Below are 72089 nucleotides of genomic sequence, written 5' to 3'. Positions count from 1 at the left end.
ATTCAACAAATATTTACTTGCAGGCAAAAGTCTATGCTTTTATGGAACTTATATTCTGGTGAAGGGAGGTAGGCAATAAACAGGTAAATATTTAAAATATGTGCTACATTACATGAGTTCTGTGAAGAAAACTAAAGCGAGGAAGAATACCGGAAGTATAGGACTGGGATAGGAATAGCATATAAACACACACGTAGAGAGAGCTATTTGGAAATATATATATGATATATATTTATAATACATGTATATTATATGTGTATATGATATACATATATATGTTACATGTGCATATTATATATTATATAGACATATATGCACATATGTATACACATATATTTTTTCTAAATATTTATCTTAAAGTTGGAAAATGGAAATTTTAATAGGTTCCACTTGACTAAATGTGGATTTATTCAAATCCATTTAAATGTATTTTCTTGGGAATTATTTAAATCTTTCTTCACATAATAAAGTTCAATTCTGAAGAGGCGTTTATCAGGCAATATAGATTATTCTTTCCAAAGTGCCTGGCATTTTCAGAAGTTATATTTTTAACATTAGGCTTAGCAAACACTTATTGAGTGGGCAACTCCTCAGCCAGGTTATAGGAAAGTTTTAGAAAATAGCTACATTGCCCTTTCCCATTTTTTCCTACCTTGCACACTCCCAATTGATAGAACCAAAGAACCAAGTTCCTGGGAAAGTGAGTAGATTAAAACATTTAAATTAGCAGCATTACTCACATCCTCCAAAAGGAAATCTCAAGAGTCTACCTGGCATACGGCCTTGAAGCGTTCCAAACACTTAAGGTATTCAGAACAGTGAAACTAACATGGTAAACTTTTCTCAATCCTGCAAAGAACATTTAGACAATTTGTAGTTTTTACGTGCTCTTTTATTGAACAAATCGCTGCTTTTTTTAAAAAAAAGTACTTCCCACTTCATTGAAAATTTTAAGGAGTGTGTGTTAAAATAGCTGAAGTATGATTGAATTATATACAGCTTTGTTTAACCACACAGAGCAAGGCTTAACCATCTAATTCTAATCAACTTAACTATACGGAATGTGATTATAAGAAAAATGGTAAGTCAAAATGGAAGATATTTAAGAATTAATTGCTTTCTTATTTCTGAGCATTGGCAAATTCAATTTTAATCTTACATAATAAATTGTTAGTTATCTCCTCTATATATTTGATCTTTTTTTTTACTTTTTTGAATATCATACAGAAAATTGGAAAATATCGTTTATTTGTTATAGCAGATCATACTCCAAATGCATAGTTTTTTATTTGTACATATAATAATACAGTCTGGATGCACTGCCAGTTACCATCACAGTATCCCCTAAGGGATGTTAGTTTATTTTGCAGTATTTTTTTAATAATAAAAAAATGCTTCAAGTAGGATTCTCATATATATGTCATTGCAGACTTGTGAAAATAAACTCTTAGAAGTAGATGTGCAGGTATGTGAATAAAAACATACGTGCAAATCTAAATCTTGTACATGCCACCACATCATCCTCCAAAAGGGCCATAAAATTTTGTATTCTGAGCAGCTATGCAATAAGTAACCATTTCTCTTTCATCACTTATCAATATAGGTGATGACTAATCTTTCATATGTCAATAACTAGAAACCAGTTATTTGGAATTTTATTTGATTCACATGAGGTTAAGAAGCTTTCTATTTACTAAAAATTCATAAAAGCTTAAAAATGTTTATGCAATCAAATGAGTCACTTTTTTACTTAGAGTTTTCTAAGTTTTGTAGTTGAACACTCTAAGAGCTTCATTTTTTTCTTGGCTATTTTGTAGTATCTATTATTTCAATCATAAAAATCCATCAAATTGATAATATGTATACACAAATTCCTATAAACATGTTTTCAGTAATGAGTCTTACAATTTGTAAATTATATTTGTATTAATTTGAGCCTTCTTTTATTCCCTTCATAAAGCTTTAATACTTATTTACAAGAGATTTGCCCTTACATCTACATATTATTTTTGCTTTTAACAATAAAAATTTTAAAATATGAACTGTATTTGTTCTTCACAGCACATGTTCATATCATACCCACATATATATCTATTTTTAGAGGTTGAAAGAAATTATTTTAAGACAAATATATGGCATAAGTGTTCTAAAATATCTGTTAAACCAAAAATTAATTTGTGAAAATATATTTTGTGGCAGAAAATGTGAGAGCCAATGAAGACACAGTTGGTGAATCAACTAGGTACAGTCGTGTCCTCAAGAGTTTAAACACTAATGAATGACACAGATAATGAAAATCTTAACAAAAAAGATCAAAAGACCTCAGAAACAGATCTAGATCTTCTGTTGCCAACTTCTGGACATTTACTGCTGTACCACATTTCATCCTATTTTATAGCAAAGCAGATGGGTCTTTTCAGTGTTCACATTTGTCAATTAAAGTGATCAGAATAACTGGATTGGCTATGTTGCACACTACTTAATTTGAAATGAGAACATGACTCAAGCGGAAATGTACAATGTAGAGTGTAGAAATGACACAATTTCTCAGACAGACATCAGCAATAATGGACTTGTTGAAGCAAAGTGTCCTCAATTTGAAGAGCCCAGGTAACTGTTCAAATTTTTCAATAACATGGGGTTACTGTGTGTAGCTACACGAAATGATTGCCATGTTGATATCATCAACAGGAGCCTGGAAATAGCAGTGGAAAATGTCCAGCCCTCTTTTACAGTGGGCAAGCTGCTGATATAATGTGATTTGAAGGAATAATTCATGGTTAATTTCAAGCAGGGTAAAGTGACAAGCAATGCTGTGACTAACACTTTGTTACATTTTCAGAGTCTTGAAGCCTATAGTTAGTTATTAAGAACTTTCCCACAAAACGTTTTAACCAGCCCTCAGAACAAATTGGTATGACCAGACGGCCAGGTTTTATTTATATAAATTTGTGATTAAGGAACTGCGGCTTTAAAACACGAAGTTTTTATTTAATACAATTCCATTGATAGAAAGCAACTTGAGAGTAGGGTTTTTAATATAACAGAAGCAGTAATATATAATTACAGTGTGAGTAGCAAAACCTATTCCATTTTAGGGGTTAAGGGTCTTTCCAACAAACTGCGCAAATAGATCTTAATGTGTTCTTCCACCACTGTTCTATTTATTCAATTGATTTTGGTGCTGAATATTACTTGTCACATTTCTGATCAATAAAAATTAAATTTATGGGCGGGCCGCGGTGGCTCAGCGGGCAAAGTGCTTGCCTGCCATGCCGGAGGACCTCGGTTCGATTCCCGGCCCCAGCCCATGTAAAAAACAAACAAACAAACAAAATACAATAAAACAAGAAAATGTTTAAAGATGTTTCCTTTCCTTCCTTCTATCCTTCCTTCCTTCTCTCTGTCTTTCCTTCCCTTCCTCCCTCTCTCTAAAAAAAAAAAATTAAATTTATAAGACTTTTATGTGTGTTCATGTGTAATCTTTCTGATGCATAAAATCATTCATTTGAAAGGAGGTGTTAGTCGCATTTGAGGATCAACTAAAGAAAATCCATACTCGCATATAAAATATTATATGCAATAAATCACACACTTCTATCTAAAAAAATCTATGAGATTAAGAAGACAATTTTCTGATGTAGCAAACATAAGAATAATAAATAGTTTAATATGCTTAATAGTTTGTTCTTATTGACTCCTTTCCATAGACTCCATAGTGTGCATTGAACACAATCCGTTATGTAAAGTAATAGAAGTGTCTAATAGCACTTCTAATACAATAGAAATTATAAATATATTGTGTTCCAAAGGAAAATCCAATATTCTCTTAGTTGTAGTGAACAAAACTGAGTAACAAATTACAAGAATCTAAAACAATGTAGTCACATTACATCTATTTTCTATAATTTGAACATCTGTAGTGTTGCCTCATTTAGAGCAGCAAGTAAAATTTCCAATTTTTCCAAGGTCCTTCATGTTCAGATATGTTATTCCCTTTGAACCAATGTACAGATCACAGCATAAGACCCAACGAAGTTTCTAATTTGCAGTGGCAAAACATCTTGATTTTTTAACCTAGACGAAAGTTATATCTGACTGAAACCATTATGAGTGGAAGTGTGACATGGAAAATGAAACCACATGTGCTCTTCCTGTCAGAAACACCTTCAGCATTTGCTAAAAATAATAGCTTCAATCTATAGTTTGAAGCAGGTATTATCTTTTTCAATATTTGAGGCACATATTTTGAACTATATTTCCTTCTGAATTTCATTAAGTGGAACACTAAGTCAATTATTAATATATTTTAAAATATTATGTCATACCAGCTGTGCCATTATTTGTACCTGAATGTGCACTCAAAAGTTGCCCTCTACATTTTTGTAGTAAAATATTAATAAACATTGATATACATATGGCAATGTAAAATTATTGTCACCTACTTTGACTTGAATCACTAATTAATAGTAGTTCTTGTACTAAAAAATGTGTTTCTTTGCTTATAAAATGATATGCTTGCATAAAGGGCATTTACTAGCTACAATTATTTGCATTACATTTTGTATCTCACATTGTTCTAATTGTCTGTTGTTTTCTTTAACCCTCCCTTCTACACTAAGAAATAAACAATGTTATCTATCCCATTTTTGAACAGGAAAAATGAAACTTAGCTCCAATTAAAAGAACTTGATCAAATTCATGGAATTACTTGGAGATGGAGCAATGATTGCAAACCAGGTCTGCCTAACTCCTGGGCTATCATAGACTCCACCATCTGAATTGTCAACATATAGGTGAGTAAAAATATCATTGACAGAGGTCAATGTCTCTCTCTTAGATATTGTATTAACCTGTTAGAATAAACTGTGCAATAGCATAAGGCATGGACTAAATAGTAAAATGAGTAAATGATTTAAAATTAGTTGTACTGGGGAAAGAACAAAATTCCAAAGTTGAATCAGAAGAGATTAGAAGGGATGATTCTCCCATCTTACCCTCTTTATATCCAGATGTGTACTGTGAGCTAAACTTCCATTGGAGCAACTACACCACTCTACTTTCTCACTTGGTGTAGGACAAAACTGAGAAAGCTGTCTTGAAGCCGGGAGGATTAATGGATTGCTTATTGCTAATTTATATGGATTTGTGGCTCTATCTGCACAAAGGGTTTATCAGGATTCATTAACCGCATGGCACCTATAGACCTGGGAGAGCTTGTGATATGACTGCACCCCTGTTGAGAGAAGGAAAGCACAAAACTGCTGAGGGCTTCTCTAGATCAAGTGTCTCCAAGGCAATCCAAGGTGAGCACCCTGAGCCACTTTCATTCTGCTTATTGCATCATAGTGCCTCATTGTCTTCATCTGTAAAATGGTTCCAGTAATATTAATTACATTATAGGATCATTGAGAGGATTAAATGAGTTTCAAAACAGAAAAGTTTTGCATATTGCATTTACTTTATATATAAACATTTATTTATAAATAACTATTTTTACTATTACTATTTATTCTATAAAACACATTGATCATCTTGGAACAATGGCCCAGGCAGGAGCATATAAAACATATAGCAAATGCATGTAATAGAATAGCTTTTCAATTCTTTTTAACTGTTAACATTTTACCATACAGTGGGATATTTGTCATAAACAATGATGGAGAATGGATTTAGGAAAACTAATGATGACTTTGTAGTTTAACAGACCAGCTTTGCATCCAGTTGGTGCCACTCGTTTTTGAGCGGCTTTGAGCAAGTTATTTAATCACTGTGAGCCTCAGTTTCTTCATCTGTAAATTAGAAAAACAAGCCTATACCCTGAAGTTATTAAGATAATAAAATTAGATAACGTTTAAACACTGCCTTACAAATTTCAGATGCTTACTTAATGCTAATTCTCTTCTCTATGTGCACAATTAATAGCCTTCTCAATGTCAGCTTTATTAAAAACCAAAATTAGGGTTAATTTGATTTTAAAATTGCTTAAGCAGTCAGACACTTGGTTCTTTAGTTGATTCAGCTGTCTAATGGTGTTTCTTAGAATTAAAATATTATTATTGCTCGTGAATTTTTTATGACATTGAAGTTACTCACAATATCAGTTGCTATAGCAGAAAACTAAATTGTTAATAAAGAGTTATGCTCCATTTCAGAGGCTTTCAGCAGATTTAAGCACTTTTGACTAGGGTGCTTTGTATTTGCTTAGCATTCCAAAATATTCAACCCATATCATCGTTGCTGAACATTGTGAATTTTGAGCTCAATATCACTGTCCCTAAAGCACAAAAGGTGCACTCTTTACAGTATCTTTTAGAGGATAAACACTTCTCTTTTTAACAACAACAAAAAAAGATCACTGTTGATTTAAAGGCTCACCAGTTTATGTGACGACATATTATTTATTTTACTGAGGCCCTCTGCTCTCTGGAGGAATGCAGTGGATAATAAAATCACCAAACTTGAATATGGCCTTCTTCTCAGCCTGCTGGCTGAGGGCTGAGAGCTGAGGGCTGCTGCACAAATAACACCCTCAGAAGGACCTTTCCTAAATCGTGGCAACTTCCCCCCAGCCTCCAGGTTGACCTTGAGCAAATTGCCTTGGCACATGTGATCTTTCTCAAATTTGCCACCCTTTCATTGTTCCTTATCATTTATAAGACAAAGAAGAAACATGCTTCTTTTAAGTTGGGGGATCATAATATTTAGTTTCCAAACCAGGACACTTTTTTTCTTTTTTTGGCATGGGCAGCTCTGGGAATCAAACCCAGGTCTCCAGCATCAAACCAGGACACTTTTGAGAGTGAAATAAGGCATAATTAAGTATGTCATAACAACAAGTGTACTCTTGAACTAGTCAGAGGAAACCTGGACATCTGGTCACCCTCTGCTTGGATCTTCAAGACCTGAACATCCTCATCCCTTGAACTTTTTTGCTTGCACATCCTGACTCTATTTCTTTATGTTCTGGCTATACTCAAATGATAAAGCTCCCTGAATGAGTTATTTTCTCAAACTTTATTGAAGGTCCAACATAATCTGTCTTCTTGGATCAAGTCGTTTTTTCTTTGAGTTCATCTATAATACTTTACCCCTCATCCATCCACACTGGACTTCTCACTCTTGAAAATAACAGTCTCAATCCTGCCTTTGTGTTTTACTGCATCCCTTACCTTAAATGCTTTTCTCCCACATAGCATTATGACTTACTCCCTTATTTCCTTTAGGTCCTTAAGGTCAACTTCTTAGTGAGACCTTCCCAGTTTAATTTAGCTAGAATTGTGATCCTCCTCCTCTTTATATGTCCTTTGTCCATTCCCTGATTTATTTTCCCTTCAATATTTATTTTCAAATAGACTCTGCTATATAGCTTTTGAATATATTGGTGGTTCATTGTTGTATTTCCAGCACCTGGAAATAATAGTGTTTGATTCCTAGTGTTTAATAAATGTTTGCAAATTTGAAAGTTTCTAGCATTTGCATCTCCCTTCATCTACAGCATTCCAGCATCCTTTATTTTCTTGGATAACTACTACCATTATTCTTGTTTTGTTTCTTTGGTAATAGTTATCTATTGCTGTGCAACAAATTAACCCCACATTTAGTCTTTTTAAACAAAACCTACTCATTCCTAAAACTAACTCAGCTGTATCTGTTGTAAGAAGGCTACTCTCAACTCCAGGTTTTAATTATGTATCAATCTTATTAGTTATCATGGGCAAACTTTCTTCTGAAATTGCAATGTTACTCTATTATATTTGTCCTTTAGTTTACCTACGTCAACTTTAGACAGGGAGATCTTTGAGGTCAGGCAGTATCATTTATCTGTATCCCTCTAATGCTTAATGCAGTACCTGAAAACTTGAATTAATTATTAATTACATATCTTCAGGGGTATAAAACTCACTGCATTTAGTCAAGCCATTTCACCTTTGATGTGCTAAGGCTCACAGATTTCTCTAAAATTTCATGAGCTAAGTATGGCCACTCTTTCACATGCCTATGGCCTCTTAGGCTAATTGAACCCGACCATATGTTAATAGCAGAATCTCATCATCTCCCAAATCTTATGTCAACTCTTTAATTATCTTTATATGATAAGATACCTGGATTTATCACTTATTATCCATCAGAACATTTCAATCCCATTGAAATATGTGATTACTTTATTCTCTTTTGATTTATCAAGATTTTTTTCGATATTCTTGTTAAAATGTGTGTCATGGTCAGGTTCATGTGTCAACTTGGCCAGATGGTGGTACCTGTTTGTCTGTTTGGGCAAGTGTTGGCCTGTCTGTTGTGATGAGGACATTTCATAGAATTAAATCATGATCAGCTCAGCTGCATCCACAGCTGATTACATTTGTAATCAGTCAGAGGGAGGTGTCTTCTGCAATGAGTGATGCTTAATCTAATCACTGCATGCCTTTTAAGAAGGATTCAGAGAAGACAATCACTCTTCCTGCTTCGGCTGGTGAGCCTTTCCTGTGGAGTTCGTCCAGACCCTCCATCGAAATCGTTGGCTTCTCAGCCTGCCCTGTAGATTTTGGACTCTGCATTCCCATGGTCATGTGAGACACTTTTATATTTGCGAGTGTTCCCTGTTGATTCTGTTGCTCTAGAGAACCTTAGTACAATGTAGTACCCAGCACAAAATGCCTTGAACCAGGGTATATTTTCACCACTTCATAGAAATGGGAGATGGATCCTTCATTCTTTCTGTTGTCCAGAAGTCAACTAATATGCCCTAAAAATGTAACAGATTTTCTAGCATTCACATTATGATCTGAAATATATTATATGTACTACCAACTAACTTACCTTAATCTTATTTGATTTGGAATCCTCTAAATTTATATCATAAGCATTATATAAATCTTAACCCTATATATCCTTTCGAAGCAGAGTATGAGAATTCAGCCTCTCATTTCATGTTGTCAATCCATTTTTTAAAATAGGTTTCACCCCACTAATTTTCAATACCTACTTATTCCAGAGCCCAAGATAATTTTTCCCTATGGAAAAGCCAGGGTCTTGTGACTGTGCCAAGTCTTCTGCAACCTAGGTGACAAGAGATATCAGCTGAACTTGGTCAAAATTTGGTCACCAAGGGGATCAAATAAAGATGGTAAAATCAAACAGAACAGGAACAGGAAAGTTTTTTGAATTTTCTCTTCATCTTTGGTCATATGTCCATAGAGAACATTTTCAGAATTAATTTCAAATACTTGCAATTTTTCAAAAATAAAAAAAAAACATGTCCATTTTCTGTAGATGCTATTTGTTTGGTTACTTTCCAATTTTATAACTTGAATGTCAAGTCACTTATTTTATTTGGGCTTTGTTTTTGTGTTTGTTCATTCTTTGCAGCTTTTTTTTTTTTTACAGATATAGTTTATATACCATAAAATTACTCAATTTAAGTGGATGATTCAGTGATGTGCTGGTTTAAAAACTGTTATGTATCCCAGAAAAGCCATGTTCTTTTAATCCAATTTTGTGGGACGCAGTGGGACGCAGTGTTTAGGGTGGGACACTTTGATTAGGTAGTTTCCATGGAGATATGACCCCACCATCCAAGTGGGTCTTAATACATTTACTGGAGTCCTTTAAGAGAACTCACTCATGGCCGAGAGGAGCCAGACACAAATACAATGGCTGCTAAGCAGGAGCTCACAGAAATAGCCAGAACCTGGAGAGAGCCCTGGGGCAAACTCTGGATTTCATCTGTTAGCTTCCTTTGGCTCTCTCCAGCTTCTGGAGATGCTTGGAGAGAAATCAGATGCCACTGAAACCAGAAGCTGGAAGCAGTGAACCAGTAGCAAGGACTTCTGATTCCAGTTCTATTCTTTCCCAGCTGACAGAGGTGTCCTGGATGCTCGCTGCCTTTCCTCCAAGAAAGTATCCTCTTGTTAGTACCTTAATTTGGACACTGTCATGGCCTTAGAACTGTAACTTGCAACTTAATAAATTCTCTTTATAAAAGTGAATCCATTTCTTGTATATTGTATTCTGGCAGCTTAAGCAAACCAAAACAAATGATAGTTAATAAATTTATATAATTGTGCTAGAATCACCACAATTCTGGAGTAGTTCACTAACCCTGAACACTTCCCTACCCCATGATTTTTTTCTGCAAGCCCTTTAACAGGAAATCCTATCTCTAACACCCAGCTCCTGGAAACTGCTGTGAATTATCTTTATAAACCTGCCTTTTCTGTATATTTCTTGTAAATGGAATTATATAACATACACATTTTTGTATCTGAACTCTTTTACTTACTACAGATGCTGGCAAACTTCAGCAATACAAATAATTTTTTTTAATGGTTTTCTTGAACACTGCTTTGGGAGATTGAATTATGTATTCTGGGGCTGGGTGGAGAGTCTCAATCTGTTTTCCTGTGGGGTTGAACCCATTGTAAGTAGGATCTTTTGAAGGTTGTGCTTTTGGTTAAGGTGTGGCCCTACTGAATGAGGTTGGGCTTTAATCTGTATTACTGGAGTCTTATATATGCAGAAGAAATTCAGACAGTGCCAGAAACCCATGTGGAGGAGCCAGAAAAGAAAGTTCACTAAACCCAGAAAAGATAGGGGAAGACATCGCCATGTGACCATAAAGCCAAGGAAACCCGAAACTTTCATCCAGCCAGAATGCTATTGACCCTGGAGAAATCAAGCCTTCTAGCCTCTGAAATCATATGCCAATAATTTCCTGATGTTAAGGCAACATATCGGGTCATATTTGCTATAGCAGCCAGGAAACTAATACAGTGTCATACCCATTTCTTTGTGCATTGTCTATGCTGTTTTTTTGCTACAACAGGGAGTTACTGTAACAGAGACCTGCAAGGTCTGCAAGGCCTAAACTATTTGCTACCAGGCAGTTTTAAAAAAAGGACTGAGCATAATGTTTTGAGCTTCATTCATCTGATTATGTGCATCACTAGTTCATTCATTTTATTGTTGAATACTATTCTGAAGTATGAATATATCTCGTTTTGTTTATACATTCACCAATTGATGGATATTTGGAATGTCTTCATGTTTTGACTATAATAAATAATTCTGTAATATATGTTCACATACAAGTTTTTGTGTTGAAGTTCATCTCCCTCCCCCCATCATAGATTCCTAGGAAAGGAATTGTTGAGTTGTATGATAGCTATTTATGTTACTTTTTAAGAAACTGCCAAATAATTTTCCGGAGTTGCTTTACCATTTTCTATCCATTCCAGCAAACATATGAGGCTTAGTTTCTTCACATCTTTGCCAACTTGGTATTATCTTTTGCATCATCAACATTGTAGTAGGTGAATGGTACTCTAAAGCTGTGTTCATAGTTTGATTGTATAATGTGATTAATGGTATCAGACAGCTTTGGACATGCTTTTTAGCTACATAAATGTCTTTATTGTTTAAGGCCTATTCAAGTATTTTGTCCATTTTTAAGTAGGATTGTTTGTCTTCTTATATAAGACTTCTTAATATATTCTGACTACAAGTCCTTTAATAGATGAATGATTTGGAAATATTTTTTTTTCCCAATCTGTGGTTTGATGTTCTATTTTAACATTGTCTTTTGAAGTGCCAAAAGGTTTCAAATTGCAACAAAGGCTGATTTCTTTTTAAAAAATTCTTTTATTTCCTTTTCATTTGGTGTCACATCTAAGAACTCTTTTCTAATCCAAGGTCATACAGATTTTCTTCTATGATTTCTTTTAAGAAGAGCTCTATTACTGGATCTTATGTGTAGGTCTATAATCCATTTTCAGCTATTTTTTTATGTATAATGTAAGGATGATGGTTTTTAATTTTTATTTGTGGGTTTTTTTGTTTGTTTGTCCTTTGCATGTACACATCCAATTGTCTTGACAGCTTTCATGTAAAGATGATCATTTCCTCATTGAATTGTGTGGGCACTTTTGTCAAAAACAATTGACCATTGATATAAAGATTAATATCTGGACTCTCAGTTCTTCTCCATTGACCTTTAAGCCAATCCTGTTGCCAACAGTGCAGTCTTCATTGTTCTAACTTTATAGTATGCTTGAAATTGTGCATGTAAGTTGTCCAACTTTCTGCAACTTTACTGAAAAAGTTGTGGCTTCTAGGATCTTTACATTTTTATCAATTTTCAACACCTACAAAAGAGTTTTGATAGGATTCTGTTGAAATCTATAGATCAATTTTGGGAGAAAATAATGTCTTAACTTCAACTCTTCCAACCATGAGCATAGAATTTCTTTATAATTATTTAGATTTTTAATTACTTTCAGGAATATTTTATAGTTTTCAATGTATTAAATCTGTTCATAAGTATTTTATTATCTTTGATGCTGTTGTGAATAGATTGATTTTTGTATGCTGATCTAGTATCCTGCAACCTTGCAAAACTTATATGTTGGTTTATTAGTTTTATATGTGTGTTTCAATTTTTGTCTTTTAATATATGTCATGAGAAGTTTATGTTAAATATATCATAGGACATCCTAAACTCCCATTTGCTCTACATGTTTGTTCTTAATTACTTAAGGGGACCTTGCATATCTTAGGTTTGTTTCATTTATTTTAGCAACAACCAAGAGATCATTATAACCAAAGGGTTATTCTTTCTATTTAAAGGGTAAAATAAAGTCAAGTTTGAATAAGGAATAGTAATATCTCCTAAATATCTTTAGTCTATGTATTGTTTTATAATTTTTGATTGCTTTTACACATTTTATCTTAATTGGTTCTGATAAAGAGATAATGCCTGTATAAGTATTCTGTATTCAAATTAAGATCAAAGTAAGGATGAGAGGGTCTTAAGACGTAGCAAACTCTCTGAGAGAATAAGCAATCCCTGACCTGTCTTTAGAGCTCATTCCATGGCACCACCATAGAGTCCCTTCATTTTGAAGGCAGTACATAAAAGTGTATACTGTCAAACTATTTGGAGAGGCTGTCTTTTTTAGTTGACACTTTCCTTGACTTGAGAATTTCAAGTTACACTTAGTCATCTGCAGATTTTTCTCAAAAATTGAAATTTGGATCTAAAGCTGAATCATAAATTCACTAATGTCATTCCAACTTGAAAATGTTACAATTTTGTTTTTGCCTATAGAAAACATGCACCAGCTTTTTCTAAGTACTGATTGTCCATAAAAATTCTCCTTGAATTTATAAAAGTTTATGCATTATTTTTATAAGGGTCAAGTTTAGAAAACAGGCAATCCTTCTAATTTATAGTCAATGTAATCATCTATTATCTATTTAAGCCAGATAAAGAAAATGAGATTCAGGAAATAGGCATCAATTTGCACTAGCTATTAACTTTCCCGGGGGTATGCTATTAGAACTAAAAAAGGTTTGTTGAGATTGTCCTTCAGTTTAATTTCATTCAGTAATATCCCTAACAACCCCATTAAAGACATTAAAAGTTTCTTTTCTGATCAATCTGTGGAATATTGAACTCAGTAAAGTACCTACTGACTACCCAGCTAACTAAATCAAGGTGACCTTTGTGATGCCATCCTAAAGCTAATTGTTGTACAAGCCTTGTTTTGCAACTCTTATGCAAAGGTTAGTTATTTTCTTTAAACAGCAGAATTGGACCAGTCAAAATTAATTATCTTGTCTATTCAGCAATCTACTCTCTGGGCAAGTTTACTCAGGAAGACTTGTATTAAATTGGAAGAAAAGTCAAGGTCATCTTTCTAACCTGTTTTGAATTGCAGCACCCCTTGTATGTATTGTATTCAACATTTGATTGGATGTTTCTAATTTATAGCATAATAGTGAGTGTGCAAGCAAGAATAAATTCCTTTATATTCCTCTCTTCTTCTGTTTTATCAAAGGGTAATCTTTGTTTTAGACTAGTTACTTACCAGTGATGCGAAAACACTCTCTGCTATTGAGTCAAGTTGCAAATATTTGATCAAGGTATTGAAATTCCTGGTTGAAAACACTGTTTATTTTTTCTCAAAATATAGTTTCTCTTTCTCTCTCACACTACATTGCTCCTACTCTTCTATTCAAGGACTTCTCACCATATTTCTATTTATTTTACAAAAAAGAAATGAAATATCACATAGATTGTGGATCAGAAAATATTTATTATTGTGCTTTAATTAAATTTAATTAAACTTTTAATTAAATGCCTCATTTTGTAAGGGAGGTGTTCTAGTTTGCTAGTTGCCAGAATGCAATATACCAGAAACAGAATGGCTTTTAAAAAGGGAAATTTAATGAGTTGCTAGTTTACAGTTCTAAGGCCAAGAGAATGTCCCAATTAAAACAAGTCTATAGAAATCTAAGGCATCCAGGGAAAGACACCTTGGTTCAAGAAGGCTGATGAAGTTCAGGGTTTCTCTCTCAAGTGAAAGGGCACATGGTGAACACAATCAGAGTTTCTCTCTCATCTGGAAGGATACATGGTGAGCACAGCATCATATGCTAGCTTCTTCTCCTGGCTTCTTGTTTCATAAAGCACCCAGAAGGCATTTCCCTTCTTCATCTCTGAAGGTCACTGGCTGGCAGACTCCGCTTCTCATGGCTATGTCATTCTGCTCTGCTCTCTCTGAATCGTTCATTCTCAAAAATGTTCCCTCTTTTATAGGACTTCAGAAACTAATCAAGACCCACCCAAATGGGTGGAGACATGTCGTCATCTAATCCAGCTAAACAGCCACTCTTGATTAAATCACATCTCCAGGGAGATGATCTAATTACAGTTTCAAACATACTATACTGAATAGGGATTAGAAGAATTGGCTACCTTTACAAAATGGGATTAAGATTAAAAAATGGCTTTTCTAGAGGCCATGCATCCTTTCAAACCAGCACAAGAGGCAACTATGGTAGCAAATTTTATTGACTGTTTTTTTCTATAAATGTAATAGAACTAGTAGCCTAAGAAGGACTTAAAAACATTTCTACTGATGCCCAGTTACTGCAGTTGGATTTTCTGAAGAGCAAATAGTGAGCAGGGAATATAATGGAGTGTTTTGGGGGGATGAACATATCTAAGGGAGTGAAGGGGATAGGTTTGGACAATGGAAGAATTTGAACTGAGCAGTACTACCACAAAGACCTCAACCTGTAAAACTAGAAAACCCACCCACCCCCCACCCCCAGCATTGCCCCAGTTGGTGCAAGGGAGCTAGGTTTTTCTCCTTTACCCTGACCAATCATTTGATGTCAGCTGCCCCATGAAGGATTTATAGTCTTGTTGCAAAGTGGTTTCCTTCAGTCAAGAGCAGCTTTGAGGGACCCAGCTGAGAGCTGCCTGTTGGCAGTACTTCCAGCAGCCAAGGAATCTTTTTACTGGAGGGGTGGTCGGGTGGTATACCAGAATATTCACTTCAGAGATGCATAATTAACTGAAATATCACTTCCTCTCTTGTTAAATGTGAGACATTGAAAGAAACAGACTTAACAATCACTTTAAAATTCTCCTCTGGGGAAACTGACTTCCCAGTGACAACGGAGGAGGTCTGCTAATCTGACCCCCAGTGAAGCTGGTGAAAACTATTAAACACACGCACACACACACACATATAAAGTCATTGGGAATGGTTCTAAAAGCAAACAGCAGAGTGAAGAACCATATATTAAAGAACTTCTATGAAATCTGAGTAAGAAAAGTAAGTATCTGTGGTATTTGGTAAAAGGTTATTCCCTCCTTTCTTTTTCCCAGTTCAACAAGGTGGTGATTCCAATGCAGAATGCAAAAGCTAAGAACATAGGGCTCCCCTTCCACCAGCTTCCAGCCAGAGGGCTTTATTCCCTAGAGTAATAGGACATGAGCATTTGTCATCCAGCCCTCTACTGTCTGTTGCTAAGGCTGAGTGCTGGATGAGTGAGTCTGAGAGGCGGTGCTCTCTTCTGCCATCCAAAACCCACTTGTGGAATATGGACTTTACATTGGCTGTCACAGGCTATTGATCCTTTATCCAGATCATGAGACCAGTATGCAGAGTTGCTACAATGTAAGTATAAAAAGTTCAGTTTCCACAAAAAAATGTGAGTTGCAAAGAAACAAGAAAATATGATCCATACACCAAAAATTAAAGCAGGAAACAAGAAAACTCCTGTAAGGTGGCCAGATTTCAGATTTATTGGAAAAGGGCTAAAACATGACCATTATAAACATGTTCACAGAACTAAAGGAAACTATGAATAAAGGAGTAAAAAAAGGTAAGATGTCAATGTCACATCAAATAGAAGATGTCTATAAAGAGATAGAAATTATTTTTAAAAGTCAAATGGAAATTTTGGAGTTAAAAAATACAATAACAAAAAATGTACTAAAGGGGCTCAATTTATTTAACTGGAAGCTAAAAGAATAAGTGAATTTAAAGATATAGTGATAAAGATTATGTAAGCTAAGACAATAGAAAGAAAAATAATGAAGAAGTCCTCAGAGAAATGTGGGAAACTACTAAATACACCAAAACATATGTAATGGGAGAACCAGAAGAAGAGGAAAGAGAAAAAGAAGAAAACTATTAAGTGCTATAATGGCTAAAACCTCCCCAACAACAATAAGCTACTGTCTAGAAATCTCAATGAACTCCAGGTAGGTTAAAAAATAGAGGTCCACAAACAGACACATTTTAATAAAATGCTGAAAATCAAATATAAGAATAAAACCTTTAAGCACCAAGATTTGATGCTTCCAATGAACCACAATAACATTGATAATTGACTTCTCAAGAGAAACAATGGAAGTCAGAAGGTATCGGGACAAAATATTCAAAGTTCTCATACAAAAAGAGCTCTCAACCAAGAATCTTATATCCAGCAAAACTACCTATCAAATATGAAAGTGAAATAGTGACTTTCTAAATGAATAAAAAACTAGGAGAATTTGTTGCTAGAAGACTTACCTTATAATAAATACTAAAGCAAATTCTTTAGGCTGAAAGCAAGTAATAACTTGAATCTTACAAAACAAAACAAAACAAAAACAAAAAGAACCAGTAAAGGTAATTATGTAAGTTTAAAAGGCTATTTAAATGTGGATTTAATCTTTCTTTTCTTAAATAATTAAAAAAACAAGTATAAAACTTAAGTATGTAATGTATTGTTGAACAACGCTGTAAACCAACTAGATCTAACAGACATTTATAGGATGATCCATCTAAGAACAACAGAATATATATTCTTTACAAGTACCTCTGAAATAGTCTCCAGAATCAATCATATAACAGTCCATACAACAAACTTCAACAAATTTAAAATGATAGGAACAATGCAAAGTAAGTTCCTCTGATCATAATGGAATGAAAGTATAAATCAATAGCAGGTAATATTCGTTAAATTTCACAAACATGTGGAAATTATATAAAACACTCCTAACAAACAATGGGACAAACAATAAATCAGACATGAGATTGGAAAATGCTTTGAGATGAACAAAAATGAAAACAACATATCAAATGTAGTGGGGTACAGCAAAATTGGTGCATAGAAGGAAATTTAAAGCTGTAAATGTCTAAATTAAGAAGAGAAAAAAACTCAAATAAATAATCTAATCTTTTCCCTTAAGGTACTGGAAAAAGAAGGAAAACCAAACTTAAAGTAAACAAAATGAAGGGATAGTAATATTAGAGCAGAAATTAATGAGAATATAGAAAAATGAAGCCTAATGAAACCAAATGCTGGTTCTTTGAAAAGAGCAACAAAATTGATCTGGTTTTGGTTAGATTAAGCAAGATAAAAAGGGAAAGGACTCAAAATACTAAAATCAGATTTGAAAGTGGGATTATTACATTTTACCTTAGAGAAACAGAAGGGATTAAATGAATACTGTGAACAATTGTACACCTGCAAATTCAATAACTTAGATGGAATTGACAAATTCCTAGAAAGACACAAACTATGAAAACTAACTGAAGAAGAAATAGACAACCTGACTAGACCCATAACAAGTGAAGAGATTGAATGGTAATAACAATAATGGTAAAACTATCCACAAGGAAAACCCAGGCTCTATCCTGGGAAAACCCAGGTAGAATTTTACCTCTAAATTCTACCAAACATATAAATAAAAAATAATATAAAATTTTCACCAGCTCTTCCAAAAAATATAAGAAGAGGGACCACTCCCCATCTCATTTTACAAGATCTGTATGAACCTGCATCAAAATCAGATCAAGCCATCACAAGAAAAAAAAACTCTTTTTGTTAAATTTTTTTATGTGTTCTTTTAATGACTTAGAGATTGTTTCTTTCTTCCTTTGTGGTCTCAAAGCCAAGTCTGGACCTCAGGGACATTACATTAATCTCAATGCTGTCTGTGCTTTGTGTGACTGAGTTCTGCCACACAGAAGCTGCCTGCTTGGTTGCCTGGAGTCTCTAGTGCACATTCTTGGGCTGCTTGTCCCAGGCATCTGAAGCCTTGTCTCAGCTTATTGCCAGCTTAAATTTGGCTGGCTTCTTTGGGACAGGAGAGGGTTGAATTCTTCTTTTCCTTTTTCTTCTCAGGGTCTCCACCAGCTGCCAGCTCTTGGCCTTGAGGTAGTAGAGTTCATCAAACTTCATGCTGATGTCCTCGATGGACAGCTGCAGCAGGTCCCAGAAATCTGCCAGGTCCTGGGTTGGCATTGGGGTTCATGTTTTGCTCACAGAGGCTCCAGAACTGTGGAATTCTGGGACATCAGTAGCTGGGCACGGCCCACAGCACTGAGGGCTTTTCTTAAGACTTCTTCAGAAAGGTGGTTCTCTTGTTTTCTTGTCCATCTGGCAGCACCAGCCTTTCAGCTACTTCTTCTCAGCCTGAAGTAGCTTCAAGAGCCAGTAGCCATCTTGGCAGTAGGTTCCTGGCTGTGCTGGTTCTGCAGGAAGCAGGAAGAGGTCACCAGCCAGGGGTCAGGTGGGGGCAGTGAGAAAGAGGAAACAGGTTCCAAATGTTTGAACTAGAGTCAATAGGAAAATGGTCCCTGACAGGCTGTGGGGAGTGATGGAGTGAAAGGCTAGAGAGATGACCACAAGTCTTTGACTTGGTTATGTGGGAAGAGGACAATGCCAGTCACTTGGATAGAAAAAACAAACAAGTCCAAGACAGCAGAGATGTGATTACGACAAAATATAAAAGCCTTGTATCATAGAAAAATGTTGACTCTGGCATCAAAGTGCAAGATTAAACTAATCTACCATTGTTTCATTGGCAAGGACACAGGAGACAAGCTGTGGAGCAGTGCTTATATAACAAAAGATAATCTTAAAAACGAAGAAAAAAAAGTCTCATGAATTTGGACACAAAATCTTCAACTAAATACTAGCATACCAAATCCAGAAATACTTAAAATGAAGTGAAATTTAGCCTGAAATACAAGGTTAGTTGTTAACATCTGAAAAAGTTAATATAATACATTATGTCAATAGGATAAAAAACAAAAATCACAAGGTCATCTCAATGGATCCAGATAAAAACATTTGACAAAATCCAACACACTTTCATGACACTAAAAATATGAGGTATAGAGAAGAACTTCCTTGACACGATAAATGGCCTCTATCTAACTCCATAATTGAATTATACTTAATATTGAAAGACTGAATAACTTCCCTCTCTGGCTAGGAACAAGACAGGAATATTTGTTTCACCATTTATATTCACCATTGGAGTTTCTAGTTAGGGCAATTAATTAGGCAAGAGAAACTGACTGGAAATGAAGACTTTATTTCTATTCAGTATGAAATTGATACTATATATAGAAAATCCTAAGAAATCCACCAAAAAAACTATTCAAAATAATAAACAAGATTAACAAAGTTTCAGGATGCAAGATCTGTATACAAGATCAATTGTATTTTTATACATTTGCAATGGACAATCCAAAAATGAAATTAAGAAAACAATTCCCTTTATATTAGCATCAAAAAGAATGAAATGTTCAGGAATAAATTTGACAAAGTAGGAGTAAAGGAACAAAATTTTGCTCTGAAAACTATAAAATATTTCTGAAATAAATTTTAAAAGTACTAAATGATTGTAAAAAACTCCCCATTTCATGGACAGAAGCCTTAACATCATTAAAACGGCAATACTCCTCAAACTGATCTACAAATGAAATGCCATTAAATATCAGAATCCAGCTGATCCTTTGTAGCAATAGACTAATTATCGAATTCATATGGAATTGTAATGGACCCAGAATAGCTAAAACAATCTTGAAAAAAAGAAGAACAAAGTGGGAGAGCTCACACTTCCTGATTTTAAAACTTTCTGCAAAGCAATGGTAATCAAAACACTGTGAAACTGGCACATGATAAGCATATGAATCAGTGGCATGAAAATGAGAGGCCAGAAATAAATCCTTATATCCATGGTTAAGTGATTATGCACAAAGGTGCCAAGATCATACAGAGTTTCTTCAAGAAATAGCATGAAGGTAACTGGGTATGTACATGGGAAAGACCGAAATTGGGCCCCTATATCGCACTATATATAAAAATTAAGTAAATGGATCAAAGACTAAATAAAAAAACAAACTCTAAAACTATTAGTGTAAAACATAGACATAAAGTTTCATAACCATGAATTTGGCAGGTGACTTTTAGATATGACACCAAAAAGAACGAACAACAGAAGGGAAAATGGATAAATCGACCTTCATCCAAGTTAAAAATGTTTGTGCTTCCAAAGACGCCCTCAGGAAAGTGAAAAGACAACATGCGGAATAGGAAATAAATGCTTGCAAGTTCATATATATATATGAGGAGGAATTTGTATTCAAAATATATAAACAACTCTTACATCTCAATAATTATAAAAACAAATAATCCAATTAAAATTTGCCAAAGGTAATAGACTTTTTCCAAAAAAGGCATATTTATGCCCAAATAAGCATATTTAAGGATGTTTGATATCATTAGTCATCAGAAAAGTGCAGATTAAATCCAAAAGATGATGTCACTTCACACTCAATGATATGGCTAAAATTTAAAAAGTCTGATAACTACAATCATTGGAAAAGAGATGGAAAATTAGAATATTTATCATGTTGGCTGTAAAGTAAAATGGTACAGCCCCTTTGAAAACAATCCACAGACCCTCAAATGATCAAACATAGAGTTATTATATGACCCAGCAATTCCATTCTTAGGGATAGACCCAAGAGAAATGAAAACTTGTATCCACACAGACACATGTACACAAATGTTTAGAGAAACATTATTCTTAGCAGAACAAAAGTTGCAAAGAGTATAGATGTCCAATCAACTGATCAGTAAATAAACAAAATGGGATATAGCTACATAATGAAATATTATTCATCCATGAAAAGGAATAATGTACTGACACATTATATTAAGTGAAAGAAAATAGGCATAAAAGATCACATATTTCCATTCCTATGAAATGTCCGAAATGGGTATATAAAGACAGAGAATAGATAAATGGTTGCCTGCAGCTGGGGCTGGGGAGGCTATATAGGGTTTATTTTGGGGGAGATGAAAATATTCTAAAATTGACTGCAGCAGTGGCTGAGCACATCTACAAATGTACTAAAAGGCACTGGTTTTGAAACTTTGAGTGAGTGAATTGTACATATGTGAACTATATCTCAATGGTGCTGTTAAAAATATGGTCCTCTACTATATTTTTTCCCATTAGGACAAAAGTAGGATGAGTAGGGAGAATAATGTTTTTGAAAAGCTATCAGACAACTTGTGGAAATTACTTTTTAAATATACTTTATATTATCTTGATCTAAAAATTAGACTACTCAATATTTCCAGAAAAGCAGAGGTAGAAATAATTAGGTAATTAATTGTTAAATATAGCTATTATATGAATTCATTCTCCTACTCATACTTGTTATTGCAAAAATAAGAAAAAATCATAAATCATCAAATGTTTCCATAAATGCAAAGGTTTTTTTGAGGTTTTTCTTTGACCACATGCTTGTAATTGGTATATCATATATATATAACATACATATCATAATAGCAAATACTAAAAATGAAAAAGATAAAAACAAACACAAAAATTGTGCTTTCACTACCAACAAAGGACACCAATACACAAAAACAATTCAATATACCGAGGAACCCATGTATTGTACACAGGAAAATACGTGTAAAAACTGTCCTATATTTGATCTATTTGAAACCTATCTTGGAGATATAATAAACTTCCATCTATAATCTAATCAAAATAGTTTGTTTGACTTGGAAATAGCAGGGAGTTGAATGACGGTTTAATTAAATCATATTCTTTAAAAATACTGCATGCAGAATATCTGATCAATATATATAATACGTATATACCGCTGTCTTCCATTTCCAGCTAACCATTTATTGCTCTGGCAAGCAGACACATTATAATGCATTCTGTTGACCTTAGGGTTGCTTCATAGTAATTTTCTAGACATTTCATAAATGCCTGTGGTTGCTATCATCTTCATGATGGTGAGATTTTTCCTGGTGAAAGATATTTTTAAATGTAAGACCTGATCCAACATTTCTCTCTTCACTTCCTCTCATTTTCTCCATTTAGTAAAAGCTGACTTCAACATCTGACCCCTGAAAAGTCACTAGAAAACTGGTACCTACAACTGAGTTGATAAATGACTCCGCTTTGGTAGGCAGGACAAAAGTTACTGTGCAATTAACTCTTAAAGCGCAGAGATGAATTAGGGTTTAATGCACTTTAGTTAGAAAAATGAGACAATACAATCCAGGAGGACAATTGAAATCCAGCAAAGCATTTTTGCTTTAGAAATCAAAAGAAAATGTAGAACTTCAACAAACAAATTTCAAGCAGAATTTGACTGGGACATGATACTCTGGTCTACTGGTTAGAGGGATCTCTCTCTTTCTCTTTATTTTGTTCAAATATTTATGGATCATCTCTAAAACTCTCCAGTGAAATAAAAGATTACTTTGTCAAATAGAAACTGTATTTTTCCTTTAGATTTATAAAAATATGAATAAATATAATATCTTTATGATCTATAAAAGTAATGAATAAATTAGGACATCAAGGCACAGAATATTGAATGATTACCCAAAGTTACATTATGAATTACTAATGGAAACAGTATTTGGTATTCCATTACAATATGTTGGTGTCCTTAGTGGTTTCCTCATTTCTCTGACGCTCTGTTCATTTTTCTTAGCTTCTCTGTAACTACCCTAACATGTGCTCCACGATAATCAAATGCCACTTCCTACTGAAATATGCAAAGCCAAAGCTGGAATGGCCTGTGCATCAAGGGAGAAGGCTGTATTTGGCAATTCAAGAGTGTACAACCTAGTAATCAAATAGAAAGTCCATTTTTGGATATGGGTTGGTTACCAAGAGAGAAGCCTATCACAGTGTGGGAACAAGGGATACAAGAATTAAGAGGTTACGGGGACAGCTAGTGAGTACTGAAGTTAAAGAAAAACTGAGGACAGCAAGTACTAAGGAACACACAGAAGCTACAGGGCACTGTCACCATATCTTTGAAATTCAAGCCAATGGTGCTTATCAGAGATGAATGAGAGGATTTACGAAAGGACATAAAAGGGAAAGTCAGACAGATTTAAATATCTGCTTGTTCCAAAGAGGCTAAACTCTTAGAAAAAATGATAATCAAGAATTTCATGAAAGTCTTCTGCGTTCAGAGAAGAAGCAGTCATAAGAACTAGATCTACCCTCTCACCTGTAGCTTGCCAAACAAACTTGAACAATATTTGTAGAACAAGCTTCAAGACACTGGCAATAAGGCAGCAAGTATAGTAATTCCTGACATGAGAGAAACAAATGAACAAATGGGGTGAGTCCTAATACTGCCCCAGTTTAATGCCTTTAAAGAGTTTCCTATCTGATGTCTAGGGATGGAGAATCAAGCTATCTTGAGTTGAGGAGATAGACCTGAGTACTCAGATATTCCACAACAGATGGGCAGAGTTTCAGAGGAGAGGGCTGCACAGGGAGAGTACACCAGAGAGCCACAGAGAATCATCCTCAAATAGTCAACAAAGAACTGATCTGCACATGCATTTGGAGAAGCTATCTGAGCGGGGGGAAAGAACTAACCCAAAACATTAGTGATAATAGTGTATGTCCTCACACAAGCCAGAAATTGTGCCTGTTCCCATAAGCCAGATTGAAGAAATTTACCATTCATGAGGCATGCAGTACAGTAGAAGGAAAGCCTTACCTAAGTAGCGAGGAACAATTAGCCCTGGAGTGTCAAGCAATCCATAAAAAGTAAAACCTGAAAGGATCAAATCATTTCCAAGTAACGTAATTGTATCCTAGTAGGAAGCTCAAAAAGCTGGATATGAATGCAAAAATAGCCATCATCCAAGCCAGGTGAAATTCACAATGTCTGACAGCTGATCCTAAGTTAACAGGCATGCACAAAAGCAGAAATTATAACCCATAAATATGAGGGATGATAATCGATTAAATATCCTAAAATGGGCACAGATTTGTAGATTAGCTGAAAAGGATATGAATAAAGTTAACAATATCTGTTTTGTAACTATTGTACATGTTAAATGGAAATGTGAAAGATGTTAAAAGACCCATATAAGACTCCTAGATATGAAAATTGTGAAACCTGAGATGAAGAATACAGTGAATGATACACTTGATTAGACATTTCAAAAGATAACAGGTAGTTAGCTGCATAACAGTTGAAACTATTGAAAATAAAAGACAAAGAGAACACGAGCAGGTGCAACGGTGGCTCAGTGGCAGAATTCTCACCTGCCATGCCCCTGGGTTCGATTCCTGGTGCCTACCCATGCAAAAAAAAAAGAAAAGACAAGGCGAACAAAACACAACAAAAAAGCAAAGAAAAGATTAGAAAGCTGGGGACATTGAGCAGCCATAAATGATTGTACTAGTAGTCCCCAAAGAAAAAAAGGATATACAAACATATTTGTAGAAATAATGCCTGAAATTTTTCAAATTTGATGAAAATTACAAACCCACAGCTCTTAAAAGTTCAATAAACTTCAAGAAGAAGAAAGAGGAAGAGAACTGTATCAAGTTAAATTATTAAAAAATTGCACCAAACCCTTAGTAAAGAAAAAATATTAAATGCAACCAGAAAAACAAATGTACCATGGCTATGGACGGAATAATAAAGATAAAGGATTATGCCAGATTTCTCAGTAGAAACATTCTGAGAAGAAATGGAGTGCAGCAGCATTATTTAAGTACTGAAAGAAGAAAATAAAAGCATAAACACTTAAACCTAAAATTTTATGTCCAGAAAAATATGTTCCAACACAGAATGGTTGAAATAATTTATTATAAGTTGTCCTTCACTATGGTAAATGCTACCTCTCCTTTAGGGAGGAGGAAAATTATATTAAATGGACATATGGATCTATGAAAAGAAAAGAAGCACACTGGAAATGGTATCTATATATGTAAATATATATATTTTTTCTTATTATTCAAATTTCTTTAGGGTATAATTGTCATGCACAAATAGTAACAATGTGGTATGATGTTCATAACATATGTAAAGGCATATACATATGGCAATAAAACCCAAAGACCAGGAGGATGTGTAAGTATACAAATGAAAGTCTGTTATAATATAGGCATTGTTAAAATATCACTTGCAGGTAGTCTGTGATAAATTAAAGACATACTATAAATACTAGGGCAGACACTGAAAAAGCAAAACAAAGTTACAGCTAAAACACCAGCAAAGAAGATTAAATTAAATCATAAAGTGTAGTCAATTAGTCCAAAAGAAGGCAGATAAGGAAAAAAAGTATCCAAAGAACAGACGAGACAAATATAAATATTAAGTGGGAAAGGTAGATAACCAATAACAATATGATAGATTTAAGCCTAACAGTTTCAATAAACATATTAAAGATAAATTATCTAAACATCCCAATCAAAAGGCAGCAATACTCACGTATATGCTCTTTAATGTAAATGTACCTTAAAATTAAAAATGGATATAAACTGAAGGGAAGTGGATAGGGGAAAATATACCATGCTAGTCCTACTCAAAGAAAGCTAGAGTGATACTAATATCAAAGTGATTTCAGAACAATTAATTTTACCAGAAACAAAACAGAAATTTTATAACATTAAATCATTTAATTTATTTGACTGACAAAAACAAAATCTAAATATTTGTGAATATAAAAGAACTTCAAAATATAGAGGCAGAACTGATAGTACTACAAGGAGAAAGGAACCAATTCAAAATTATGGTTAGATATTTCAAATTAATTCTTTCAAGAACTGTTAATAAACAGAAAATCACTGAGAATGCAGAAGATGTGAGAAGCACAATGTATTTTGAACTAAACAAAAATGAAAACACAACACATCAAAATTAGTGGCTTGCAGCTCAAAGAGTCTTTTGGGGAATTTTTAAAAGCACTACACAATGTATTAGAAAAATAGAAAGACTTCTCATCAATGACCTTAGCTTCTTCACCTTAAGAAGCTAGAAGGATAAACAAAGCAAGTGATGAACCAAGTAAGCAGAATATAGAATATATTTTTTTAAAAGAGAAGATACATTTAAACAAAGCAAAGACCAAAGAAAACAGAAAGCAATAGTGTAAATGAATAAAACTAAAAGCTAGTCTTTTCAGAAAGTTAATAACTTTGCTAAACTTCTAGCCAGACTGACAAAGAAAACAGAGAGAGTAGACAGATACCAATGTAGGAAACAAAATAGGGGATACCCATTAGTGCTTATTCAACATGCATAATAACCCTGACTCTATCCATGCTTTACGATGGAGGCAGAAGTGAGTTGCTCAGGTCTGTGGAGTATATTTGGCTCCTCTGTGCTGAGCTCCATAGTGTGGTGGGGCCCCAGCCAAGCTTGGGCCCTTTAGACAATAAGGCCTGCCACCTCTGTACAGGCACAATTTTCTATGCAAGTGTTTTTCTCAACTCCTAGGTATAGTGGGAAGAGAAGGCAGACAGCCAGAGTCATGGGTCTCAGAGAGAGTTATAAGAGTACTTGGAATGTGTGTTTCTGACACATATAACTAACAGACATCTTTGATTTTATATTTTATTTCAGAGATTTCCAAATGTAAAAACTAATAAAGAACAACTTAGAATTCATGAAAAAAAGGAAGCAGCAAGCTCTCTGTGTAAGCAAAAGAAAAGAGAGTCAAGGAAAAGATTAGGTGTTATATTTTTCCCCTCTCTGAGGAAATGTATTTCACAGTCTATACTGAAATCCCTCCCCAAATAATAAAAGGAGTGTCTTTTATTCAGAGCAAAGAGAATCAATGACCAAGATGATTTTTGATGTGCTTTTTAGATTTTTATTTGAATTTGATTGTCCTCTCAGTTCCTGGGGGAAAATAATGCAATGAGGAGACAAGTTAATCCATTTTTAGCGAGTGTGAGAAAACTTCATGTAGCAATTTTAAGAACTTTTTACATTTTAATACTGGGAAAATATGGCACACCAGGTAAAGACATCATGTTGTTCTTTTTTTTTTTTTTTAAATGTATTTCTAAAGCTATTTTCAACAAAATGATCTTTCTTTAACATTTCAGTGCTTGTAAAATTAACCTAGAGAGATAACAATTTAACTGCAAAAGAAGTATATTTCAAACAATATCCTGAAAAGTAATAGCCTATTTATTTCACTGCTATATAGAAACAACATAAGTAGAAAAATTAAAAGTTGTATCTGTCATTTTTATATATCATCTATTAATGCAATAAAATTCTAGTGACCAAGCCCATTTTCTTTGTGGGAAACTAATCCATGACTGTCTGGGAATAATAGCTATTGCCAATCAGATTATGGGAATGGTTGAAGAACACATGGAACTATAAAATATTGATGTTGACAAAAAGTATAAAGAGTTGCTGGTCAGCAAACCTATCAACTCAATGAACATATTGTTTTGGGGTTCCTTTAAAACTTCTAGCACAAAGCGGTACATATTCTGGCTGCCCAAGAATTCAGATGGATAAATAAACTGTTCCAAACAATTGCTGGAGTGGGATACCACAGATTTCTTATGACCTAAGCCAACATGTGCAGGAGAAAAAATTTCCAGATACAGCTGCTCAAATATATTTTTGCATAATGCTATATTCTTGAGTCCCTGAAGGGCAATTCCACAAGGCAGGTGCTTCAAGCAGAATTTATCTGACACTAAGTACATCGTTTGACCCTCATCTCAAGCACTCCTACTTTCTCATGAGGAGGAGTCTCCTTACATTCAGTGTTAAGGGTCAAGGCAATTAGAAATTGAATGTCTGGGAAATAGTCTATTTATTAGTCTTTTTATTAGATTATGAGATATACTCTCTTCAAAGAAATGGTCCATCCAAGTATTTTGCCAAAATGAGGCTGCCACTTTCTTAAGAGAATTAGTATTGCAAAAGCGTATATTTGTCGTGTTTGCTTATGTCCTCTTTCATCTGTCCCCATTGTGTTGGTGGGGCCAGCATCCAGTTCATTCTCTAGAATTGAACTGTTGTCTTTGATTCTTTTCTACTCTATTTTGCTGTTTTGGAGATTGGGTTGTTATGCTGAAGGAGATAAACAAACAGGGAAGAATGTTAATCATCAAAATAAATCTAGCATTTTCAGAAACAGTTGGGAAGTGCTGAGTTGTTTAAAAATATAATAAATCCACGAAGACCAAGGCTGTGATAATGAGGTGAAAAAGAGAAGGAGAAATTTGAATTGTGTTTAAAAAACAAACAATCCACAGGACTTTGTGACTTTTTGGGCAAAAAACTGAGGAGAAGTTTGTTGAGAAGATTTTGAAGGGTTGTATGCATGATGGCCAGAAAGATCAATTAGCCACTAAGAGAAGTCTTACAAGGAAGGAGAAAAAGTCAGTGAGTCCTATTTTAGCCATTTGAGTTAGATTCAAGCAGAAGAACTGAAATTTAGAAAACGGAGCAGAACTCTACAGAAAAGCCACATTTGGAGGTGGTGAGAGACAGCTCTGAAACCTGGCTTGGTCTCTTCTGGGATGGGTGCCCTTGTGCAAATCCCTTCTATTCTATTCTGTGGGCCATGATTTTTTTTTATTTACACAATTGAGATGCACAAATTGCTCCTTCACAAATGTCAGACCCTGCAAAAGTGTCTGAGGGCTCTCATTCCTCTGCATCCCTCCTCTTTATTCTTTATAGACATGTTCTTCAATGAATCTCTTACACGTCTAATTCTGTATCCTCTATTGCTTTGCAGAAAGCTCAAACTAACACATGCACAAGTGGTGCTAGGAATTGTCTAAGAAAACAGCTGGTAAGATACTGCTTTGAGACTGGCTTCTCACTCCTCAATGGACAAAAAGGATGCCACCCTGTCTTATAAGTGAGGCATGGATATTCACGGGCACTAGGTAACAGGAAAGCTGATAAGATGTCACCAGTGGCGACTTAAGGAAACATCCTGGTAAAGGAGAATGCACTGCAAGTGTGATGAATCAGGCATACGGAGCAGAAATGCTTATACTGGAGTTGTCTGTTAGTGTCATGTTGCACTGATACACTGCAAAGAGAGATGAAGAGAAACTGATAATCATTACAAAGAAAAAAAATAGATAAAAGCTTAGTGCAAGAGCCAGTGACCTCTGTAGTTGTTTACAAAGAGGCTCTTATATCTGGTTCAGGCACAGCTGAGGAGCAAACTGAGGGTCTGAGGGAGTCACAGAGCTTCTAAGATATGTAAATGCTCAGCTAAAGCCAAGGAAGTACCTCAGGACCCTAGAAAAAGTTGTAGCCCTGAAATGTGGGATAAGGATACCTAGTTTAATTCCCCTAAGGACATTGACCTCCTCTACCAATGCTCAGAGTTTACAGAGGCAGACGACACTTCTCTAGTGAAAGCTAGGATTTCCCTTGGGCTGGAAGTGGCTGCTCCTCAAGCCATTGTGGCCTCTTCAGGGTCTGCTTCCATCATTCACTAGTTTTGCAAGGGCAGCTCAGGGTGCTTGATCCACAGAGAGTTTTGCAGAGTTTAGAGGATATTACATCCAATAAATAGAAGGATATAAGTATGGGTAAAAAAAAGTTTTGCTTATTTACTGCACCAGAAAACAAAGAAGGAATAAAGTTTTATGGAATTAATTAATCAGAAAGAGTGTGCATTTATATAGAATGCACAGGACTATGTTAACTATTAACTCATTGCCTGTTCTAATAGTCGTAAGATGTCTATTGGATCTGTATATCCCACAGAGCATCGTATTGATCCACTACATCAGGGTCTGGTAAACTGCAGCCTCTGGGACAAATATGGTCCAACCAACTGTGTTTTATTGGAACACATCCCCACACATTCATTTACATATTGTCTATAGCTATTTTTTACATTACAAAACAGAATTGAGAAGCTGTGACACACACTGTACACAAATTCTAAGATATATATGACTATTTAGAGAAAAATTTTCCAACACCTGCTCTATATCTGTGACAAGGGCTGATGAGACAAGATGAGCAAAAGGTGGCTAGGATGCTGGAGGCTTGGTAATATACATTTACTCCAGGGCTTGGCAAACTATCTTATGTAGTTTTAGGGACCTGCCACTTCAGTAAAGTTTGCAGGAGTCTAGTGGTTGAGGGTGTGCAGAATATCTCCTCCAAAATAAAAGACAAATTGCTAAATCATAAGTCCCCTACCACAGTACAGGGAGTGTAGCATTTGATAAGTTGGCCATTTTGGTTCTAGAAGTAACACATTCCACACGGAGCTGACATCATCATGTGATAATAAACACGTGGTGCAGCTATGACTCACATACTCTGCTTCTAGGAAATCTGGTAAATTTGGTTTAATGTACATTTTGAATGTTTTCTTTAAATTAATTCCATGAAAGTTTTCAGTTTTGGAAACAGGTTTGGAAAAGAAAAAAATTTTCTAGGTCCACCAGTGAAATAAACCCATTCAATGTAAATAGAGTCCAAACTATTGCAGTTGTAATCATTTTAGCATACTTTTACTCTTTGAAGCTTCCTGAATATAAAATATATTGTCAACTTACTTATGAGTCCTTAAAAGGTCATATATGAAGTTATTCATTGTACTTTTTTTTTTTTTTTTTTGGCACCAGGGGATTGGAACCAAGCTATGATCACATATGAGTCAGTCAGGGAAGGGTTCAGTTTAGCATCATTTATTCTATTTGGAAACATACATATCCTATGACATGGAAGTCCACTACTATATTTATAACCTAGAGAAACATGCACATATATACCAAACATTGCAGCAGAAGAACAGATAATTACATGGAGATATTGTGGTTCAATGGAATATTAAAGGCAATGGAAATGAATAAATTTATTACCTCAATCATCATGGATGAGTCTTAAGTGCAAGTACTGGGGGAGAAAAACTGGTCACAAAATGTTTTCGGTATATTTCCATTTAAAAAAGAGCAAAGCTGGCAAAATTACACACATATAAGTAAATACATAAAAATAAATCATATATATAGAGAGGGATAGAATAAAAATAAGAGATCTGTTAACAAAATTGTTTCAGGAATATCATTAGCTCTGTGGGAAAGGGATGAAAAATGCAAAGCATAAGAGGCACAGGACAATTCATAGAATATAGTAATGTCATTTTTCTTAACCTGAATGTTAGGAACATGATGTCCCTTTTATTATCCTTAAAATATCCATCTCTATTTTATAGGCCTTTATGAGCCTGTGCTATGCTTTATAATATATCTATAAAACAGCACTTGGAACAAAATGTTAGATTATTTGTGAGAATTTTTAGACAAATATGTTTAAAAAGTATAAGTAATATTTACCTGCTTAACTTTATGGAATTTTACACCTAATTGCTGCTACATGGAGGCTATCCACCAACCAGAAAGAAATTAAGTTTCAGTAGAAAGTGTGTGTTATTCAATTTCATGATGAAAACCCTTAGGTAACGCTTTCCAGTCTTGGCCATCTGGTCTCCTGGAGGAAAAGTAATAGAACAGTTGTATCTTTGGAACTATTTCCTCCAACTAAACACCTACCACTGAAATTGCATTATTCTTCCCATCCTAATTACTGTAACACACTGTTCTCCTTCTAAATTATGATTTAAAATATCAAATCTCACTCAAAAATGTGACTACTGTTTGCAAGACATTTCCCTATAAAGCTAGAGCAAACCAAGACCAACCAGTGAGTGGAAAATGGCAAAGTGCATTGTTGTTGGGGATATTAGAACGTACTTCACTTCACCAATATTCTCAAATTGTCTTCTAAACATTCATTTATGCCCTTTCGAAAGGTATTTCTAAGCAACTTTCAGCACCATTATAGAATGCACATACACATATGCATACATGCAGATATTATTTTATACAGGAATTTATTTGGAGTGGTGCCAAGAGGTATTGGTGGAAATGGAAATACACATTTTATACATATACATAAAATAGAATACACATATTTTATTACATATTAATGGAAAACGAATACATTTTATGACATACTTATGTTATAAAAAGCAATTATATGATGGTAACATGTCTGTGATCACAGGATACATTTTAAAATGCTAAGTGACTAACCATAAATATAAAAGTCCATTATGTGCTTCTTTACTGAGCATTTCAGATCATGAGAAAGAACAACTGTTTATTTACAGGGCAGTTTTAAATAATACCTCCCCATGCTTTGGCACTCCTCCCATTGAGATGTGAGGTCTGTGATTGCTTGCCAGTAGAAAAAGACACTGCTAGCTTGTGGTCCCACCCCTGAAAAACAATGGCAACTTCTGCTTCCTCTCTCTTGGGATAGTTTCTTTAATCCCAGCTGCCATGCAAGGGGAAAGCTCAAGCAGCCCAAGGAAAGAGCCACGTAGAAAAGAGTGAAGTCCCCACGTAAGGCCTTGTTTGAGTTCCTGTTCACAGCCATGTCTCTGAGCCTTCTTGAAAATGGATCGTCCATCCTCCAAACTAGCTGCCTTCGATGACACTATATGGACCAGAGAAAAGCCAGCCTTTCTCAGTCCCGCCCAAATTGCAGATTTGTGAGAGAAATAAGTGATTGTTGCTATTTAAGGCTACTAAATTTGGGGATCATTTACACTCAGTAATAGTAACTAAAATAGTGCTTGGTGCTGGGAAGACCATGTGGGTGGGGCAACAGAGATTTTGCAGTGCTTTTGAAAAAAAATACTATCTGCTACAATTTGTGTTAACTCATACAACCATCACAATAATCGTGTAAGAAAAGTTATTATTCTTGTTTTACAATTGAAGAAACTGTCATAGTACATTGTCCAAGGATAGAAAGCTAGAAAGTCTCAGTGCTGGGATGTGACTCCAAAGATTATGGATGCAAAGTTTGTGTTCCTAGTTCCTATACAATACTGGCTTTTATAAATCTTTAAGAGTGGTTTAGACAGTGGTTCAGAAAAGGAGAGATATGAGAAGAAAGCATCAGAAACTCTTCATAGAGATGCTACTCTTGAAGTTTCAGGGTATGTGAAGAAGAGGAGATAATTGTCCCAAGAGGAGGGAGAAGTAGAAAGTAAGACTGTTCAAATAACAACAAAGTTGAATTTAAACATGCAGTACAGGAGATGCTTAGGAACTAGTTTTCTTTTACATATGAAAAATACAGGGCTGTAAGTGGAAACTTCTTCAGCAATAAAATTTACACTTAATAAGGGCAAAGAACCATTCTAAGCACTTTACATGTACTAACTCATTAACTCTTATGGCAGGTCTTTGACTATGACAGCTAACTTTGAAGTATATTATTTTTATGCTATTATATATTATACAATATAATATTATTATTAGTCCACCTTATAGACAAGTCACATGTAGTACAGATAGATTAAATAACTTTTCTAATGCGACAAAGCACAGCAATAGAGAGGTCAGGATTTCAACTCAGGCAGTCTGACCCCAGAGCTGATAATCTTAACCACTATGCCAAAATAAACTTACAGGAAAAAAGTAAATAAGACAAAAATAAAATAAAACAAAAACCCATATGTGCATCCATTCTTTCCTCTCCATTTCTAATTTAGTGGTTTATCCATGTTCTAAGTTCATCGCCCCACCTGTGCTCAGTGCTTTAGAAGAGACTTCCTTTCAATTACAACACCTACACTCTGTCCTCTCAAAATTGTCCTCTTCCCCAGGTAAGCATACTCAGGTCTTTTCCATATAAAACAAACACAAACCAAACCAAACAAAAACAATAGCAGAAAGAAAAAAGTCACAAATAAGCAAAACCCAAAGAGAATGTCCCTCTTTGGTCAAATTGCCCCCTTTGGAGTGATTTGTGAAGGAGGGAGAAAGTGTCTCAGACAACAGTACATTTAAAAAAAAAATTTCCATCCAGGGTTATGGAGAAGTCATCAGGTAATCTATTTACTCGAGGTGCCTTTCATCTTGCAGAAATAGTATCTCTGCCATGCTCAGTCACTGCTTGGGGCAGCCCAAGTATGAGCATAATGATGGAGCCAGAGAGTAGCAGCTTGGCCATCAGTCAATTATTGCTTTCATAGTAGAAGATCTGAGCTATGCATTTCCATAGACTCAGAACCTGGAGAGTTTCTTGGTCAGTCTCAGCCTTCTTCAAGCTTCATGTGTACCTTACAGTTACCTATATCGTGAATTTTTAGTAAAATTTGGTTTTCAGTAAAAATTGATTCTTATGGATTTGACATTCTAACTCACTGTTAATTCCATCAGTAAAAAATTTCACTATTAGTTAAATGATGTCAATTTTAAATTAAACGTGATCTGATATTTCAAATAGAAAATTAGCTGAGTTATTTCCAAAAACAGTTAAAATATTTTTCAACCAATTCATGGAATAAAAGCATTTCTTTTTGAAATTCATTCAGTCATAGGCCTAATATCAGGAAATTTCTGTGAATTCTGTTTTCAATCAAGTAAAAAAGTTCAGAAATTGATGTCATGGTAAAGCAATATCTTTACAAAATTAAAAAGTAAGGAGGCAGGAATTAGTTGTTGCACACAAATAAGTCATAATTAATTCCAACAAGCTAATAGAAGCTGTAGGTTAAAGGAGGTCTTGCAGTGTTTCACAGAGCAGGGCACTTGAGGGAGAAAGCAATGAGATTTGCATGCAGGAAGAAGGCTTAAGAGTCATACCAGCACGAAAGCTTCATTCCCCACAGGAGCAAGTATCACTTGAAACAATGAGTCTGTAGATTGACATTGTACATACTTCCACAAGGGATCAGTTCTTTCCAAGAGTGGAAGCACACAGGGAAACACAAAGAGAAGATTTCTGTCTTAGTTAGCTAAGGCTGTTGTAACAAAATACCACATACAGTTGGCTTAAACAAGAGGAATTTAGCATCTCACCATTTGGGGGGCTAAAAGTCTAAAATCAAGCAAACTGTAACTCAGGTTCTGCTTCTATCATTTCCCCATTTGTTTCCTTCTGCCTCCCTACTCCTTTGTTTAGAAGGACTCCGGTCACCTCTAATTAAGGCCATCCTGATTCAGTTTGGGTTAACCTTAACTAATAACATCTCCAAAGATACTGTTTACAAATGAGCTCACAGCCACAGGTCCAGGCATTAGGACTTGAGCATGTCTTTGTGGGAGACAGGATTCAATTCAAAACAGCTTCCTATCAGGCATTCTTGATTCCCCTTTTCCAGATGCAGTCTGACAATTGGGGATCATATTTACCATAAGTTATGTTGCCAAGTAACATATTTGAAATGCCACCTTATCAGCTTACCAGGGGAGTAGAAGTAGAAAGTTAACATAAGGTCAAATTATCATACAGAAGGGGAAAGTTTTCAAGTCTAGAAACATAAATAGAAGCATGAAAGCATAAAATAGAAATAATGGATGATACATTAAGCTTTTAGTACATTGGTTGCTTTTGTTTGCTATTATTTGTTTTTAATTATTTGTATTTTAAAAATTTATGCCTGTGCATAAAATCAGTCTTAAATTTTCCCTTTTAATATTCCCTTTTCCTGGTTATATTAGCAGGCGGAGTTTTTATTTGTGCCATTTTTTTTTCCGTAAATTTAAAGTGTTTTAAGTTAGGGAAAACAATAATCTCCTATTCTGTCTAGAAATGTAACATAATATAACAATGACTTTTCTTAACATTATATATGATTACCTTTCCACAGGCCTAACTTTGGGTAATTAAATTGTGGAAAATAGGAAGACTAAACATCTATTTTTAAAGGTTTTTTTTTTCCTATTCTTATATTGGATCCCACAACTTTCCAAACCTTAAACTCAAATTTTATGTAAAACGATGCCATTAGAATGGGAAAAATCTATAGCAGGTTTTATCTTTTTTTCCTTAATGCCCTGAAATCCCTGAGATTGATTGGGTTTTATGATTGTGCTCTTGGTAAACACTGAAAATTCAGCAGGACAGAAGAAGATGTCACTTGCATATGCGTGGTACATGTTATGGACTGAGAACCCAGGAATGTCTTTCAGTGGGAAGAAAAGCAGGTGTGAGGTGCTCAGTGTGAGGTTTGCCTTCATGCTGGGCTACAGGAGAGGGCAAATGGCTTGGAAATGGGGGTGGGATTTTGCGCAAAGGCAAAATTTTGACCACTATACACTATATTGCTAGTGGCTAGAAAATCATAATAAGCATTCATCAGTGGGGAGAGGAGAAGGAAAGGGCCAAGATCAAATTAGCCCAGTGTAGCCAGGTCTAAAGTTGCAGAAATTTGGGAAAAGTTGCTGTCTACTATTTTAAAAGAAAGCAGCACCAGATGGACATGTAAGGAAACTTCCAGGAGTATGGTATTCTTGTGTTAATATTTGCAGAATGATATAACAATCATTTCATCTGATTATATTTTTCTCCATGATGGCAAATTTGTGTTGTTGTTGTTGCAGAATTAAAAGAGAGGTAAAGTTCTAAATCAAAGTTTAATCTAAAATTAAGAGAAGACAAACAATTTTTCTGTGGCATTATGAGAACAGAAGGATTAACAGGTGGCCATAGGAATGTGCTGTAACAATTCAAAAATAAATAGTAAAATAAAATTATTAGAAACTCGACAGGCATTTGAGTTTATCTACAAATTTCAGCAAGCTGCTGTGGCTTAAAGGAAAGCACACACGTATTATGCCTAACCATCTTAACCATTCCTCCTACACATGAAGAAAGTGGCCCCGCTTTACCACCCTTGCCCCATGAAATCAAAGTATGACAAGAACAGAGGCATATTGTACACCCAGTTTCTAGCAAAGGGGCATTCTTTCAAGTACCTTATTAATTACCACAGGCTATTCTGGGAGTTATTCAATTAGGAATTAGTGAAGGGAGACAGAGCATAGTTCCACATAGAGACATAGATGTAGATGAAGTCCCTTGTATATGTCACTAAAAGTCCTAATTGATTCATCTCAGGATAAGTTGCTGACAACCTTAATTACATGAAAAAATCCTTTAAAGGTCTCATCAGATATAATGTATCTGCGAAGGTATTCAATATACTGCAACTTTTGTCTTGAGACAAAAAGCCTAATTTTCAATTTTGTTCACAATATAGAATTTAGCTAAACTTTTCAGCGGGTTGTTCACAAGCCTGAAATTAAGAATACAAATTATAAGGATAAAGCTTAGGGAACAATATTTGATTTGGCATGGTTTCATTATTTTAGCTATTAAGTAATGTATCCAATTTTAAAAGAAAAAAAAATGAAATCAAGAAACCAATATTTGTTCTATTCCTGTCTTAAAGATGCATGTGCATTTTCAGGCCCGTTTCATGTTTATAAATCAAATGTTGAAAGATTAAATTTCACATTAAAATATATTCTTCTGGAACAGATAGAAATTTGGTACAAACCATAGCAGTAAATGATGGAAAAAATTGTCTTGGGTTGAGGAGGGGTTACATTTCAACATGACTCTCCCATCATTTAATGTATATGTTCTCATACTACCAGCCTGGAGTCTTTGTAGACTCTGTCACCTCAGCCATGGGCTATCACAGACTTCTTTTAGTGGATTGTTTTGCCTCAACTTCTGTCACCCTCAAACCTGCCCTCTGTACAGCCAACCGAATGATCAGCCAAATAGGTGAATCTTAACACCTTACAACAAAATAAATTCCAGATTGATGAAGAATTGAATGTAATAAATTAAACCATGAAAATATGAAGAAAAGTCATGGCAGCTTTATTTTATAAATTAATTTTAAAGTTGTGGAATGCTTTTATAATTATGAAAAAAGTAGAAGGCATAAAAGAGAAAATTAAACATTTGTCCTCATAGAAAAAAATTTTAAGTGCATTGGGAAAAAAAAAAAAAAAAAAAAAAAACAAGCATAGAGAAACAAATTAAGAAGCAGGTAAGAAGCCAAGAAAACTATCTGCAAATCTAATAACCCATAAGGCAACATTTCTTTAATATATTAAAAATTTATACGAATTAATAGCAAAAATAAACAGTTAAATAGAAATAGGGGTAAAGCATATATATCATGTTTTAAATAGTGAAATAAGCATGGCTGGTTAAATATAACTAGGCATGCTAAACTTCTTGCATTATATGGTTAATGTAAATTAGAACTACAAGATACCATTTTGTCACCTAGGCCAAATTCATAAAGTTATACATATAGATGCATGGGGGCATTATTTGTGTTCGAATAAAACCTGAAACATAAAATTAGAAATTCAAAATATCCATCTATAGATCACTGGGAAACCTTTGGTGATATACCCAGTTGTTTTCATTCTCTCAGGCATCACAATCATGTGCTCTCAGGAATCACATTCTTGTCCAGCATCTGAGAACCAGTTTCCATCTTTGATCTAGTTGTCTACATAATTATAGTTAGTTGGCAAGTCTGGAACTGAATAATACATCATGACTCCAAGCAAAATCTTAAAGCTTTTTGTGCCTTTAGAATTTTGCCAAGTATTTGCATATGTTAACTGCTAAATAAAATTAAAATTAAAACTGTAAACTTAAACATATTCTTTCCCTGCTCAAAAGGTCTATAAAATGTCCAATATCCTAGCATAAAATTCAATACATGCGCTTTAACAACATGTAATTTTTCCATCACCCTCTCTGCCCTCATCCTTACTTTCTATTTCATATTTCCCATTGCCTTTGGTTTTCAAAGATTCCACATTTTTTTGCTGTTATTCTGAGGTTTTGCTCCTTTGGTCAGGGGGCGTGGAACCCACATCATCCTAACACCCATGTATTTCTCCACTTCTCTGTCACGCTTTTCCTTTGATGCTGAGTTAAATAGATACCTTTCATTTCTGCTTCCATAAGTTCCACAAAAGTTTACTAGAACTTACCTCAGGGTATCTAATGATAATTCAATCCTTACATTAAAAATTGCACAAATGAATAAATATACATAAGTAAGCCTGATTCAGCCATGTATGAGGCATTCACACATTTTAATGCTCAGCCTGTGGCTTAGTGACTGGAAGATATTTCTAGATGGCTGATTTTCATAGCTGCACATCTAGAACAAAACTAGAATAGCAGCACTGCAGTTTTATACTTTGTTTCTCAGAATTGTCTAGGTTTGTATTCGTCAAGACTTTTAATGGATTCATATTCTTGGCATCCATCTTAGAGACCTACTGATGATTTGCTCATCACTGTTGTATCCTACAGAAATTATGAGATTTTGTTATTGAAGGCATTCCAGAATAGGATGACTCATTGCACAGAAGCTAGAAGAGGTATGATGTTCAAATACTGATCGACAGTTGCACTACATGAATACTAATATAGCTTTCAGCCTTCAGTGGGCACTTTTTCTTTGAGATACCATGGATTCTGCCACCAGTGCATTTAAGGTCTAAGGGGATAAAAAATTAAAATATAAATTTTAGATGAACTAATAAATATAAAAATAGATTAGAAGAAAATAGTGAAAATGATAGTAAGAAAATAGTCTTATTATTATGCAAAACATCATGTGAGTAGATGCCTCACATCCATCAGGGAGGGTTCTTGGGCTATAGGATATCGTCAAGAATGATTTTCACACACAAAGGCCAAATGGTTGTTTTTTATTTTTTTTTAACACTACTACTGTTGCCCACACCCACTGAAGCAGATATTTCTAGAGCTGACAGGATAATGCACTGAAGTTAGAGATCTGGCATGCTTGTAGAATTCTTAATCCTCTGGTATCGTGGTTTATAATGATTCATTTTGACTTTGGTAGTTAGATTCCGGTGTCAACTTGGCTAAGTGAAGGTGCCTAGTTCTATTGCTGTGGACGTGAGCCAATGGCATGTGAACCTCATCTGTCCTGATTACATCTGCAGTCAGCTAGAAGGTGTGCCCGCTGCAATGAATGATGTGTGAGTTAATTGGCTGGCGCTTAAATGAGAGAGCTCAACATAGCACAGCCCAAGCAGCTCAGCATACTTCATCTCAGCACTTGCTGCTCAGTCCAGACCTTTGGAGATGCAGAAAGGAAAATTGTTGGAACCCAGAGACCTAAAGAGAAGGCCAGCAGAGATTGCCTTGTGCCTTCCTACGTAAAAAAGAACTTCATTTGAAAGTTAGCTGCCTTTCCTCTGAAGAGCTATACATTAACTAAATAAATCCCTTTTATTGAAAGCCAATCCATCTCTGGTGTGTTGCATTCTGGCAGCTAGCAAACTAGGACACTGACTCATGCCAGCAATGGGGTAGCATTCATTAGAATTCATCTCATGTTCAGCACCAGTGATTCAGAGTATGAATAAAAAAACCTTCATTCACATTCCATTGCATGTCACCATCCTTCTTCCATCAAGATCACACTGTTTCCATCAAGATCAAATGACATATCTTAGAACCACTGGCTAAAGAATCATGAAACAGGAGACTGCCGTAAAACAATGGTACCCTTGTCCAGTTGCAGGGTATTTGCCTGGGAAGTGGTAGCCCTTGGTGTTCCTTGGCCAACTGATATTGGAAACCTCCTTTCTGGGTGGAAATTCCTTGTCACTTTTCTTACCCGATTTGGCAAGTATGATTAACTTCAAAATAATATATTGGCAAGATGGCATATAGGTAAAATAGAATAGAGTTCAGATCCTCTCTCTGTCCTTTGTATATGTCTGCTCTTTGCCAAAGAGTGGAACCATTTTCAACTATTGATTCCGCATTTGTTCACTTAAGTTATAAAAATTATTTAGGGCGGGCCGCGGTGGCTCAGCGGGCAAGGTGCTTGCCTGCTATGCCGGAGGACCTCGGTTCGATTCCCGGCCCCAGCCCATGTAACAAAAACAAAAACAAAAACAAAAAAAAAAAATACAATAAAAAAAAAAAAAAAAAAAAAAAACAAGAAAATGTTGGGCGGGCCGCGGTGGCTCAGCGGGCAAAGTGCTTGCCTGCTATGCCGGAGGACCTCGGTTCGATTCCCGGCCCTAGCCCATGTAACAAAAAACGGAAAAACAAAATACAATAAAACAAGAAAATGTTTAAAGATGTTTCCCTTTCTTCCTTCCTTCCTTCCTTCTATCCTTCCTTCCTTCTCTCTGTCTTTCCTTTAAAAAAAAAAAAAAAAAAAAAAAAAAAAAAAAAAAAATTATTCAAATAAAATATGGGTATACAGGTATGCACACACATATAAAGTATATTGAGTTAAGCAAAGGAAATAATTCTAATTCTGATTATCTGCCCTCATATCTCAAAAGACTCAAAATATGTTGTACTAAAAATAACACCCTGTCTCTGGTACTAACAACCACTGATTTTCAGGATACTAGAGCAATTATCACTAACCTACTTTTTACTTCTGTTAGCAGGTATACAAGTGCTCTCTCTCCATGATGCTTTAAGCAATCATACATTTTGCGCTCTGTCATCTCTAGATACATATAATTTTTTTTACTTCAGCCTTTAGTTTTGTGATCATCCAGCTCATAATTTCAGTCAAGATGCTATCAAAGTGTGGCTCGAGTTAATAAATGGCCTGTGCTTAATGTTCAATAATTACAAGAGAGCAGTTTCATGCTAATATAAAGGAACCAACTTGCTGTTTACATATAGAAGAAAATACCCAACAAATAAAAAAGCATAAATGCTATCTTATCTCAAGTCCAGAAAATAAATGCAAAGTTTATGCCCATATGAACATTTTTTTTCATGTTGCTTTATTGTTGAACTATTTGCTGATATTTTAGCTTCCCATCATAGGGCTGCAGATAGTGCTTGGTGGATTTTTCCTGGAGAATTGTCTCTTTTTCACTCCAGCAGTAACATAATTCCATCAGTCCTCATATCATCAGCAGGTAGAATTTTTCCCACTGCCCAGACCTAGACACCTTTTTATCAATAACCATAAGCTAAAATTTCAACATTACTGTTTTCTTACTTTTAAGCTCTCATGTCCATAAATGTTCATTGAGAAATAGTTTGATGTTTTCTATTTAATATTTTCAGGGGTGCATCACTGGTGCATACCTTCACTTCAAACTCGTTTCTAAATCTAAAACTAATGGCCTTTATGTCTACAAACATGCATCCCCTTCAATTTTCCATTTTTCAGCAGAAGCACTGATATCCAGCAAGTCATGCTATGTGGCAAAATGAGTCTCCCTTGCTGGCTCTTTGTTTTCCCTCTCTGTCTCATTTGACATAGAAATTTTATGTAACATTGCCTAAATTTATTTTCAATCTTTCTACTTCATCTCCATCAAAAACATCCTAGGCTTAATAATATTATATATTAGCAACTATGCATTTTAGCTATTATCTAACCTTATTTTCAATACTCATCATACTGGATAATTTTTAAGCACCCAACATACGTTAATTTATGTAATCATCAAAGTTATATCAACTAGCTGCTATTATTATCCTTATATATGTATGAAGAAACTGAGGCACAGAGAATTGAGCTAATTTTTTCATGAACTCACAGAAAATAAATAGAACCAGGATTCAAACTCACATGTCTAGTCGCTGAGTGGAATCTTGTTTTATGCTTGGGTTAGTTGTTTCCCATCACCTTAGCATAACTTTTACATACCTAATGAAGAAAATGACTGTCTTGTGTGTTCAATCTTTGCTTTTCCAGGCTTGACCAGGGCCGCTTTGTCATTTCCTGCATTCCAGTGAACTTCTTTGAAATCCTCAAAGTTGGCATTCCCTCAATCACACGGTTCCCACCACATGCTCCTTCCCCCTTAAATGCGCCTCTTCCTTTCACTTTTTATATTCACAGCACCTTTCCCTTAGATCTCATCTCTAAATATTGTTTCCCAGAGGGAACAGCAAGTCTAGTTCAGTTCCCACTAAGATGTGTTCTCACAGGTCCCTTTTCCCTTATAACATGTACCCACAGTTCATAATTGGATGTGTATTTGTGTGATGTTGTGATAACTCCATCTCCATTACTATATTGCACGCTCCCTGAAGCTTGCACGCTACTTTGTCTCCAGCTCATAACAAGAGGTTCCATCTTAGTAGAGCTCAGTACATTAACTATTCAATATGTTTTGCCTGAATGAATTAAATGAATGAATGTATATAATTAGCTCCTTCAACTTATCTTCTTAGACATTGGTGGCAGCTGGTAACTCATATTTGAGAGCCAAGATGGATATCCAAGCTCCAGGTCCCTACAATTCCCTCCCTAGAGTCTCTGAGTGCCTGGCCATGTTTTTTTTTTCTTTCATTCAACCAATTAAATGTTTACACTGCAAGGCAGGGGAGCCAGTTATCAGCACCCTAATAAGTTATTAGTCACCTAAGGGTTAGGAATGATTCATTCTAGTTTAGGACAAAGGTGTTGTAGACATCAGAATGCAAGCCTCCTTCCAGCTGCAGTGAGCCACCTCCACCTCCACCCAGCCACAGTCTTGGTCCTTCTCGCACTAGCCCTGTTTCCTTAGGATTTTTCACTCCACAATGCCTCCAACTGTATAGGAATGCCCTCCATTAGTTATGTATTTAATAGGAGCTAATGATCTATTGTTCTTTTCTATCACCTTCTATCATACAATGCCAGCCCTTAGGTGCTTCATTCTCATAACTTCTATCCTTTGATTTCTTCCCACAGTTGTTATTTGGGGATCTATCAAGTTGGTTTAAACGCCTGGATATAAGTATTCAAAATTTCAATAGATTAGATGGATAGGTAAATAAAGATACATAGATACACACGAATTCAATAGTTTTCTGAGCATGGAACCTACAACTTTCATGAGATTTTAGAAAGGCTCAAGTTAGCTCAGAGGCAAAGAATATTAAAACGTGATTAAGGTCACACCATACAGGTAACTCCTCATAATTTCACCTTTTTTTTCTCTGTGTTCTCAAGAACATTTGCTACACACATGTAGATTCAAGCCACCAACCCTTTCTTCTGCAGATCAAAGCTCAAATACTTAGGGTATTAAACAATGTAGTCTATAATTCCCATCTATAGGCTCTACCACTGCCTAATGGCTTAGGGAACCATAGCAGTTTCATTTCAGTTCCCTGATTAAAAGCTTGGAATTCACTCTGTAAAATGCACAGATTTCTACTTTTATCAGGCAAAATATCTTTTTACAGGCAATGTTTTTGTTGCCAGCCCATGCCACCACAGGTTTCAGTGTCGGGTTGCTCTGGAAGTTCCCTGAGACTAAGGGCCTGAAATGGTGTCTAATGTGTGCTGTTGAGTTGGCACACAGTGAATACAACTATTGCCTGTTCCCTTATAACAGTCTTATCCATGGCCAATGGTGTGCCAGCCCCCACCCATATCTGACATAGCAGCCATGGTTCCTGGAGTCCTCACTGCACTGAAGCTCATGGTCTTCCACAATGAAGTTCCAGTAAGGAACTCCCCTGACACCTTACACCTCCACCTTTCCCCCAAGAAAGCCGTATACTGCTGCGTTTGTTTGCATCTTCTGAGAAACAGAACCCAGGATGGGATTAGACAGCACATTTATTAGGGAATACATTCCTGAGGGAAAACAGAGGTGGAGCTCGAAAATGTGCTGAGAGTCATCATCCCTGGATGTGAGTCTCAGTCTTGTGGAGCAGAGAAGGAAAGAAGGAAGGGAGGATAGAGAGAATCTTAGATGGTGTTTTAGTTTGCTAGAGTTGCCAGAATGCTACCAGAAACGGGTTGGTTTTTGTAAAGGGGATTTATTAAGTTACAAATTTACAGTTCTAAGACCATTAAAAATGTTCAAATCTCTGTCATCTGGGAAGGCATGTGGCTGGCATCTGCTAGTCCTTTGGCTTCTAGTTTCAAACAGCTTCCCTGGGGGGCATTTTCTTTCTGCATCTCCAAATGTCTGCATCTTCTTGTCTCTCTGTATTAGCTATCCATGCTCTCTGTTGACACTCCAAGTGATTCCAAATGTCTGCTTCTAGATCATCTCTGAAGCAATTGCTCTTTTCTAAAATGTCTCCCCTTTTGAAGGACTACAATAAATTATTCAAGGCCCACCTTGAATGGGTGGGGTCACATCCCCATCTAAACAAAAATTCACACCCACACTTCGATGTATGACATCTCCATGGAAACAACCTAATCAAGAGATTCCCCTCTAAACAATAGATCTTGTCCATAAGATTGTGTTAGGAATTCAGTCTTTTCTGGGTACAGAACAGTTTCACACCAGTATGGATGGCAGGCCAGTTCTAAGAAATATTTTCAAGACTGATGGAAATCCAACTGCCAACGCCATCCTGCAGATGAGTCCTGGTTTCATAGGAATGGGGCTGTGTTGGTATCTCAGCTGAGAACAGTCCCTGGAAGAGAACAGTCCTTAGGAAAACTCTAATAGATTCTGAGTAGAGCAGTTTGGCCCACCCATCAGTTATCCTCTTTATGGTAGAAGAGAGAGGTACTTTTCTAAGTCAACCTAAAGCATATTGGGTAAGAATGGTATTTTGAGTCAGCCCAGGGTTTGTGTCTTAGGTTTAATGCTTTCAACCTGTGTGACATGGAACAAATAAGCTTTCAGAATTCATTCAGACTGAAGGACAGGCGACTTGGCAGCTCCCCACAGTGCCCAACTGTAATATATTTCTGGAATAAATGGACATTTTCATATCAGATAGCTCAGATTTTCCACATGTACCTGAGTACATGCATGAAAAATAAATTAACCACTCTTACCAATATCAGAAATATCTTAATGTGGAAATTAAACAAACAACAAAAAAAGGAAGCACACACACATATGCAGATATGCAAAATACTTCTCTCCCAATCTAATGCAGTTTGATACTGGTTGTAACCATCCCTTATGAGCCCTAAGATCTGCTAAGTGGTATTTATCTGAGGTTCACAGCAGCATTCAGGGTAAATTTTAAAATTGAATAATTAATGTCCTGATACTGTTTGTAGGGACAAGCTATATATTATAATATTTAAAACATTAAAATTTTAAATGGTTTCATAATCCTGCCAAGAATATCTGTGATTCATCAAATGGCAGTAATACACATATGCATTAAATTCTTTATTGTGAAAATACAATATACAATTTCACATACAAAAAATTAATTTCTCTTTTGCTTCATTAAATAAATATGAAGCCAATATTTTAAAAATGATTCATTTAAAGTGTTGTCACAAGAATTGGTTGTCTCAGGTTCTTATGAATTTTTGATTGACCCCGACGTCACAAGGATATGTCTTGATACAGGTGATGGCATATTCATTTCCAGTTCAGACTTCAAACACATAATTATACTGTAAAATAGGTGTACTAAAATAATCTTTATATCACTGTGGCACTAAACATTAATTAAGTCATAGAATGAAGGTGTGAAAGGGAAGACAAGTTAAACATTAAAAATTTAACTTAAGAGATTAGAATAAACAACCATTCTCTTATACATAAGGAAAGGTAACTAGTCAGCACTATAAATAATATATTGGAATTAAAACCATTCAAAAAAAGTTGATAGAGGCTATATTTGAAAACCTGCTTTACAGTCCTCAGATGTAGTTGTGAGTAGTTATACAGGCCCTCTAGGTGTCCCCCTCCAGGGGAAATAGCTGGTGTGAGACCCTGAAGAGTGGGGCTCCTGAAGTCATGAGCCAGCCTGAGCCAGAACAGAAGATGTTTCCTAACCACACCCCAAGGCTCATGATCTGATCCTCATTGAAGGGAACTAGAAATGTATACCAGACCTCCCTGTGGACCTTCCACAGTCTCTCCTATGTATGTATATATAGTTGTGTTTGTACTAAAATATGTACAAGTGAACGTGAATGATGATTCTCAACAAAACTTTTATCTTTGTAACATAAGAATTACTTTTATTTATAATCGATTTGTATCTATCCATCATCTATCTAATCTAATCTGTATGTATTTATAAATCTATGTTTTATCTATATCTTTCTCTCTGTCCATCCATCTGTCCAATCATCCTTCAGTGTAACTGTCTGTCTGTCTATCTGAGTTCTACAGGGATGCTATGACAAACAACCCTCAATAGAGTGACTTAAACTACAAGCATTTATCCTCTCCTGCTTTTGAAGGTTAGAAGTCCAAAATAGGATGTGTGCAAGGCCATGCTTCTCGTGAAGTCAGTAGTGCTCTGGTGATGGCAGACCTATATCACATGATGGTTTGGTTTGTTAAAGGTATTCAAATACAATATAATAAAATGTGTTGATTTTGACAATGGGGATTTATTAACTTACAATTTAAAGCTCTTAGGCTGTTTAAATGTCCCGATTCAAGGCATTGACAGGATGATACTTGCATTCTGAAGACAGGCTTCTAGTAGTTTCAATAACTGTATCTAACACCTGCCCCTATAACATCCCCTACATAGATTACCATTTTCCATTGGTCCCCTTGTTGGGGAAATAGTATTCCAGTGTATTCATTAAGAAATTGTTAGGTGTTTAACAAAATCCCAAACATAATAGCTTAACTCAATGGAAATTTATTTCTTGTTCATGAAAGTGTAAAATAGGGATTCCAAAGCACTGGAAATCTTTTCTGTATGGGGTACTCAAGAGAAACAGAGCCTTTCCTTTGATGGATTCACCATTTCAACATATGACTTACAGATTTGTGAAGCATTCTTGTGTCAGGATTAAAGAAGGAAAAGGAGCTCAGAGTGGAAGGGGATAACGGATCAACTTTGAAAATGGGGCTAAGCATTGCCCCTTAAATTTTATTGGTCAGAACTACTGCAAGGCTACAGAAAAAAAAAAAAAAAAAGAGTGTACTCTTGTGTGCTCAGAAATGAAATGCAAAGAGCTGGGTACTTTTTCCCAGGTATTCAATACAATTTTGATAGAAAAATTGTATAAAGTTGACCCAGTACCTCTAATAATAGCCTTAACAAAAGGTCACCATTCCAGTCCCAGTCTTGATCAGCAGCTCAAACAAACCCTGCAAAAAGAAGACTTTGAGTTAGGAAGCTACAGATGACTAAACTTCCATTGAATTAAGCAACCAGATTAGGGCTAAATTGTCAGATACCCCTGGTTTTATTATTGTCTGAAATTATCATATTGCTTCCCAAGGAAAGCTTGTAATCTTGAATAAATGGGAGCCTAGTAAGGATCATGTTATGTGCCAGAAATACTTTCCTGACTCCGTAACTATGAGACTAAAACAACAAAAGTCTCAATTCTTTTCTCTGTACTTATATCCCTGGTAAAGTGATGTAAAAAAATTAACCCGGAAAAACCAGGTTAGGCTGGGTCCTTAATACAATATAGAGTATTGTATTAAGGTGTCCTTATAAGCAGGGGAAATTTGGACATAGTGAGAGACAGAGAGAGAGAGAGAAATGGTGAAGTTACAGAGGCAGAGATTGAGTTAGACTGCAAACCAAGGAACACCAGGGATTGCCAACCACCCACCAGAAGCCAGGAGAGAGACATGGAACAGATTTTATCCTTCAAGAGGAAGCATGGTCCTGCTGACGCATTGAATTCCTACTTGTAGCCTCCAGAACTATGAGACTGTAAAATTTCTGTTATTTAAGCCAACTAATCAGTGGTACTTTGCTACAGCAGTCTTACAAAACTAAAATGATATCACTGTGGTCTCAAAAGTCTCCTCTCTAGAGACATACACCATCCTGTGTTCACCAAAATCCTGAAGCAGAGCTTCACAACCATCAGGCTAATCTAGAATTAGTTCTAATAAATCCTTTCTAAGTAATTAAGCAAAGGAGAACTCTGAATGATCCTCAAGGTCACAGAGAAGGATTTGAACAGAATTGTCAGTGTCATTAAGGACCATGAGTTTAACTTACCCCTGTCAGTAAACCACGTTAACATGCCGCTGTTGGTGCTGATTGGGCAAAATAATGCTCCTTTCAGGAAATAGTCCTATCCAGAATCCTCCTCAGTTCTCCTTCTAGTCAAGTGGGGGAAAGGCAGAATACCAAGGGGGCAAAAACATATTCAGGAACCAAGGAAACTGAGTCTCTTTTCCAACCAGCAAGAAGGGCCCGGGAGCTTTTCTTTGTAGTAGCAAAATAGATTTGATACAGTTAACAAAACTGTTGAAGTTCTCATGAATGATTTGTACCAATAGCTGGGTTTTTCACCCCCTGTCACCAAGACAGATGAGAGGGAGGATAGCAACAGGAAGATGTACGCTATATCTGAGCATACTTATCTCCTCAGGTCCCACACCAGTCCTCAAGATAATACCAATTTAATGTCAAAATATTGCATTCCCTTTATATTATTCTGGTCTTCATAAAGACCCCAAGGGTGATTGCTGGGCTTTTGCCATAAGCAATAAATCACTCTACTCTCCTTGTTACTTTTCAAAACAATGTCCCTGCGCTGGCATTCTGAATTATCTGTGTAGCAGTATTCCTTTCATATTGGTAATGGAGATAGCAGTCTGAAGGACATTTCCATCATTGCAAATACTGAAGCCACTCCCACAGCAGAAGATATTTTCATAGTCTTTGTGTTTACTCTTATCATGATCCATTAATTATAGTGAATCAAATTAGATGAAATAGTCAATGAATTTAAAATACCCTAATTTATTTCTGTGGGTTATTACTTTTATAAGTTCATTAGTTGCCAAGGACCGTTCTAAGATGCACATCTATTTTCCAATAAGGTGAAGAGAATCAGAATCTGGAAAGGAATGATATGGAGATGCTATTTTGGTCTTTGCCATCAACTAATTACCAATATGGAATTTAGGCTTTAACAGAATGAAACATAAAAATCCCACTTGTTTATTCATCTGAATAGATGAAAATCATTATAGACCAGATGTTCCCTGTCTTTGCGAAGTGTCCACTTACCAGTTTAAGTATTACCAAAATGAAAAGTTTAGTAAATGGTCTCTGACAAAAATGAAAACGCTTTACAACATCTACTAAAATTGAATTTTGATCAACCTATTGCTATAACTGTTCTTTTGTGCTTATATCTGGAAATTAGTATAGGGAATGCCAATTAAAAATTTCAGGAAGAAATTTATTTTGCCCCTCAACTCTTGCACTGACATGTTGGTTCATGTTAGTTAAGGATTTTGAACTTCTCTGGGCTTTATATATTTATTTTTAAGATGAAAGTAGTCATCTATGTCATTTGTTTTACAAGGTAAAAGAGATAAACTGAATTGGTACTTTAACATTTTCCCCAAGGAATAAGTCCCATGAATGAATCTCTGTCACTTTTTCTTACATCTCAAGAAGTAATTTTAGAACTACTTCAAAACTGTTTATAAAATTATTGAAGTTCTGGGTGGACAAATGTGGCTCAGTGGCAGAGTTCTTGCCTGCCATACCAGAGACCTGGGCTCGATTCCCGGTTCCTGCCCATGGGGGAAAAAAAATTAAAGTTCCCCAAATAATGCAATATATATGTACTACCACAACTGCACACTCCATATCATGAATAAAATTATTAAAATTTCTCATCAGCCAAGTAGTCTTATCATAGAAATATTAAATTTGAATTTGATGTACCACTGCCATACCCTGATATAAAATATATATATAGTATCATATGTTTCTAAATTAATTTAAATATTTGAGAAGTAAAATAGTATTTCAGGACAAGTAATCTTAAAATGAATCTAAGCATATAGGGTATGCTTAAAGCCTAAGTAAGACACGTGCGTTGGTTTCACCTTGTTGTGTGTAATTTATTTTGTTCTAGGTGGTAGGATATCCAGAGTTATGCAATTTATGTGTGTCTTCCAATGGACTATTATCATACTAATAATATGTTTTCTGAACTCTAAACAGAGGACCAAGTCATCGCATTTCATTGTGAGATGAGCACAAGGTTGGCTTCCTTTCAGCCACCATATTACACTTGTCTTTTTCTTCCCAAAGATCTGAGATTTCTCTCCAGATTGTTCACATTGTGGGTAAAATCTGTAATGTCCCACTTGAAACTCACAATCAGCCAGATTCTGAATGTTATAATACAGTTAATTTCACAAAATCTTATCTATACTTTTCTGATTTGGTAATATATCAAATACCATTAGGATAGCAAATTGTTTTAGTTTGCTAAGGCTGCCAGAATGCCATACACCAGAAATGGTATGGCTTTTATTAAGGGGATTTACTTAGTTACAGATTTACTAATCTGGGAAGGCTCATGGCAATGTCTGCTGGGCTTTCTCTGTGCTTCTGGTTTCAAATCGTTTTTCCCAGGTTTTTCCTTTCTGCATCTCCAAACATCTGGGTCTGAGCTGGCTCTGAGCTGAGTTGTTCAGGACTGCCAAACTGCTTTTCTGACCTCTCTCTTTTAAGCCTCCATTTTATTAAATTAAATGTTACTCATTGCAGAAGGCAGTCCTCTTAGCCATCCACAGATGTAATCAGCGTTAGATGAATTTCACATGCTGATGATTTAAGTCCATAACAACAATTTGGGCACCATCACCTGGCCAAATTAACACCTGAACCTAACTACTACAAGACATGACAGTATTGATTTTAATATCAGCTCTCTTGAGAAAATTAGTGCTTCTAAATTAAGCCATTACACATAATAAGCTAGGCTTGTGTTGCACAACATGGGGATGGCCATTAGGAAATAATAGGCACTGCTTCCTTTCTTTCTTGTTTATTGATTATAACTCTGTCAATCAATTGATTTCTTGTTTGCCTGCAGTGGGCATATTCAGAAGCATCTATGCTCACCTGGAAAGACAATTCAATGGAAATTGGGAAGATGATGGTAAATATCTTGTATAGGGTTTTGTCCATTTTGTTCACTCAAGTATCATAAGGGACCTGTACTTAGTGTTCTTTAAATATTTCACTAAATATTTAAGTGTCCAGAAATGTACTAGATTGTGGCTGTATATTAGAAAGAAATGGTATGATACCTTTCCTCACAGAGATGCTGGCCCAGAAAGAGAAGCAGATAATGAACAAGGAAACAAATATATTTTAATTTAACTGTGCTAATTGCTAAGGGGGAAAAAATGGTATTCTATGAATAAAGAATATCAGTGTTGGAGGGAGATGAGGGATCCCATTTTATCAGGGATGGGTTTCTCAGAATGCTTCTCTAAGGAAATACTCCCTCAGTTATAAAGCATAAGAAAAAGTCAACCCTGCAAGGATTGGAAAGAAAACAATTCAAGGTTATGATTTCCTATGTGAAAATCCTAAGGTGATAAAAACTTCAGGGTGTTTAAAGAATGAGCAGAAGGTTAGACGTTAAGATTTAAGAGGATCAGAAAGTCATGGCATGGTGATTTAATAGGAGTTGGTGATGTGAGGGGTCATAGAAGAGTTGAAAATAACTACAAGTTTCTGGATTTCTGACTTTGATGAACATTTACATTGTTTACTGGAATGAGGAAAGTAAAGAAAGAAGAGGTCCATAGGGCCTGGGGGAGGCTGATTTGGAAATCCTATGGTGATTTATTTATTTTTGGTGTAAGATATTCAAATATGGTTATAGGAAGCAGGTAGATACAGGGTGTAGATCTCAGAAAAGAGGTCTATACTAATATATCATCTGGGGAGTATCACAAATATTGCTGTGAAAGTAATAATTCAGTTTCCCAATTGGAGAAGGCCAGACCTCCTTTCTGTGGTACTCCACTGCTGTGGCAAACATAAAGCTGTCTTTTATTACTTCTAATAAGAGACATCAAAGCATATGGACTTAATATCCTAAAGTGAGTCCAGTGATAGACTTATTAATTTAATTTTTAAAATGAGAATATAAGGGGTCAGCAAAGTCTGGGGCCAAATAGATGAATTTTTAAAAAAATTTAAATCAAGTCATGCATTTTCTATATTTAGATCTAAAAACCAAACACACTTAAAATCCAAGTGAAATACTGAATTCTGTCTGGAAAGAGAGTTGGTACATAACCCTCCCAGTGATTCTCATATTTCTCTTAAAAGTCCAACAAAATTATCATTGATGACATAACTTTTAAAAATATTGCCTTTACTCTCTAACATTTACATTTTAAATTTTGCATTGAAGTTTAATATAGATGCAGAAAAGTCACATATCATTAATATACACCTTGATGAATTACCTAAAATTGAATGTATTCATGTAACCACATAATGAAAAGAAAAAGAACATCACAAGTGTCCAGGTAGCTTCCCTGCTTCCCCTTCCTTTCTCCAGCCCTCACCAAGGGCAACAATTAATCTTGGCATCTAAGAATATAGATTAGTTTTACCTCCAAACATTAATGCTTGCCATACATAACAACAGACTTATTCAAAGTAAGCATAAGCACTCCCAGTTGTACTATAAGGAAATTTCCAACAGAATTAGCCAGTAGAATAATTACTACTCTTCCAAGTCTATTGGGTTAGAGCTTCCATCTGTGGAAAGCATGCCAGTCTGCTGCCAAGAAGGAAACATAAATGTTATTAATTGATTAAAAAAAAAAAACTTGTGAAAACTCTGTCATATGAAATACATGGGACATGTTTACTATTATGACTATTGATGTTGAATTTTTTGTGAAACTATTGAAGTTATTCACTTTTACCATAATAGATTTTAGATGAAAAATAGTACAATAGTAAAGGCTTTATTGTGGTACATTTATTCCAATAACGGAAAATATATTATGTAACTCTCTTTGGGGCATTTAAAGTTCAAATGGAGCTGACATTCATTTTTATGTTTATAAAGATGTTCCTGGGATGCCCACTTGGTTCTGCTTAGCTTCATCTGACAAAAAAAAATCCATTCTTGGTGCAAATATAATTGTTGTCACAGTTTCTGGACCATCTCTTCACATTCTCTGTTTCTATAAGTGGTATGAACTTGAGCATGATCATCTTATCTAAATCACTGTTTCTTCCTCCAAAAAGGAGTAAGAGTACCTGTTTTGAACAGCTTTTTATTGATTATATTGGCTGGTACAATTTAGATGCTTGAAAATGGCATTATTGAGTATGTATGTCTATATATATTTCCATTTACAGCCAGTTCAAATCAGAGCCAAAGTGGGCATGAAAAGACCTGGGTTTATAATTTATGCAGTGGCAATTGTTCAGTTCATAAATTGCTCACCAGCAATACTGCTACTCTTCCCTTCTCTACCTTTGTATCTAATAAAAATGTGTATGGCTATATAATACTGAATAACATTATTCCAAGTGTGGAACAAATTTTACAAAGAACGAGGGTCAGATTTAGTTATTCAAGTGGCTTGAGGAATTCAAGCCATTATTATAGATATGCTCATTATAAAATTTTCATACAAGCGGAAAATATTATATAGAATTTAGACAAACACAGGCTGTTTACAGAGGGATAGAAGGCTGGGATTTATAAATACTTTCAGTCTGAACTATACACATCTGGAAGGAGCTTTAGGAAATGACCCATAGATTTAATCAAGTTCTATTTGCTTTGCTAACCATGGATCAGTTAGTGCCTTAGCCAATATCAGATTCACATTTTCCAAATTTCCCTTTCATGGTCCTCAAGCATCTTTAACCTTGTCATTTCCCAGGGTCTGAAGGTTACAGTGAAAGACCTTATTTTCCATTGATTAGTGTAGTGGTAGGTGCTTCCAAATCAGGAAGACATGAGTCTAATTCTAGTCCCCCTTCATCACCCTTATGTAACTTCAGATAAATTATTTGACATCCTTCAGTTTCAAAACTGTCAACTGGATGGAAGTGAAATAACATTCCACGGGCTTGTGCCTATACACACAAAGACCAGGATTTGGATTGGATTAGTTCCTACCTACCTCAGTCTCTTTTCCTCTTCTCAAATGAAGACATACATAATTATAAAGGGTACTTGCACTCTATCTCTTGATATGTGTCCTTTGTGTTGTAGGTATATGTGCAATTAAAAAACTGTGGTGAGTGCATGAGAATACTGGGTGATGTACATACAATTTCAAAGCTAGGTTTCATAGCCCAGTTATATTGGTTTCAGACCAAGATTTGTAATGAAGTTAATGAAGCAAATGCTTCAGCAGCATTCACTTACTAGCAAAGACCCTTCCAAGTCTCTGAAATTAATTTTGCATTTATAGTTTGTATTCTTCTTCTTAAGGAGGAAAACCAAAATAGTACATGTTTCAAGCCCTATTACACTAGGATCCTTCCTAGATTACTAATCAAGACTCCCTTACTTTCTCTAGCAAGAGCACTCCCATATATTGGAAATTTGCTCATTCCCTATTTCAACCATGTAATCTGGCTTGGGTCACCAATCTAGCAACTTCTCACCCCTATTCCCCAGCACACACATATCTCAAAAATATGCTTAATGAAAGATATAAGTCTTTCCCTGTCCAGTTGTAAAGCTAACAGAATGCAATTCCAAAGACAGCCTGGTCTCCAGTGGGTACAGATTTGTAGATCGATCATGAGCTCTAATGGTGTGTGAGCATCTGATATGAGTTCCCCTCCTTAAGACCTGCTGTTCCATGTGCTTCCTCTCATTTGATTGTGAAAATTCTATTGCTCAGGGTAGCCATCACATCTCATAACATGGATTTGTATCACAATCATACAACTGATAAGATGCAATTAGAAAAAAAAAAGGATTCATGGTAAATATTAGGAACAGAGAAGTTAATGTAGGCACTGGACAAAGATAAACTAAAATAAACAGATATAGAAAGGTAATCTGAAATAATTGGTACTTTTATCCTGTGGTGATAGTGTTTTCATTTAAGGCTAAGTTTGAAAGAAAGGGTAAAATCATTTGTTGGGAATGTTATGCTTCTGTTAATTTGTGAAGGCAACTTTAATGTTTGGGGTTAAAAGCAAGTGCCTAGGAACCAAACAGCCCATGTCCAAGTCTCAGCTCTGTCACTTACCAGCTATATGAGCTTGAATTCTTAATACGACCTCAATGATCTCCATTTCTAAAGTTGGAAGTCATTGTGCTGGCATGAGAAGGTTGTTAGGGGCATGATATTAGTTAATATCTAGAGAGACTCTGAAATCATTCATTGAATAAATTAAATATCTTGTTTTGACCAAAACCTTTTTCTCTTTCTGTACAGAAACCTACCTGACTTTGTTTTTCTGTTACTGATATTCTCAAGATGAACAATTGGGTTCACAAAACAGCAATAACTTTAATTGTATGGCTCACTCCGATGGACTCAATTTTAACTTTCACTGATTTATATGACCTATATGTTTGCTCCCAAGTTCTTGCTTGTTATTGATATTTTCATGCACACTATTCAACATCGTATCATTTATTTTCCCAAATGGGACACTGTTGCCTATGAAAGCGGTCACTAGTAATGAAATTTCACTGGCATAACAGATATAACTAGAAAGGTTGGCATGCATTTGCATTTGACCCTTTGTGCTATTTCAAAATTTAATTATTACCTGATTCATGGACATTCCTTGTTCTTTGTATTGCTCTATATATTGGCAAATCATGTGTTCATAAGAATTTACTGGCATATACATTATAGCAGGTGCTGCCAGTACTTTACCTATATCTCCTTGGCACTCACCTCCCTTTGCAACAGTTTGCATGCAGCTGACACCTGCAAATCTGCCTAATTTTTTTTTTTTCCTTTTTGCAGGAGCTCATAAACCTGAATGTAAAAGCTAATGTTCCCAGAGGCAATCCACAACCAATGAGGAATGGGGAACTGGAAAGTAAATGATCCAGTTTCCTCCCCTCCCAGGTGGAATAACCATGAGTAGTTTCCCAGAGCTCCCCATCTGGATTAAAATGCAGTTTCCCACAGTATGGCAACTCACTGCTATCAACTCCCCTTTTTACCTTGGCTCAATTCTCCAGACCTCTCAACCCCCAGTAAAATATTTATACTTGAATCTGTATCTTAGAATCAGCTTCCGGGGGAACTGAAAATTGAAAAAAAAAAAAAAAAAAAAAGATAAATAAATGTATTTGGTGAACTTCAGTGATTATCTAATTTGTCAACTCAAATAAAATAAACATCTTTAGCATAAGTTTTAGACCTGTTCTAATGACTCAGGATGTAGATACATGCTATCTAATGTGGAATGATTTACACTAAGTCTAGCCCTCTTAAAGACCAAGAAATATGTATGGCTTTTTGTATCCGACTGCTTTCACTTTAGCATAATGTTTTCAAGATCCATTCACGTAGCATGTATCAGTACTTGATTATTTTTATGGTTGCATAATATTCCACAAAATGGTTATACCACATTTTGTCTGTTATCCACTCATTTAACTCATGGTCATACAGATTGTTTCCATTTTTTGCTATTATGAATTTTGCCATGAACATTCATGTACAATTTTTGTGAGATCATTTATTTCCAAATTCCTTGAGTATATACTATGGAGTATAATTGCTGAGTCATGTGGTAACTCAATGTTTAATCATTTGAGAAAACACAGGATTGTTTCCCAAAATGAATGTATCATTTCACATTCTTACATGCAATATATGTAGTTTCTAATTTCTTGACATCCTTGCCAACATTTGCTATTTTGTTCTCTTTTTTTAAATCACCATCTTCATGGGTGTATAATGGTATAGACTGGTTATCTCATAGTGGTTTTGATTTTCCTGTCCATTATAAGTAATGAGCATATTTCCCTGTGCTCATTGGCCATTTAAATATTTTCTTTGGAGAAATCTCTATTCAAAAATTTTCTCTAATTTTTAATTGGATATTTGTCTTTTTTGTTATTCATCAATTTGTAGGAGTACTTCATCTGTTCTGGATATTAAGCTCTTATCAGATTTATGAATATTTTCTCCCATTCTGTGGTTTGTCTTTTCACTTTCTTGATTGTATCCTTTGATGCACAAAAGTTTTAATTTGGATGAAGTGAGATTTATCTCTTTTTTTTAGCCGCTTGTGGTGTCAGAGACAAGAAATCATTTGCCTATTACAGGCTCATAAAGATTTACACTATGTTTTCTTCTAGAAGTTTTACAGTTTGTAGCTGTTACATTTAGTTCTTTGATTCATTTTCAGGTAATTTTTGCATATAGTATTCTTTTTCACATGGCTATCCATTCGTCATAGCACTTTCTGTGAAATAGACCATGGTTCCCCCATTTAATATTCTTATCACCTTTGTCAAAAGGTTTATTTCTGGACCCTATTCTATGCTATTGATCTATATACTTGTCCTAATATAGATACTATACTGTTTTGAGTATTTTGGTATTATAGTTTTGAAATCGGGGTATATGCTTCCTTCATCTTTGTTCTTTTTACCTCAAGATTCATTTGGATAGGCAGGCCGCAGTGGCTCACCAGGCAGAGTTCTCGCTTGCCATGCCGGGGACCCAGGTTCGATTCCCGGTGCTTGCTCATGCAAAAAAAAAAAAACGATTCATTTGGATATTTAGGTCCCTTATGAGTTGTAGGATCAATTTAGCCATTTCAGCAAAAATGTTAGAATTCTATAAGGATTTCACTGAACCTACAGATTGATTTGGGAGTTACTGTCATCTTAAGCATATTAATTCTTCCCATCAAGGAACATAGGAGGTGTTTTTCCATTTACTTCAATCTTCTTTTATTTCTTTCAACAGTGCTTTATAGTTTTCAGTGTATGATACTTGCACCTCTTTGGTTGAATTTATTCCCAAATAACAAAATGGTTTTAATGCTTTATGTTTACTTAATTTCACTTTCAGGTTATTTATTACTAGTACATAAAAATACAACTGTTTTTGCAAATTGTTCTAATATTCAGTAACCTTACTGTGCTCAGCTCATTTATTATTTCTAATAGATTTTTTTTGCATGAGTTTGTAGTAATTTATATTTCTGTGTTCATTTTAAACTATGCTAATCCATCAATAACCCACACTATAACCACAGGATAACAGTACCAATTATTTCAGTTTATCTTTGTCCAGTGCCTGCATTAACTTCTTTGCTTCTGATATTTACCATGAATCCTTTTTTCTACTTCTGACTCATTTTCATACAAAATAAACCCAATTTTTTGCTAATGTCTCTTGAGAGTCCATAACGCTAACAGAAGTGAATGATTTGGTTGTATGTTTCATCTATACTTACTCTTCTAACTTCATCACTAAGTATAAGCTTTTTTTGACAACTGGGACAACAAGTCAGTTTTCACCATCTTGGGTAGTTCACACTATGAGTAAATTAGAGATTAAGATTTGGGTTCCTTACGAGGGATTTTGGAAAGAGGGGTTAAAGACTTTATTTTTAACTTATACCTATTTTATTCATTCCCAACCATTTTTTATTAGATGTGCATAAATCTCTTAGCACATTCCAGCATTGAACTGACTATTAACTGCAGAAGAGCAAACACATACATAAGTAATTTCAAGTATTGATTCAAATATAAAAATTTTCTTATTATTTATTCATATATTCCCCATGATGGATGCCATTTTATTTCTAGCTATTTTATTTTTTAAATTAATGATCTGAAATGCCCTAAATTTTAAGTGAGTAAACAAACAAATAAATAAGCAGAGATTACTTGGCAAGGTTTTGTTAATAATATGCAATTTATATTTTTAATAATGCTTAGGTTAAATTACTAATAGTAAGCCATCTGAATTTACAAATGGTATTCACAAGCATCATTGCATTTAATTTTCATAAACTTCCATACAATGAATGTTACACTAATTTTAGATGTAAAATAACATAAGTCTTAGGGAGGTTATTATTCCCTAGGTGACATAGATAAAAAATTACCCTAAATATCTTCTTTCCAAAGTTAAGTCTCTTATCCAATCTACCAAAGATGCTGGACTAGCATAGAGGCTTGGAAAATAAGAGCTAACCACCAGCTTGTAAAGAAACAAACCATTGAGGCTTTCTCCTGGAAGATACATGAGAATTGACATTTATTTATGACTTACTATGTTAGGGTGACTGATTCATACTAATTATAGACTATTACACTTAAGTTACAAAAATAAAATATAAGTATAAATAATATTTTTTACAGATAGAATATAAATTGCTTGTTCAAAGTTTGAGGGTGAGAAAGAATGAGAATGAAAATATAAAATCATCTTGGCTTGAGTTCTAAGTCCTATTTTTATTTTCGTTGTTTCAGGCCCAGTACATAAGAATGAAAACATTAATTATACCATAGTTCTTTTTTAAAATTCATTCCATTTTGAGGATCACTACTAGCCATAGAATAGCACAAAACACTGGAGTAATGTAAGTGATCAGTAAGAAAAATTAGGATGGAAGTGTATCTTCTTATTTCTTACCACATAAATGAAATGACATAGAAATTTAAATTTCATTTTATTAAGTTGTTTTTGATAACTTTCTATGTCAAAGGAGATACATATGAATATGTGGTAGAATAATAAATGTGGAAATGAACTATTTAAGGATATGAATATGTTGATGTTTAAGATGTTTCCCATTTTAATGAATATGACCATCTTTGGGCAGAAATTATTTTTTTGGTCAAGTTTATTGAGAAATAATTTACATAAAGTAAAATGCAACCTTTTCTTAGTGTATGGATCTTATGTATTTTGACAAAATCATGTAACCACCATGGTAATCAAGGAACAGATGGACTGAATCACAGCAAAATGGTCCTTACTCCTTCGCAGTCAATCACTTGCACTGCATTTAGCAACTTGTGATCTATCACGATGAATTGTAGAGTTCGCTATACATTCTGAATACAGAATAGACAATGTGTTGCACATGCGTTTTCTCCTAGTCTGGATCTCGCTTCACTTGTTAATAGTGGCCTCGCAGAACACAAGGTCTTAGTTTCAATGAAGTTCAACTATCATTTTTGAAATTTCGTGTGTCATGAATGTAGCGCTGTACCTACGAAATCCTCACCTAACCCAAGGGCAAAATGAATTCAACTATGTTTACTGCCACACATTTTATAATTTAGGTTTTACAATTAGGTATATATTAGTTTTGCATTCATTTTGTATTATGAATCAGGTACAAATTAAGGTTTACCTGATGTCCAATTGTTTGAACACATTTCTTGAAAAGGCTCATTTCTCCATTAAGTTGTCTTTGCACCTGTGTGGAAAACTAACTTAACTGTATATGATCTATACATATATTTTTGGACTCTCCAATATTTTCCATTTATTGATGTGGATATTCTTCCATCAAAATGTCCCCTGCCCGTGATGTAATGCATATAATTGGAATGTTGGCTATTTATCCTTTCACATCTACTGCTTTTTATTTCATGTATTATGAAGTGCTGTTGTTAAGTACCTACATGTTCAGGATTGCAATGTTCCTTTTGTTGAATTAATCTCATTATGTAGTGTTTCTGTATATCTCTGATACATTTTCTTGTTCTGAAATCTACTTTGTTTAAAACTAATATAGTGACTTCAGCAAATCTTTCTCCCTTTTTTTTTTTTGCCTACTTTTGGATTAATTGAGTCATTTTATGGTTCCATATTACCTCCACTACTGGTTTATTATGTATTCATTTTTTTTTTTTTTTTTGCATGGGCAGGCACCAGGGATTGAACCCGGGTCTCTGGCGTGACAGGTAAGAATTCTGCCACTGAGCCACAATCACACCACCCTTTTTTCTTTTTTGCATCCTTTTTATTTTAATGTTTTAATGTTTATATCAAGGTTTTCCATATACATTTAATAGTCAATCCTTATAACGTTATGCTGTTTCATATATAGTGTTACAACTTTTTCACAGTATACTTCCTCAATCAATTTTTGCTATTTTGTCATATATTTAAATTGTATTTATGCAATACAACAAAAATTGCTAACATTTCTGCTTTAGTCAAGTGTATTTTGACACATTTATTAATAAGAAAAATATATTTTGTATTTACCTTCCTGTTAGCCATTTTCCAAAGGTCTTGTTTATTGCTTGTAGATCCCAGTTCTGTCTGGTATTATACTCCTTCTGCCTAAAGTTTAATGTAACTTATAGTGCAAGTCAGTTAATAATGGATTCTTACAGTTTTTCTTCACCTGAAAAAGTATTTGTTTCTCATTTATTTTTGAAAGTTATTGACATTTTTCTCTTTTTATATAGCTTTCCAATGTGTTCCTGGGCAGAGCGAGTTTTCTCTTCTTTTCCCACAGCACTAATGCATGTTCACCTGTGCCCGGAGGGGTACAGCACTTGTTGTACTTCCCCCAGTGACTTAGGACCTTGTTCTTTATAGGAGAAAGGCTCAGGTAGGGCTTCATTCCTAATTCTGAAGCAGTGGCTACTCATCCTTCAGGCTGCACCACTGTGGGCAGGCTTTTTCAGGTCTCCCATCTCATTCCCTAATTCTGCATTTCTTATCTACTTGATGCAATTCAAATAACCCCAAAATTTATCAGCTTAAAACAATCAACACTTATTATCTCACAGCTTGTGTGGATGAGGAATCAAGGCCTGAGTTAGCCGGGGTCTGTGTTACAGGTTCTCTCATAGGTGTGCAATCAATCAATATTGCAGGTGGGTTTGCAGTTTTATTGACGGCTCAATGAGCGTAGAGCCATTTCTGAGTTCACTCACAAGATTGAGGGTCAGACTCAGTTCCTTTTCGGCTCTTGGACTGAAGTCCTCGGCTCCTTACTGGCATTTGAACAGAGGCTTCCCTGATTTCTTTGCCAGACAGGCCTCTCCAGCATGCTTCATCCGAGCCTGAGATGAGAAGAGCCAGACAAAGAGTGTCAGCAAGCAAGCCAGAAGAACTCCTTTATGACCCAATCTTCTAATTGATATCTCTTAATGTTTTGCAGTATTCTAATAATTAGAAGTAAATAACTAGGCCCAGCTTACGCAAAAGGAGAAGGGAATACACAGAGAGAGACAGGGATAAGAAGGTCCAGGGGTAATTACACATCCTTTAGGTAAAGGCAGGTAGAAGGAGAATCAAATGATGGATAGGCACAGGGAGAAACTCAGGGATTCTCATAGAAACAGATCAACAGAGAAACAGACACATGGAGAATTCAAGGCGGCTTCCCACTTGAAATGTGGGACTCAGCAGTTGGTACTGGGGATTATTGGGATTATTTAAAAGCAGCCTCCTATAGTCTGTGTCTCTCCATGATTCAGAATCCTTCTGTTTCAGTTTGCTAGGGCTTCCAGCGTGCCATACACCAAAACTGGATTGGCTTTTATAAAGGGGATTTATTACATGACAAGTTACAATTCTAAAGTCATGAAAATGTCCAAACTAAGGAACCAAAAAAGATACCTTCTCAGAGGAAAGGTATCATACGGGTTCCTCTGTCATGGGGAAAGGCTGGCCCTTCTCTCCTGGGTTGGTTTCTAAATGGCGTTCTCAGTTCCTGTGGGTCCTTCTGGCTGCTGCAGAGTAGAGGCGGGATGCTTTTCTTCTGCATCTCCAAATATCTGTGTCTGGTTTTATCTTTAGGCTCTCTGTGCAGGCTCTCCAAGCCTCTGTGGGCCCTCACTTAGCTTCTCTGAGAAAAATTCTGAATTTCATCTCTTAGCTTCCCTTTGCTTTTCCCAGGTTCTGGCTATTTCTGTGTGTCCTGCTTAGCACCCAGGGTACTTCAGCCTGGCTCCTCGCAACCATGAATGAGCTCTCTTAAAGGACTCTGTAAATCGATTAAGATTCACTTGAATGGGTGAGTTCACATCTCCATGGAAATAATCCAGTCAAAAGGTCCCACCCTAAACAACAGGTCTATCGCCTTGAAATTGCAGTAGGATTAAAACAATGGCTTTTCTCCAGTAGAATATATAGTTTCAAACCAGCAGACCTTCCAAATGCAAAATGAATCATCTCCTCCTGAGGATCCTATAAGTTTCATCCCATGAAACTTCGAAGCATCACCTCGAAGTTCAGAATCTCATTATTGAAATCAGCTCCACATTCTGGAGGAGGTCCATAGAAAGGAGCCTGCAAGACGATACAAAATTCCCTTGAATCTATGACTACCAAGGCTTTTATATTCTTATGCTAGGTTGGACGTGGTCTTCAGCAATCCACTAAATATTTTAGCTAAATTATTTCACGGACTTATAGTTGCCATTCCTGTCTTCTTTCCACGCTCTGCCACAGGGGACCCAGTGCTCAGACATCATCTCTATTATAAGAAATCCACCTTTCCTTAGATTTCAGGCTATTTAGTTACTCTGCAACCTCAGCTCCGTGATGAATTCAGAAAGTTATTTGTATTTCATGAAGGTTTCTCACATAGCTTGGATGGGAAAGACATGCTTTCCAGCGCTCTATACCTTGGTAGAAGATAACAGTTCTGGCAGCAAATTTTTAACCGTATATTTCAATATAATTTAGAAGCAAAATATACAACAGACTTCTCTTTCTCTGATTGTTGTTTTGACCTTAATTTCTTTTAAGGCCCAGAAATATTTTCCCCAACCTCCTCAATAAGATTAGACATTGCACTAACACATTCCTCAGTAATGGACACAATGTGTCTCCATTATTGATTTTCGTTATCCAAGACAAAAGACATTATTGATTTTATATTTCATTATTGATTTTATATTCCCCAGGACAGTCAGAGCTCTCAGCAGACTTTCTTAATAGGCAGCTTTGATTAAGGACCATTTCCATTATGGACATAAGTAAATAAATATATAAATTTTGACCTAATTAATAGATGTCTTTTAACTATTATCAGAAGGATTATGGATATAGTAGGAATGCATTTTCTTTTAAATATCAATTCACACTTTATTGTATTGATTGCTTTAATTTTATTTTTACTTTCTGTCTTAATGAATTGCTAAACTAATAAGGGCTTATAGCATATCTTCTCCAAGGATGAAGCCAGCATCAAAATTGTACTAATAACAACTGTACATGCAATTTGAAACTGATGCTGTTGACTAAAACACTGTAATAAAATATTTAACATGATTTGGTGAAACACAATTTACAACAACAAAAAAACAAAATTGGACAAATGAATAATAAATTTGCATCTGTTTCCTGAATGATCTAAAATATTCTTTGAGTGAAATTTGAGATTTTTGTAACAAGCATGAAAGGTTCACCCAGTGTCTTGAAGGAGTAACATTAGCTTGTAAATTATCTCTTGATAAGAATTAGGCAAGTGAAAAAAATGTGAACAACCATATTTTAAAAGGTGATGAAAGTGAATGCATATTCTTACTGTGAAATTTAATGTATTCCTCCATGATATGGATGTTTGGAAAGGAAACTTAGGTAAGCAACCACTCTCATTTTTCCGTCACTAAAACACCAAATTTAAGTCTGACCTGTACAGGCATCCACGTCAAATTCTATTGTAGCTTTTATTGTTCTTGTTTGTTTTTATTTCTCTTTTCATCTCCCATGTGTGTTTCTGGATTAGAACAAGTTCAGCAGTTTGACTCATGACGGGACTGCTGATGGGTTTCCTTGTATCGTGCTTATACCCTGCAACTGCTGTGACAACAAGAGGGCAGCTTTGGGCAGTTGTGTTCATCCTAAGGATAGAGATAGAACACAAAAACATCCTAATGTTTATCACTGGGATATTGTTCATTCTTGAACCTCACTCATCTCATCCATGGCCATGGTGTCTTGATTGTTTCAAAGCAAAGTGGCACTACAGCGACCATCTAGGATAATTTAGTAATCATCTTGAGTCCTCAGAATGACCCTATATGTCTGCAGCTGCAGTGTCAGATCACATTTCTATTTGTATTTCTGAGCTCATGGCAGCCCCTGTGCAGGGTATAGGCATTCAAGGTGTTCCCTCAAATCTACAGCTAGAGGCAAAAGCCCCTGTGATAGTAAATGGGACTTTTCGGTGATTCAGTCTCCATAATCTCCTGTCAACATTTCTTTGGGAGCAATGTCTTACTTCCTTTATTCATTTATTAAAATACTTACAATAACGTAAAAGAAATGCTCTGTTGTTTAAGCATTTCTTTTCTCATGAAGAAGTATACTTATTGCTCTCACTTCAGAGAATTCATTTTAAAGCATTTGAGACATATTTAGAAAGTTTCCACATCACTGCTTTTTAGCAAATCTTAAAATGCCTTTTATAAAATATATATATAGTAAATATGCACCAATATACTGAGCATTGTGTTAGATATGTTAGGATAAGTTAGCAAGGAAAAGACTAAGAATCAAAATGCATATATATATGTAAAGGAAAGTAGATCTATGAGTATATTGGATTTGATCTTCCACTAAGCCTTAGGAAGTAACATTTATACTCCCCTCTCCCACTTACTCTAGATAATACATGCTAGAAACTGTGTGTAGAATAATACATTTTTAAAGGAAATGGATTATAATCATGCAACTCTTTAAATGTAACAAAAATCTCTTACTTCTCAAAGCCCACATCATTCATAAATAATGCTGTTATCTGAATGCAAGAGCTCCTATCTCAACTTGATAATCTCAACATATATATATATACACTTTAGGATATACTAGACATATTACCTACTAGGACTTTGAAATTCAGTATATTAACTCAACAAGTTCAAAGATCCCTAACTGCTCTATAGAGATCATATGGCAAAAATCTGAATGTGCGGTTTCCTCAAAGATAAACAAAAATACTAGGAACAAGAATAAAAGCACTTGGGAAAGCACCTTTTCTCTAATCCTTAGCAATGCCCTCTGGTTTCTTCTTTTCTGGTTATTATCATCATCACCAGCCACACATCTTAGTGAGTTTTAGTTTATTTTATTTTTCTTGATAAAGCAACAGTTTTATTAAAGGATATTTTCCCTGCTGTGTAACTGCCTACTTAATTTGAGTGCGGATTTTGGAAAGATGGCATTACATATTATTCATTTGTTATTTTTATTATCAATGGTTCTTAATTTCATTGTCCTCAACAATCCATATTCTCAATAATAATATTTTATGAGACTAATAATGGAAGTGTTAGAATTAATGAAATCCAATGTGAATTCTTAATTCAGCAAGATAATTGAAAATAATATTAGTGTAGCTCTGGACTATGTAACAGTTACCTACTAAATGTATAGACACATAGTCAAAGGAAATAATGCTCTTTCTTGGAGAGAGTGCATACTGAGCAAGTCTGTAGTCTTGGGAAATGAAGCAAAGGAGAGCCACTAAATCCAGATTGTCACCTTTTGTGGCAAACACATGGGTCATCAAGAGGTAAACCCATTGTGTTTATATTTGATTTGTGGGTAGGATTACCCATAAACAAGTTGACATATGAAAAATGGCCATATAAAAATAACTGAAGGAGGAAAGTAAACGTACATGTCTTTGATCAAAGCAATGCTTAGTAGCAATAAACTATTCCCATAAATCTAAGCAATTTTGATTCCAGATAATTTAGTTTTTCAAAACAAATTTATCTCTGCCTTGCTAAATATATATGTATGAACTTGTATTTCATATTTGAAAGTGAAATAGCTGTACAATAGTCCTTTGCACAAAACAAATATTGGGAGATCATTTTCTCTTTAATCTTTAAGTTTTATATTTACTGTTAGTAAGTTTTATCCTGCCGTTGGAAGGAATAGGATATATATATATATTCTTTGCTTCAAAGTGGAAATAAGTATAAATAAGGGTTTAGGAATTTAGAAGAAAAATTAACTAATGAACAATTCTAATAAAAATATACTATGAATGGAATACTACTGATTTTCTAAGTTCTCTGGTTGGCAGTTTCCTCAGAATGTGGACTCTAAAGAGAGCTTGGTTTGAATCCTGGCTACTCTACCCAACAGATGCTTGTCTAGTCTTAGGCAACTACTTAATTCAATAAGCCTTAGGTGCATCCTCTGAAAAATGAGAACAAGTTTAAAGTACATATTTAAGAGTTGTTTTGATAATTAAGTTTGTTATTACTGCTTGTCGATACTTGGTTTGTGCTTGGCTCGTGTTTCATGGTTTCACTATATATATCTTGCTTAGATGATAGTTCACCTACATATTTGCTCTTTTTCTCACTGAATGTGAAAAGATTGTGATTCCAAATGGACAACTCTGCCTATACTTGGTGTAAAATGAAGTGGTCATTGCTGTCATTCCTTCTCTCAGTCTATAACCAAAGAGTTATTGTTTAGAAGCATTCCCATATCTAGTGTATTTCTTGTCATATCACAGTTGTTCAACTTCAGACAAATAAATTCTGCAGCTTTAAATAATCAATACAGTCCAGAAAGCAGAGTATTACAAATACAATTTGTTCTGTATAAAACAGTATTAATAATGCTTTTTTGGTTAATATAAAACTAGATAAAAATAAAAGCTCAAGCAATAAAGAGTTATAAGTTTGGAAGTCAGAAGACTTTTATTCATGAGGGAGGAAGAAAGTAATAATGTTGAATATTTAGAATTTATGTTAAAAAGTCCACCATCAAACTGCAGTTGTAAGAGAGGAGGGGGGCAGAAAAGTTTTTAGGACATTCCCTAGGTTAGGGTGTAATTTTACAGTACCCAAGTCAACTTTACTTTGGTATAAATTCCCTGTCAATTTAATAATATTAAAAGTCTTAAATAAAACTATGCATGCTATTCTATGCGCTATTTTATATCAGTAAATAAGCTTATGCTTGCCAGTTTTATATACAATTGCCAGGTATATAGAACTGACTTTTGACAGTATTTTTTGCACTGTTTCTTACCTGTTTTTATAAAGTCTTATTTAGATATTGGTCTTGGTTGTGTATTGTTTTATGTTCTCACTGCCCTTGTTATTTCTGTAAAATGTTTCATATGTGCCTTTACCAAATGTGAGATCTTCATTCTAACCTTTATTTGTAAAAGATATCTATTGATTTCCATATGCAATAAACCTTTTTTTTTCCAAAGAAAAAAAAAAAGTCATGTAAAAATTCCCAAAGCAACCATTAACTGGCTAGAAGTAAGGTACATAGCTTGTAATCAAAATAATGAAAAAAGTATTTTGAGAAAGAACAAAATCTTTTTTAAGACATCAGAGGAAAAAAGTTTCAAGAAAGGAAGTTAAACAATTATTAGAAATGTTAAAAATCACAAAATGAGATGGGACAAATACAACCAAATATTTGTTGTTTGCACAAATTTACTTTGCCAATATCAAATATACATTGACATATTTCAATCCCATGCTGAAAATCCTGGATCACAACATAATTCTCCTTCCCATAAAAAGCACTGTTAGCATGTCTATTAAAAAAACACACTATTTTTAATATTTTAATAAATATCTATTTTAAAAAGGAAGTAGTTTAAGACACTCTTTATAATTCTTTTTTTTAGATTACATCTCACTAGAAGAATTCATTCAAGTTATTGCATTTTAAGGGTACTTGGAAAAGTTCCATCAAGTTGTTACCTTGCTAGGTCATCAGTTTCATTTATCATTTTTTTAAATTGATTTTGAAATTCAATTTTGTTTCACATTTATGTCAACTATTTCATGATTCCATGAAAATTGTGAAACAAGTTGTTTTAATTTGCTAATGCTGCCAGGATACAAAATACCATAAATGGAATTGCTTCTATAAAGGGAGTTTATTAAGTTACAAGTTTACAGTTCTAAGGCCACAAAAATGTCCAAACCAAGTCATCCATAGAAAGATACCTTGACTCCAAAGAAAGGCTGATATCTGTCTCGTGGAAAGGCACATGGCTGGTGTCTGCATCCTCTTCCAGCTTCTGATTTCAAATGGCTCTCTCAGCCCCTATGGATACTTCTGGTTTCTGGCTTGCTTAGCATCTCATGGGAAGGCACACTGCAATGTCTGTTGGGCTCTCCACCTCTAAATGTCCGTGTTTAGGTATCTACTCTCTCTGTTGGCACTGCAAGCATCTCCAAATGTCTGCATCTACACTGCTTCTGAGCTTTATCCAAAATGGCTCCCCTTTTAAAAGACTCTAGAAACTAATCAAGGACGCCTTAAATAGGCAGTTACATCTCCACCTTGTGAAAACATCACAGCCGCAATTGAGTGGGTCACATTTTATGGAAACTATCTAATCAAACATCTCACCCACAGTTGAGTGTGCTACATATCAATGGAAATAATCCAATCAAAATTTCCACCCTGCAAGATTGGATCAGGATCAAGAGAAAATGGCTTTTCTGGGGGTACATAACAATCTCAACCATACACAAGATATAATCAGAAAAGTGTAACTTTTATTCTATACACACTGTTCTCTCCTGCTTTTTATAGTTACAAAAATATTTTGTTTATTCTTCTGCTTTTAAATATAAGCATGCACAAATATATTAGAGCTGTGTAAAAGCCATTCTATTGCTGAATTAACAAATATCTTATTGACGGATATTTCAGATATTCTTAAGTTTAGCTATTTTAAATAGTCTTGCCCTAATTAGGAAAGCAATATATTCATTTTGTAATTCTAATACAAAATAGAGTATTTATAAATTTCATTTTATCTCTTTTAAGAAATATTAATTGTACTTTTGCTTTGTTTTACTTAGTCTTTATATTATGGTTTACGATAAACATCTCTAACATTTAAAACTGGCTTCAAGTAATATGCCACTTCACATGAAGTGGAATTACCTTAAAATAGTATACTTTAATTTCCCTCTCTCTTCCTTTGTTATTGTACTCATGTATTTTAGTTCTACATACCTTATAAAATCCAGTCTACATTACTATTATATTTACTTTTAACAGTCAATTATCTTTTTTTTTTCTTTTTTCTTTTTTGTATGGACAGGCACCAAGAATCGAACCCAGGTCTCGAACTTGGCAGTTGAGAGCTCTGCCACTGAGCTACAGTGTCCCGCCTAGTCAATTATCTTTTAAAGAGATATATACGATAAGAAAAATAATATTCATATTCACCGACATGTGCCATTTTTTCTTTGCCATGGAGGTCTTCCTTTGTGTTTCTTGTTGTGCAGGTCTGCCGGTGTTGAAAGCTTTCAGCTTCTGTGCACGTGAAACAGCATTCATTTCATCTTTTCTTCGAAAGAAACTTTGCTGTACAGAATTCTAGGCAGCTGTTTCTGTCTCTTCCCTTCTTCCTACTTACTCCTTCGTTCCCCTCCCAATCATTTTACCTCTTTTCTTTAAGATATTGTTTCACTACCGTCTAGCTTAAATTTTTGCTGAGGATGTTTTTTTTTCTTTGCATAATGTGTTTCTCCTTCCCCTGCCTTTGGTCTCTTTGAAGATTTTCTCCTGAAAGAGAAATGCTTCACTAGGTAAGCATGTTGAGTGTGATATTTTGTTGTAGTTTCCTTTATGTTTCTTTAGCTCAAAGATCATTGAAATATTTGGAATTGAGTTCACAGTTTTCAACAAATTTGAAAAAAAGAGGCCGTTATTTCTTCACATATTCACCCCATCCCTGGTTCTTTTTCTTCGTGAGCTCCAATTACACATACGTTGAGCTCTCTGAAGTTGTTCCATAGTTCGACACAATGTTTTCATCTTTACCATCTTTTCTTCTGTAATGCCTCATCTACTGTAAATCTCACCCCAGCCATTATATTTATTTTTACTTCTAAATATTCAGTGTGGGTCTTTGTAATATCTTCCATATGTCTATTTAATACATTCAACATCCACTCTACCTTTTTGAACATATGGAATAGAGCTGTAATATCTGTTTTAAGAATATTGTCTGCTGAATCTATCATCTCTGGTAAACTTTTCTCCTCGTTATGGGTCATATTTTATGCCATTGTTACATGAGTTTATTTTTGTATCAGTTGCCAAAAACTGGACATTTTATCCTGTTCAGTCTTTATCAGGGCTAATTTTGCACTAGAGCTGAGGCAATATGCTTCTGAGTACCTGCTTGAGGTATTTGAGTTATGAAGCTTTCTCTGTGATATAGGCATAGCAGTAATTTCTGTGTGTGCTCTGAGAATTG

General features: G+C 35.1%; 1 pseudogene; it reads right to left on the bottom strand.

The window, feature by feature from the left end:
* Window positions 1-18201: 18201 nt before the first annotated feature.
* LOC143680922 (disks large-associated protein 4-like) lies at window positions 18202-71623 on the bottom strand (annotated as a pseudogene).
* Between the last annotated feature and the right edge of the window lie 466 nt (window positions 71624-72089).

This window comes from Tamandua tetradactyla, chromosome 1, assembly GCF_023851605.1.
Source record: "Tamandua tetradactyla isolate mTamTet1 chromosome 1, mTamTet1.pri, whole genome shotgun sequence".
NCBI lineage: Eukaryota > Metazoa > Chordata > Mammalia > Pilosa > Myrmecophagidae > Tamandua > Tamandua tetradactyla.
This window is presented reverse-complemented; position numbering and strand designations above follow the sequence as displayed.